The following is a 70,532-nucleotide window of genomic DNA, read 5'->3' on the forward strand; positions in this document are numbered from 1 at the left end:
GCGCCCCGCAGCTGCACCCCACGCCCTGGCCCCCACCTTCAGTACCACTTGCCCACATTTACGCAGACAGGCAGTGGTCAAGGAAGTCTGCAGTCAGAGGCATTGTTCCCTCAGCGAGCACCTCCACCTACATCTGCCCACATTGCCGTGTCCCCAACCCCAGCCCTGTCATCGTGTCCATTTATATTTCTAACCCCACAAGTACCTGGAGCCCAACAGATCGCATCCTTCTGGCCCTCCTCCCTCCCACACCTGCCCCAGGCTTACACCCGACAGTTTGAAAAGAATAATGTATTCAGTGCCACAGCCCCGCAATAAGGGAACTGGTCACAGTCAGTATTCATGACCACCTATTACGTCCCCAAAAAGCTCCAACATGCCAGTTGATCAGTGGATGGAGGAGATGGCGGAGGGAATAGCGCAGCATAAAAAATAGATTGTGACATTCTTGTTTTATGTGTACATAATGTAAATAGTTTTAAAAGAAAAAAATTCTTGTAATGTTGTCTTATTCTAATAGCTTTCCTAGCTTTATTTAGCTTCTATGGTTTAGTTTCATATTATATTTTATTTATTTTATTTTATACACTTAATTTATTTCTTCAGTATGTGTGCTATAAATTATAGGTGTGTGTGTGTGTTATGAGAGGGAGAAGTAAAGGTTGTAAAGAAACTGTAATTAAAATTCCTTATTTCTACAGAGTATCTTTCACTTTATTCCAACAAGATTCAACCTGGCTGTAGTCATTAGACTGTATATAAAATATGGACGTTGGTTCTCCGGCTGAAAAGTGAACCAAAAGCGAAGTGCCTTAATGTGCAATACCAACGAGGTTCCGCTGGGAGGCGGGGCTCCCAAAACTCTGGTTCCAATCACCACTCATATATCAAAAACACCCAACTTCTCTCCTGAAATACCTCAGTCGATTCACTTTTTATCCGGAATTCACTTCTGTGGGATGGGCTAAAATATTCACACTTCATTGTCAGTGTTCTTGGTGGTCCATCTGAAAATAAGAACCAACTTAATTAATTAGTTAGGTTCTTAAAAAGGTATTTTTTTAGGGGCGTGGCTGTTTGATGTGGATGATACCTGGTCTGCACATGATTGATCAGATGACGGGCCGGCCGGGAGTCTATCCACCTGCAGGATCAGTCCGGAGGAGAGCTGGGTCCGTCGAGCGTTTCGTATTTGAATCAGTTGTGCTTGAATATTTATTTTTGCTCATATTTGTCCGTGGAAGAATTAATATTAGCACTGACGTTTTACTGTTTAGGTTCTTTACGTTATTAATGAGTTTTCGCGTTCACAGTAAATTATGGCTCGGTATCTTCGGCACTAACAGACTGGAGAGACGCTGATATACCGTTTCTTTTCGGTAAGAAATGTTTATTTTCTTTAACATCCATACAGTTTTAGTATATTGATGCTCCTCAAAAGCCTGGCGTTTTTTCCTATTGTTTTGCCGGAGAACAGGAGACAGTTAACATCCAATAATATAGAGTTATGTGAATCTACAAATGCAACTTTGCTAACCTAGCTAGCTAGTCAGCTAGCTATTCTAGCTACGCTGACATACTTTAGTGTTTGCTATTGGTAACCCGTACTGTCCCAACACATTGCAAACATTTGAGGACAAGGATAATATGATGAACATTAACTCCTCTCATGTGGCTGATGAATTTTCCTACATGCAGAAAAACATTCAGTTTTATCTCATTATCTTTCTGTCTCCTCTTCTCGCGGCTGGATATCTTGTTGTTATTGAGTTCAATACACAATGTATACTAATAACATTATCTTGTGGGGGTTTTGTCCATTTAAATACTGTAATTCATACACAAAGTCCCTCAAACTGAAGCAGTTATTCATGCACTGTCCTGACAGCTGATATGTGATGTGATTAACTGTGATCCCCCATGTCTGAACTAAATTGTTTGTCTTTTACTGTCCATTCAAAGGAATCCACACTGAAAACTGAGTATGACTGGTGCCACAGAAGGAGGACCTCATGTATGGACAAAGGAGACTGCACGGACATCCTTAGTTCTCAATGGGCATGTGATGATGGTGATGATGAATGTGGTGATAGATGATGCCAGAAAACCCTTTCAGATTCAGTTCCTCTGATGACGAGACAGACCAGCCTGTTTAGACATTTGTATGTGCCGGTCAGAAACTGCCTGCTTTTAGTTCCATGGCTGTCCAAAGCCCCTCCAAAGATGTCACATTACTCTCTGTGATATCAGTTCAAAACAACAGTACATTGTTTATAGACAAACATGTTAATGTGACGGTGCGGAAATCAAAATGAGGACACACACCATACATCATTACATTTTTACAAAAAAAAGTATGTTTTTATTAAAAAAATATATTTTTCTTATGTAAATAGGGACACACATATAACTGACATAATAAAGGTTTGATAAAAAAACACATTTAATGGTGATATTTTTGGATACAAATCGGTTCAAGCTTGTTCATGTTCTAAGGAAAAAGGCATAAAATCTATGTTAGTCTTATATAAATCGGTATTTTTCTTCATTTAAATATCCATGGTAAGAGTTACTTGACTTAATGTTTAAGATTTGGAACCTACTTTTGCACATTTTGTTTGCCTTATGCATCCTTCATCAATGTTTCAGACCCAAATGGGCTCCCCTTTCAATAAACATGACTCATCTATCTTTCTGTATGGAATATAGACGTAGAGCTTATATTGCAGATCAGCTTCTCTCTAGGCACTGTACATGTGTGTATACATGTCTTGCTGTTGGTTGTGGGACAAATTTTGTGTTTTGAAACATCAGCGGAAGGTATATTCTGGCCAGTCGTTGACAGCTTCAAAAGGCTTTTAGAGGACACCCTGCAGTGACTGAGATCAGTGTCAGGGATGATCTCTACGACATGAATGAGACTCAAATGTAATGCTCCGTTTGTAAGATTGATACTGTTAGGAGTGAAGTACACGCACCAAGCAGGAGCAGTTTCAAAGTTCTCAGGAATTTTCTAAGTACTTTAAATAATCCTTCTATGGCGCTAATCTTCCGCTTAATTGTGTCATCAGTTCAGCTCTTTCTTGTTTCAACTTTCTTGCATGATATAAAAATATGTATCACTTAGCTTCAGCGCAGTCACCATGTGATTTTTAAAGTTGTGTTTTATCTGTTATGCTAATAAGGCTGCGCTGAGCCTCTGTGACGGGATTGGCGGGCAGGAGAGGAGAGCCTCCGACTCCACGGCCATCTTCTTCCTACTTGGTCAGAATTTGCGGCAATGATCCTGCTAGTTCCTACCACAGCTGCAGCCGTTTAAGCATCAAGAAGAGAGTTTAAGAGCCCGGCCCGCAACGGTCATTTAAGTGGCGGCTAGACATGATATTGCAGTCGCCTCTGTGTTATCCTTGTGAACTTTGTGTGTAATTTGTGCATTTGCGTTTTAGATGTTGGTAGTGATTGTTGCGACTGGGCTAGGTTTAAAAATTCTGCTTGTGCATCACACCTTAGAAAAAGGCTGTTCAGTACACATGGAACAGCGGGCGCTGATTCTTGTGTTTTGGGTTTTGGGTTGTATAGAATCGCATTAGTAGGCTCTTTGTTTGGCTCCTGTTCCCTACTTCAGTTATCCTCTTGCCTTGTTTGTATATTTGTTTACTTATTTACCTTCCTGTTAACGCAAAAAATTAAATCATCGTAATCTGAATTTACTAATTAACGCCTGGTTTTATGTCACTTTCCCTTTTCCCCTAGCTGGGTCGTAACACAAAGCCTGCCAACATTATGGTGACTGGAAGAAATGGATGCAGAGGCCAACGTAGGTTTGAGTGAACTGAAACCTGGCTCTATGCAGCAGTCCGTGGTCAGTAAGTGAAATACTGTAAAATTACTTCCCGGGCTGTGTATCTTCTTTGCTTGCAGAAATCAACTGCCCGGTGCTGGATGCGGTCCCACGCGTCTGAGGGTTTTACTTTCTCAGCAAAGTGGCCACAGGGTTTATATCATGATTGCTTCATGAATGAACCCAGTGCAAATCTACTGCGCCTGAATGCAAAATGGGCAAATAGAAAGTTTGTAATCAACAAATTGAATGTAAGTATAAGGGAAAGCATTATTGCTATTTTATTTTCCAAGCATAGATTGTTTCTACTGTCAGAGCAAATCATACAATATGTATATATGTATGGCATCAATGTTGTCAATATCAGTGCAAGTTAAGCTCAATGTCTTTGTTTACTTAAGTGTCAAAACTTGTAAGTCGGTTTGCCTGTGGGCTGAACATGATAGCTTACTATATTAAATGTCAGCTTCTGGTGGTTTGTCTGTAAAGGTGCCAATTCTAAAAGATTTGTGCCAGAGTTTAGTTTAAAATGTGTCAAAAAAACCAATTAACACTATCAACAGTGCTGTGAAGAAGCCACAATTACAGTATCATGCAAATCTCTATCTGATATTTCAGAGTTATCTACTGAAAATGCGCATGCGACCAGCCAGCAACGACCTGTCCTGTGTTGTATACCACTTCTGTGAACTGAGGCTGATTCCTGTGATCAGCGGAGCGTCAAGTCTGCCCCTCTAGGGCCCACGAAGAAGAAAGACACTATCCAGCAGCTCGAGGTTAGCATCACAGAAACACAGGAATGCTGAACTCCTAAAAGGTAATTTCATTGTATCCCGCAGGACCGCTCCCGATCAAGAACCCGTTTCACGCGGCAAGAAAAGAAGAACACGAAGTAAATCTCGGTGTGGCTTTCACCGCTATCTCGACGCTTCCTGAGAGTAAAGAGATGCGGTTTTGATGCGAAGCTCGCAACTTTCCTGTATAGCCAGGTTGAGTCGCAATCAAGGTTGCAGTTGTGTACAGTTTGCAACACAAGACTGCTGATTCTTTACAGTATATCATATTCTGAATTGCTGCATTTGTCGGTTATATAGTGTGTACATTGAATTCTTCATAACCTCTAGTTGTTTATCTTTCATTTCCTTGCATTTTAATTTCAATATATTTCATTACTGTATTTTTGCTATTATTAAACTTATCTTCACAATTTAATATACAGATCTAACATGTTTGATTTATAAAGAACTTTTATGCATCCTAAGATTTGAACCTATCGCATGTTTGTCTGTATCAGGGACCAGAAGTCCAGTTCTAATTCACCAATGATTGGACCAGCACCAGCCAATTTTGCTTTGCATGTGGCCTCACCAATTCAACCCCATTACATCCAACACCTGAGGTATTATTATCTGCACATGAGGATTTGTCTATACGTGATCTTTTTAGCACATCCCTAATCAAGATACCTTTTGACATTCTTGCCAGCAGGAGTTTTGTCATTCTAAAACCACTTTTTTGTACATAGTTTTGTAGGATTGTTTTATTTTTTTTATCTTTATATGTTATCCGATAGATATATTTGTTATGTTGCAAGTATTTTACATATTAAATTTTATTTTTAATTTTATTTTATTTTCCTCTGAATATGTTACATTGGTACTACACCCAGACAAATATCTTGTAAGCTGAAAACCTGACTGGCTAATAAACCTTATTTATTCTAGAGTTACTGCCATTTGCAATTAGAATGTCGATCATCCTTGTCCTCATCGTTGCATTGTAGACTTCAAAGGACCATTGTCCTGCAGTATCCCCTATGCTTCATAAATCATGCAGTGTATGACACTGAAGGTTACAAGTATTTAGATCCTTTTTCAAACACTGAATATTTAAATTCTACATTGTAACCTCAAGATGTCACAATTGCAGGAAATTTTGAGAGCACCACAATTTACCAGTTTTGTGCTTTGCAGTACATAGACAGAGAAGCTCTACTCTTTCAGATGTTTTTTTAGATTACTGTGTCTTACTTCACATGTACATGATATCATTTGATTCAGATTTACGATCAAAGTCCTTTGTTATAATTTACGTATATGGATAAAATGAAGATTTAAATGGAATGATGATACATCTCTTATATCTTTGAAAGTACCTATAGAAGCTTTGTACAAAACTTCATAGTCCAAGAGGAACTGCTATAGTCCTTATTTTCACTTATTGATGTATATTTATAGCATCTGAGCAGAATCCACCTACGGGCCAGAACGCACGCCTGACCAGCAAGAGGGAGTAAGTCATGCCATTACTACACCCCATACATATTCAAGCATCAATCCACCATTAATTTTCTGTTCTGAAGCAGTTTAGTAATTTTGATGTATTGCAATTATCCAAGATATAGTATACTGATTAAGAATGAGTTAAATGAATATTACTGTTATTACAATCATTAAGTTATTGTCATGAAATGAATCAAGAAAACCAATGTGAAGATAATGATTAATAATATTTGGCTGAAGTATATAAACTTGTTTGAGAAACTTCTGTGATCATGATTCGTTAATGAAGGAAACCAAAACTAGTTACAGATAACTAATATTATTACCTAGGCTTAAATTAGGGTCCAAAAGATTTTGAGCTTGTACAAGATAAATGTTGCACAAATAAATCCAATGTTCTGTAGGTTGAAAATCAACCTTTGTGAAACACTGTAAGCTAAAATCTGGACGTTGAGGAAATTCAAGTTGAAATGTATGTGAAACAAATTGCACTTGGGTCAAGAGATTATGTATATTGTGAAAGTAACTGAATACACACTCCACAACGATCACGTGCTTGAGCGTTGAACAAGACACTGTTAAAAGAAGAAATGGATTGTCAATCTGTGTTGCTGATACAGGACAGACAAAGTGTAAAACTCTGGTTCAAGAACATTCCCCAGTGTGACACGAAGTGACTAAGGATCAAAATTCATACTTGTGCTCAGTGCTCGTCACTGGGAATTTTGCGACCTGAGTGTTTACAGGTTTTCTGCTCTTGATCTTGTAGCACAGGACGTCCACAAAAGCTTTTCTACTTTTTCCTGTGTTCTTTGTTTAACTCACTCTATCATTGTTGAGTTTTAATTGAACACTGTCTCAATGAATACACATCTGTTTGCCACAGTGCAATTGTTTGAACATATTGAAACTTGAATTTTTCATTGCAGATTTATTTTCCAGGCTTTACAAGTGATTTTCACAAACTCCAAATTTGGAATTATTTTAAACATGACTTTATAGCTCAAAATTGAATTTGAGCCTAATGGAACCGAGGGCTAAGTCGGGGTAAGTCGAGGGGCTAAGTCGGGGTAAGTCGGGGCCTAAGTCGGGGCTAAGTCGGGGGCTAAGTCGGGGGCTAAGCTCGGGCTAAGTCGGGGCTAAGTCGGGGGGTAGTCGGGGGGCTAAAGTCGGGGTATGTCGGGGCTAGTCGGGGGGGCTCTAAGTCGGGCGGCTAAGTTCGGGGGCTAAGTTCGTCCATTCAGCCAATGCCTGCTGCTGGGTGGGCCGCCGCGAGCAGCCGACGTGTGCGGCTCTCTCTCTCGCCAATGCCTGTGCTGGGGGAGGCGCGAGCTAGGCCGCCGGGCGGCTAGCTCCGCTTGCTGGGCGCAATGCTGTGCTGGGGGAGCGCGAGCTAGCCGCCGGGCGGCTAGCTCCGCTTGCTGGGCGCAATGCCTGGTGGGGTGGGGCGCGACTAGCCGCCGGGTAATGGGCTTAGCTCCGCTTGCTCGGGCGCAATGCCTGTGCTGGGGCGGGGCGCGAGCTAGCCGCCGGCGGCTAGCTCCGCTTGTTGATAGGGCGCAATGCCTGTGCTGGGGCGGCGCGACGAGCTAGCCGCCGGTCGGCTAGCTCCGCTTGCTCGGGCGCAATGCCTGTGCTAGGGGGGGGAGCGCAAGAGCTAGCCGCCGTGCGGCTCAGCCCTGATCCGCTTTCTGGGCGCAATGCCTGCTGCTGGGGGGCGGCGCGAGCTAAGCGCCGGGCGTGCTAGCTCCGCTTGCTGGCGCATTGCTGCGGGGTGAGTCGGCGCATGGATAAGCGCGAGCTAGCCTATGCCGGCAGAATCTAGATCCGCACTTTGAGGGCAATGCCCTTCTGGGAAGGGCCGAGATAACCAGATCACGTGCCGCTGCTCCATTTGCATTGCGTGTGGCGCCAATAATTTCCTGAATGCTGGGAGCGCGGGCGAGACTAACCGTGTATCCAAGCGGGGCGGCGGCTAGCTCCGCGCTTGCTGTCGCGCAATGCCTGTGCTGGGGGGGGGGCGCGAGGTAGCCGCCGGGCGGCTAGCTCCGTTTGGCTTGGCCTGTGCGGGGGCGAGCTGCGCCGTGCGTCGGAGTCCTTGGCTGGGCGTATCCGTTAGCTGGGGGCGAGCTAGCCGTCCCGGCGGGCAGCTCCCCTTGCTGGGCGCAATGGCCTGTGCTGCTGGTGGGTGGGCGCGAGGCTAGCCGCCCGGGCGGCTAGCTCCGCTTGCGGTGGCGCAATGCCTGTGCTGGGGGGGGGCGCGAGCTAGCGCCGCGCGTCGTTTTTAGCCGGATAAGCACCTTAGCATTGCGCATTTTCTTATGTGTGGTGAACGAGAATGAACGCACGAATCTGTCACCTTTTATGAATTGGGGTAGCTTTGTAGCATTAGCCAGTCTAGCATTTTTATTTTTCCTCCTATTTATTGTGGTGGAAAAAAGATGACAGAACAGTGACACAGACAGGGTGGGGCTAGACTTGCAGCATTAGCAGAACTCTAGAGCCAATTAGCATTCTGTCTTCATTCCTTTATTTGAGGTGATTAGCATAGGACAGAAGGTACATCAGAGGAGGATGAAATAAGGGGCTAGACTTGCTGCATACGACAAATTTCAATTTCAGCTACTTATTAGATGACAAAATAAGAATAAGGATTCAGGGTGTATTCAGAATTTAGGCTGCAATCAGAATTGTGTTTTATCACAATATCATTGATTAGCAATTATTTAAGCCTAATAAATAAGATGAGAAAAAATAAAAAATGTATTGGACAAAAAAAAAAAAAAAAAATAGTCATAGGAAACACCATCATAGAAAATTTTTCCACCGAAAAATAAAAAATCCAACAATTAAAAAAAAAAAAATGCTAACAATGTATTAACAATATATAAATGAAAGCTAGCATTATTTTTGCTCAAGTACTAATAGAATTGCAGAATAAATAATGGTGTGGCCTAGCATTTCAATTGGCACTGATCATCAGAATTAGCTTTCCTTTTCCAACAGCATATAAATATAAAAATAAAATTATATTATATTGCTATACAGATTGATAGTACCAATAACATAAATGATGCAGGCATAGTTGGACGTGTGCGGGGTATACAGCATATAAGACACATTAAAAAATTGGAGAACTCTCTAAAATTGCACTTCGGGTATGTCATAATTGATCGACTTGTCCAGCATCTTTATAGTAATTTCTTTCCCACGTGTGCTTCCCACCAGAGGTGTCTTTCTAGGTATAGGGTATAATAGTGGACAGAGTTTAGTGTATTCTTACAGCCTGTCTCTTTACAGCTGCTTTCACACCACGCTGTGTCGTGTAATTCTGATACACAAATATAACACTTACACATTTGAAACCTTTCTGCTTGGAGCCTCTCACCAGGTCACAAAGATAAGCTCGTGGTGCTGCTCTGAAACAGCTCTGGAGTTACCATGTTGGATGGATTTGGCTTTCCGGGACGGCTGCTGGATTCCCGCAACAACACCAGTTCGTCATATAGGCTATACAGTCCTAGCTGGGACTCGGACTGTAGGCGTGTCGCTATCAAGGATAGCGAGCAAAGGGCGGATGGTGACGGCCCCTCAACATCGATCAGGATCTCTCCGTTCACCCTGGACAGTCTCGTGTTGCTGGATTCTCTCTGATTCCGAGGACATATGAAGACACAGGCGATACCTCGGCGGCTGCGTTTCCGGACTACCGGGGTGCGGCAGTCCTTAGATCTACACAAGAGACTCCTAGTGGCTTACAAGGTGGGACAGTCTAAGCCTTCCTGGTTTCACTCTTAACCAGCTTAATCACCCGCAGGTTACAAATGCGTGTGTTCCATACTTGATGATCTAGTATATTGATGTATATTGTCATTTCATTCTTAACATAATAATTTCACTTTTGAGTCTCAAAAACCTTTTTCCTCAAGCCAAGCCAAGTAGCGTTCAAGCTCCTGCGCAAACCTGCCAGACAGAAGCAGGAGGAAATAGCAAGTTGTCTTCCTCCAGAGACCATAGAGGAACAGCTCAAGCGTGTTGACATGTTCATACCAGGTCTAGCGACAAGGGGAAAAGCCTTCCTGTCTGGGAAAGAGAGTCTCTAGGGTGAGATTCACTTCAAATATCACAGTTTCCTCTACAGGATGAATATCAGATCTTATGAATATAACACACACTGCTCTTCTGATCTTAATCTTCTCACTGGGTCTTTCCAACTGCCTGCCATGAGAGGCACACTTATGCAAAATCCAGCTTCTTGCCAGTTCTTCATCCACCTGTGAACCATTCGTGGCTTTCCTAGAAGTGACTCCCGCGGACGCGCGAGGAGACCTCCGCCAATCATTAAACTGTTCTCAAAGATCGTCTGTGGCTATTTAGAGAGACAGTGTGCTAGCCGGCCAGCATGTTTGAATGGGCTCAGAACCAACATCCAGCTCTTTGAATTGACTATATATCAGCCGCTGAAACTTCCGGTGGTAAGATTTTGTCATAAAGCTGTTGTGTGTGGATTCTTTCTGTGACTTATCTTTTAATGGAAGGTGAATCAGTCCTAAAACAGTCCGTTTTGTGTTTCGCTCTGTTCCAGGTTGCTGGGCCAGACTCATTGGTAACAGGTGTGACATAGGACAGCCTTTAATTTCAGGTGTCCTTGGATGAGCAGCCTGGCCCTCAGCAGGGGTCTGCCTCCTCCTCCTCCAGACAATTAACAGCGACGGGCCCGCCCATCCAGTGGTTGGTCCCCCCCTCACTCCAGGCGCCACTCCCCTTCTGTTCGGCCACCTCCTCTGCCTGGACTACCTGTACCCAGGACCGGGGCCTACGGCCGGCAGCCGACATCATACGTCCCGCCGCATCGCCAGCAAGTGTATCCAACCCAGAAGGTTTGACACTGACCTCCACATCACATTGCAGGGTGTGTCACACTGTTTGACTGTTGGTGGAAAGAGATGAAGGGAAGACAGGAATGATGCAATTTTGAACGATGATCCTGGACTCGAAAGGTAGAGGTATTACCGAGCATATTTACCGCCTCAGGTCACAGATTGTCTTGTCATTGAACCGACTTACAGAACTGTTATCCTGACTGAGACCTGGTTCTTAACATTCTCCGCCTCTTCTTTCCCTCTCTTCCGCTGAGGTTTCTCTGTAATCTTGCGGTAAACGAGTCCCCACTCGCTGGTCAGACAGCGAGAGGGAAAACGCACAGCGAGGAATGGCTTGAGCGCCTCTGCCGATAACTTGGGGCACGCTCGGACTTTGCTTGGCTGGCCAAGCCTGCCCTGTCAAGCTTCATGAACCACCTGAGCCAGTAGATTATTCCTTCACACAGGTGGACGCTGGCTGTTTATGGACGAGACAATCTCACCAGGCTGGACACATTCAAAGCCGGCATAACGTCCACCTTCGCAGTATCCTTAAAATAGACTCTACAAAGAAGGGTAAATATTTTTAACCGTTAACGCTGTAAATTACTACATTATAAACAAAAGTGGTCTAAAATACAGCATTAGCAATACATGCATGTAAAATATGAATTTAGGAAATGAAACATAGTACTATTATACGAGCGCTCAATATAAATGAAATAAATTGTTTAAATTCATGTCACTGTCTTTTCTGTGCCATTACAGATCACCAAGAAGCTATCAGGCATTGCCAAGGGGATGGCCTTGTGGCTTCGTCTGTGAGCAATGAGAAAAGCCAAATCTTATCAGTGTCCCGACTGCTCAGGAGGGTCCTGCCTCGGACATCGTGGCAACTGACCTCGTCCGCGATACAGCAGTGCTGGTGTGGCTCCTCCTCGGGCTACTTTATGGTAGGACTGTGACTGTTGTCGTCGGGAGGGCAGAGGACAGACCAAAATGAAAGAAAGATTTGGTGGGTGGCCAGACCTGGTTGTCAAGCTTGATATCTACCACTTGTGACGGACCCCTGCTGCGTCATTAGCTTTCAGCCTGTGTTTTTGTGTTCTCATCCTGATTGTCAATTTGTCTGCAGGTCATTTGTGGGCGGAGTTGCCAAGCTGTAGTTGAAGGCACCTGGGCCCGGTGCCGCCCACTACTATAAAGCCCCGGCTTCATTCAACCAGAGTCCTCTCTCTGACCCCATTCATTTTCCCCAGCGTTGCTGTCTTTTGTTTTTCTACATCCAACACTTTCACACACACACACATTGCCTTTCACTCACACACTCACGTACACTCACCACAGATTTACTGATGCTCACATCCCATCGCCTTTTGCGTTGCTCATGTGTTGATTTTGTCTTTGTTAAATAAATGTATCCTTGTTTTCATCTCAGTCTGCGTTTCCCTCCTTGTGTGTCACAGCCTTAGAGCCGGGTCGTGACAAATGGGGGCTCGTCTCATGGTGTAGGACCCGTTAAGTGGTGGCTTTTGTAATTTGGTGTCTGTTTACGGCTGGACTTTGGTTGTTTGTTGTTCCATGCCGTGTAGTCGCATGTTTTGTGGGGGTGTGACAAATGGGTCGTGAGGGTTTCCCCAGGGATTCCCTTTGGTGCGCTCCTGCTGTGGTTTCCTTTTTGTGAAGCAGGTGAGAGTGGTTTTGGTGCGAGGGAGGCAGTTTGTTGTGTTTGTTTGGTAAGTTGTGCGCTTTGGGGGAAAGTTTTCTCTGGGCTCTGTGCGTGGTAATCATTGTAGGTGTGTGTAATTGACACTGGTCATTTGTTGAGAGCTAAGCCTAGAAATGCTGCTGTTGGTGCGCATGTAAAAGGTGTTGGTTTGGCTGCACCTGTTCCTCCGTTGGTCACTCCTGTTGGTCCTGTTTCCTTGCCTGTAAACGACGTTTGTCCCGCTGAGTGGGATCCCTACCGGCCGTTTATCTCGCAGGGCTTCGTGGCCATGGTAGGTGGTGGGGAGAAAGTGCCGGTGACGATTCTGAGGGACACTGGAGCTTTTCACTCATTTATTTAGGCTGGTGTTTTGCCACTGTCTGACAAGTCTGAAATGGGCAGTTCTGTTCCCGTGCGGGGAATGGATCTAAATGTGTTACTGGTTCCACTGCACAAAGTGACGCTGCACTGTGACTTGTTTCAGGGGGAGGCTGAGCTGGCGGTCCGGCCTGCGTTGCTGATCCGGGGGGTGTCAGTCGTTCTGGGCAATGATTTGGTCGGTGCTCGGGTGTGGGCAAATGTACCTCCGCCCGTGGTGGTTTCGCCGGTGCCACTGGTGAGATCAGAACCGGATGAGAATGAACGTGATTTTCCCGAGGCTTTCACAGCCTGTGCGGTGACGCGCGCCATGGCAAAAACAAAATGTGAGGTGGCGCCTCAGTCAGATAAGGGAAAAGTGTCAGAAAATTTCTCCTTGCCTCTGTCTGTTTTCCCTGCGTCAGTAACTCATAGTGATCTAGTTGCAGCGCAGCAGGCTGACTCTTCTTTAAAACCGTTTTTTGAGCAGGTTCGGCCTGAGAGTGACAGTGCTTGTGGGTATTTTTTTGCAGGACGCGCTGCTAGTGAGAAGGTGGGTGCAGCACAGTGGTTTTGTGGGGGATCCTGTATTGCAGATTGTGCTGCCAGCTAAGCTCCGTCAGCCAGTGTTGCAGGTTGCTCATGATGAGTCTGGTCGTTCTGGGGTGAGGAAGACGTATGGTCGCCTGTTGAGGCACTTTTTCTGGCCTCATATAAAAAGGGACGTGTCTGCGTTCATCAAAACTTGTCATACCTGTCAGCTGACCGACAAACCCAACCAGATCTTAAAACCAGCGCCATTGTGTCCCATTGCTGCTGTCAATTAGCCGTTTGAACATGTGATAGTGGATTGTGTGGGTCCTCTGCCTCCTGCTAAAACAGGTGCAACTTACCTTTTGACTGTGATGTGCCAGAGTACTCGTTATCCTGCCGCTTATCCTCTGCGTACCATAACCACCCGCTCTGTCGTGCGGGCACTCTCTCAGTTTATTTCCATCTTTGGTATTCCGAAAGTCATTCAGTCTGATCAGGGGTCAAATTTCTCCTCCCGTATGTTCTCTCAGGTGATGAAGCAGCTCCGTGTCCAGCATGTGCAGAGCTCTGCCTACCATGACCGTCAGGCTGAGCATCGTGTTTTTAGCCCTGGTGATCAAGTGTTGGCTTTGCTCCCTGTGGTGACTTCACCTTTTCTGGCTAAATTTACTGGTCCGCACACAGTACTCAAAAAGGTTTCAGAGCAGAACTATATTATTTCAACGCCTCAGCGTAGAAAGCCTACTCAGCTGTGCCACGTTAACTTGCTTAAACCGTATTACGCACATATTCCCGAGGGGCCGGGTGGTGCGCAGTTAGATGTTGTGGCCCATGCGATCTGTGCAGCTGGCCCAGGGCTGGTTGAGCCTCCTGCCTCACTGGGGTTGGAGGAGGATGGGTTAGACACGGCGGACCATGCGTTGTTGAGGGGCCACCTGAAAAACTCTGAGGCGCTGGCTAACCTGGATACATTGTTGGGGAACTTGTCGGTGGCGCAGCGAGTGGAGTTGGCTCCGCTGATTCAGGATTTCCCTTGTTTGTTTGGTGACTCGCCTAGTCAGACCCACTTGCTGGAGCATGACATTGATGTTGGGGAGGCTAAACCCATAAAGCAAAGGTTCTATCGTGTTAATGCTGACAGACGCAAGCACGTGGATGCAGAAGTGAAATATATGTTAGAGAATGGCATTGCAGAGCCTTGTGCTTCCAGCTGGTCTTCTCCATGTTTGCTGGTTCCAAAATCAGATGGTACACCCCGTTTCTGTTCTGATTTTCGTAAACTGAACAATGTCACTAAACCTGATTCTCTTCCTCTCCCTAGGGTGGATGATTGTATTGACCAGGTGGGCGCGGCGAAGTACGTGAGCAAGTTCAACCTATTGAAAGGGTATTGGCAGGTTCCGCTGTCCCAGAGAGCGCGTGAGTTAGCAGCCTTCATCACACCAGCAGGCCTCTACTCCTATACCGTCATGCCCTTTGGCTTTCGTAACGCGCCGGCCACATTCCAGCGTCTAATGAACCATGTTGTCGTTGACATGCAAGGTTGCGCGGCGTATTTGGATGATGTGGTCATCTACTCTGACACTTGGGAGGATCACTTAGTGTGTATCCGGGAGCTGTTCACCTGTTTGGCGGAGGCGAGGCTCACGGTTAATCTCGCAAAGTGTGAGTTTGCGAGGGCAACCGTGACCTACCTCGGCCGAGTGGTGGGGCAGGGCCAGGTGCGTCCTGTCGATGCCAAAGTCCAGGCTGTCCAAAATTATCCTGTCCCAACAACCAAAAGAGAGTTGATGCGGTTCCTCGGCCTGGTGGGTTATTACAGGGGGTTTTGTTGGAATTTCTCCACCGTTGTAGCACCTCTCACTGACCTGCTCAAGGGAAAAGTGAAATTTATTTGGTCTCCTGTCTGCCAGAAAGCGTTTGAACATGTTAAGACTTTGTTGTGCTCTGTGCCTGTCCTCGCTGCTCCGCGCTTCGACCGACAATTCAGCAGCGGACGTTACATTACATTAACAACACTCTTCCACTTATCAGAAGGGAAATTTACACCATGCTAAATACTGTTGAAGAAATAGTGTTAAAATTACTACTCTGCCATTAAGGCTGTAAGTTGTCAGTCGCCTTTTCAGCATGTCAGCGCTTCCTGTACAGTTTGCTTCATGTCCTGGTGACAGATGTTGTTCTGCTTTACAAACAGGGCAGCTTTATATACCATCAAGTTTACACAGTTTATTTTGTTAAGTCATTTTCATAAGTTTCCTCTGTCTGATGGATCAAAATATGAAGTTCCTCTTTCACCGATGTATACACACACTGATGCAGGCTATATATAACTGCTGGTTTTCACAGTTGTACATGTGAATCATACCAGATGGTAAAAATCTGATATACTGTGTGTGGGAGGCTCGTCTGTCCGTGTCTGTCTCTCAATGTTTTGTGGCCAAACTGAGACACTGTCCATACTTTTCTAACTCAGTAGCATAAATTCCTCTGTGATAGTATCGTAGTTCACCTCTGTGTCGTTGTTCTTTTTCTTCTCCCAAGGCCGGTCCTGACTGGATGATGCCCAGAGAATGATAAACTGTGCTAAAGTGCACACAGAAAAAACAACAGGAATTTAACTTTCGAAACAGAGGCCTGGAGCTGTGCCAGAAACTTCACCGTGGATGTAATCTCCCACAGTCTGTATCCTGCCTCCTTTTATGAGCAGGAATGAGCTTGTGTTAGTTCAGGAACGCCCAGGCCCAAGAGGCTGCAGGAGCAACATGACCTCAGCAGTGGACGCCATGTCCAGCTACTCATTGTTGTATTACCACAATGTCACATGACCACTTGTATAATGGTGATGAACTACAAAATAATTATGACTCTGGAGTTTCCCTCAGCTCAGTGGAGCTTAGTGAAGCTTTATAGCATCTTTCATGTCATTGTTTTGTGGTATTATGGTGCACGAAACCTACTGTACACTTTCTGCCCAGCAACAAACACCTGACAGGTGAAGTTAGCAACTAACTGGTGAACATGGTGGATCATTTTTGGGTGTTAGCTGCATAGCAAGTGAGAAGAGAAGCCATTTGAGCAGAATAATAATAAGGGGACCCAGTACTGATCCTTGGGGCACTCTTGTGGGGAGGGAATGGGATGGATTGTCCTCCTGTAAAAAAAAAAAAACTGTTTGTTTGTTTGTGCAGCAGCTTATTATGACCCATAATTACGTTTTGTTGCTAGGCGACATCTAGTGGTCATTGTAATTATGACCGGAGCAAAGGGAAAAGTGCCGTGACGTAGTATAAAGAGAGACAAAGTCCACGTCAGGAGGAGGTTGTGGTGGGTGAATGGGTCAACAAAACACAGCAACATGACAGAGGAGAGTAGTGTTCGATGCCCATGGGAAACTAGCTGTTTATATTGTAACCATGACGACAAAGACCGTGTAATGTTGAGGAAGTGCTTATTTCAACCTAAATCACAATCTTTTCCTAAACCTAACCAAGTAGTTTTAGTGTCTAAACCTAACCAAGCCATGACCATTTTTATTGTAACCATGGCGACAGAGGTAGGTAGGCTACTGTTGGTACAGTCTGTGTGTTCATTGTTGTTACCCCGACAGCCGAGGTCTGGTACGCCCCATAGGGATGCGACTTCAGGAGACACTCCTATGGGGTTGTATCAGAGGATTGACAAAAACAACCTGTTTGGTTGTTCAGGTTGGAGGACTTGTTGCTAGGTAACCGTAGCCTCAGTTTTTGCCTCTCACGAGGAGCAGCTGGTGACGTTAGCATTAGCAGAGCTAGATAAAGCCGAAAAACAACCATGTATCGCTCTGCAGCAGTAGCAGCAGCAGCAGTAAACACAACTCACGCTCCTCACTAGTAACTCTGTATTCAGAGTCTAACAAGATACTCAGGGCAGACAAACAGTAACATTAACCTCGGCCTTGAGTTTCCCCTGATTGTCGGGCAACCTCGTAGTGACAGCTGACTCCAGGAAGAATATGATGTGTTAATGTGTGAGCTTCAGAAGTGTTGATAGTTGGATTTTGTTTCCTTTGGACAGAGCCAGGCGAGCTGCTTCCCCTGATTCCGCTCGTCATGCTAAGGTAAACTCATCATCTCCTGCCGCCGGCTTCATGTTTGACACAGAGTGGAGAGAGTGGCATTAATCTCCTCGTCTGTCAACAAAAGTGATTAATGGTGTCCACAAAAAATACCAAAATATTACCTAAAGGAAGCAGAAAAGGGCCTCATAGGCTCAAATTGATTTGATAAGAACTAAGAAACAGGCCATTCTGAAAATATTTTTGTGAGGAAGTGGGTTTAGTCTGTGAGTTCAGATATTGAGTCCCAGTGGATATAAAGCTCAGGATGAATGAGTCAGACAGCTCCCACCTTATCCTGGTCCCATTATTTCCTTCCCTTGATGTCAGAAATTCTCACTAAATCTCACTAAGAGAAACTAACCAGCACATCTTCTCCCCCTCTTCATCTTCTCTTTCTTTCTAAGAAAAACACTTTCTGTGCCCCACCATTATTTTGTTTTTCAGGTCATCTGTTCTCATAACTGCTATGTGAGTACAAACCTCCCAGACACACACATGAAGGCAAACTCTCCCATGGCTTCAGCTTGTGTGAGTGATCCTGATCTCTGCCATGCAAAACAGAAAATAAATACCATGTGATCTCCTGGAAAAAGAGGCCATTAGAGTCTGACCGGCTAGTTTATATAAGCAAGTAAATAAAGACTATAAACAGGACTTCTAATCTGCTCTGACACAGGTCATTTTAATGGTTTCGGCCCATCGCTGTCCATCTGATGTGTTTTTGTATATGACTGCTACAAATAGAGGAAGTACTTTAGCATCTCTAGGGATATTGCTTCATGGCAGAAACAGAGTAATGGTGTGTTTATGCAACACAAACTGTACCATACTAATGTTCACACAACTCAGTCTTCTCAGATTCAGAAACAACACTGCAGTTAGTATTTATGAAAAGTATGTTGTTGTGCCTAACACCACTTTTATATAACTTCCAAATAAGAGATATTCCCAAGGTCAGACATATAATGAATTAATCTGCGCTTTTGTTGTCTTCACTATGAGTTTATCTCTCTTCCTCATACTCCGGCCTAGGAGCCGCACTTTATGTCTGTATAAAAAGTCAAAATTATGAATTTTAAACTTTTTTATCATATTTTTTTTATAAATCAAGGCGTTTTTATCTCAATTTTCTTTTACTGGCAGGAATGGACTTCCACTTACTTGTGAAACCACATTTGTTTAAAAAGTATAAAAAGAAAACATCACTGTTCCTTTTTATTTATTTTATTTATTTTATTTATTTTATTTATTTTATTTATTTTATTGTCCCTCCATGATGAACCCAGTTTTGTTGAGGTTCATTCAGTGACACATTAACTGTTAAACTGGATCTGGCTGCTGCTGCTGCTGTGAGACAGGAAAGGTGACATCATACGACAGGAATGTCTGTCCGCGTGCATATCTCGCTGGTGATTGGCTGTTTGTGTTTCGGACTCACTGGACTGTGGGCGGAAATCAAACAAACTTTGGCCGAGGAATGATCAACAGCAGAAAGGGGTTTGAAGAGGAGCTCGACACACGGAGAGTCCGACGCTGTTTGAGACTGTTTCACCGTTTTTTCTCCTTTTTTTTTTAATCACTTTTCACTAGCGAAATGTTTCCAAAGTTTTTACGAACCTTGCTGGTGGTTGTGGTCTGCGCATGTGCTGCTTCAGCGGTCAGAAACGGTAAGAAGACTTAAGTTATTCTCTAATATTAAAATAACAAATGCTCCATTCAAACAACACTTAAAAAGCCTTTTTTTAAATAGGTATCTGACAACAAATCTGTAACATTGTGTATTTATTAGTTTTGGTATGAAATATAGGTATGATATAATTTACTATATTGATTTGATAGAAAAAGATAAGTTGATTTATCAATAATCAGCAGCTGTTTTGGTAATAACCCAAGTGCTCTTGTTTACAGTTTGTCAACGTGATGATTAGTTGTTGTTTTTTGTTTGTTTTTTTGCTTTAAATCATTGTAAACTTAAAACAAGCCGTCTGATGATGTGCCTCGTTTTGGGACAGATTCATCGAAAATCAAAATAACACTTAACACACTATAAAATGATTATTTTTCATCTTTTCATCTTTAATCTTTTTCATTTCAATCAATCCTTTAGTCTATGAATTGTAAGCAAAAAAAAATCCACATTTGTCTTTTTGCTTTTTTTTTTTGTTTTGTTTTGTCAATTTTTGCTTTAAAAAATTACTGAAACCATTAATGATCATTCAAAAAGTCAATCATTTTTTAAATAACACCTGGCTAACTGATTTATGGCCCAAGCAATGATTAATCGTTTGATCCATAACCATAATATGGTAAAAACCTGCCTATCATGATTTTTCATGGTCAAAGCTGTGGTGTTCAAATGATGATTGATTTCTCTTCAGATTAGATATATACAGTTTACTTTTCTAGAGAGAAAAAAACTGTAAATATTACTGTTTGAGAGTTTGGAACCAGTAAGTTATATTTTCCACTTTTCCTGTGTTTTATTTGAAGTTTTATCTGAGGAAGTCTATTTGTGATCTCAAAGTACCAAAAACCATCTCAGTGTAGTTTGACATCTCCTCTCTCAGGCTCTGAGCCTCTCTTCTGATTGGCTGACTGTTTTCTGAGTGATCTAATAAAAATATAGCAGATTTCAGGTAAAACACTCAGAGAAACCAAATCCTACAAGGTTTGGATGGTGGGTCCAGGTGGGCGGGGCTTGTGGCATGGCTGAGAGCGATGAATGTTTTGTTGTGACATCACAAAGTTCCAGAAGTCCTGACGGCTGGTTTTAAGGCTCAGTTTCTGAATACAGGCTGTGTGCATTTCTCTGTGGACTGAGGCTTTGATACTTTCACAGTATTAATATAGAACCTAGACCTGATCTATAATCACACCACACATGGACATCTACCTTTATACAATCAGTTAATTGATTCAAAATCAAAACAGTTGCCTATTACTTTTCTGTTGATCAATAATCACTCAATCATTTCCGTTCTATAATATAAATCATGATATGAATAAAAAATACCTTTCACCTCTCACTGTAATATCTTGGATGCCCTGACTCTTTCTCTCTCTCTCTCCAGACACCTTACGATTGCGGACTTTTGGCCTTTATGAGAAGTCATTCACAGCTGAACCAATACCATTGGATTATATTGATCAAGATAATGGGGTGACCAGATTTAATAACTCTACAGACGGCTGGGTGGGTGATAAAACCAACACCTTAAGGATGGAGCTCTCAGAAGAGGCGCTGCAGTTTCTCACAGGCCCTCTCTCCACCGTCCTCATACCGTCCTTCTACACACTGGTCTTCCTCATCAGCGTGCCCATCAACATCTGCGCGGTGGTGGCGTTCTCTCTGAAGATCCGGCCCAAGAAGACGGCGGCGATCTACATGTTGAACCTGGCCTGTGCCGACCTGCTCTTCGCCGTGCTGCTCCCCTTCAAGATCACCTACCACTTCGGCGGCAACAACTGGATATTCGGGCCGCTTATGTGCCGTGTGGTCACCGCAGCCTTTTACTGGAATATGTATTGCTCTGTTCTGCTCATAGCTTGCATCAGCGTGGACCGTCTTCTCGCTGTAGTCTACCCTATCGACTCCCTGTCCTGGAGGAGGCCACGGAACTCAATCATAGCCTGTGCTGCCATGTGGATACTATCCTTTGCCGGCACCCTGCCCCTCGTCCTCTCTGACCAGACTGTCCACCTCAGTCAGTTGAACATCATCACCTGCCACGACGTCCAGCCTGCGCATAAGCTGATGTGGCACTACAAGATCTACTTCATCACCCTGTGCTGCGCCCTCTTCTTCCTGCCTCTGCTCATCACGGTGGTTTCCTACGCTCGGGTGATCTGGTCCCTGAGCCGGGTCCCGCGCGGCGTCGTAGGACGCTTGCGCAGAAGAACCAGAGCAGTGGTGATGGCTCTGACGGTGCTGGTGATATTTGTGCTGTGTTTCACGCCCACAAACTGTCTCCTGCTCGCTCACTACCTGCAGTTTAACAAAGGCGTCACAAACATCCAGGAGAACCCTGACGGCTCCTACGCAGCCTATCTAGTCTTTGTGTGTTTGGGAAGTCTGAACTGCCTCCTGGATCCCCTGGTCTACTACTTTGGATCGTCCCAGTGCCAGAGACAACTATCCAGCATGCTGAGGTGTCAGAAGACCTCAGGGGGCGGCAGCTTCAGTCATTCATCTTCTGACTCGTGCAGATCCAGCTCCAGAGCGATTCTGAAATCCAGCCGTACAGAAAGCTCCAAAATCCACACTACAGTTACGGGAGTGGACTCTTTGCAAGAAAACCTCAACAGCCAGTACAAGAAGCTACTGGTCTGACGGACTGAGCAGACATGACTGCACCACTTAACTGACTCTTTGAAGGTTTTGAAAAGGGAAACATGTTTTATTATGAAGTTCAAGCAACAGCAAACAGCAAATACAGCACAAAGCTAATCTGTAAGGTTTTAGCCCACTGCGTGTGTTTCTCTTTCATGATTAGAAGGAAGGAAATCCAGATGCGAGATTAGATAAGAATGTAATCTCTAGAAGCTGAACATTTGATACTATGAAATGCTTTTATTTTTGCACGGCATGTGTAAGAGCTAATGAGTTTATAACGTAAGTCTAAAGGTATAACATTTAATGAAGTTTTTTTTTTTGTATTTTATTGTGTATAAATCTGCTGAAAAGCTTATTTTCAAGCACTTATGTTTCATGTTTTACTTTGTACTTTTTTGAAAAGCAAAACATGTACAACACTGTTTTTTTTTGTTTTTTTTTTACTTCTTATTGTGTCAAGATAAATGTTCTCATTGTGACAGTGTTTTAAAGAAACAACAGCGATACACAGAGTGAACAAAGCACCACTGTAGTTTCATGTTGCCTCCTGCTGGTGTGAAATGTGCTGTACTGAATGTGTGTCCCATTAAAACCGTCACTCTACACCTGTGTCATGGCTCTTCACTCCTCCAGCAGGTGGCGCTGCATTACTGTTAATATTAATGGTAACTGGAGATATTGGGTTAGAGTTAGACATGAAACTACTGAAGAAAGAGTTAATTCCTCCCAAAAATGTTGTTTTTCTAACAATCAGTTTGATCATGTTTAACTTAAGTTATTTTTTCATCACTCAGTTTATGAAATGTCAAAAAAAAAGAAACATTTCCCATCTCCAAATGTCCAAAACCCAAAGGTCTTCAGTTTACAATAATATGAAACTGTGGATGACTTTTTGCCAAACAAAAGGAAAATATTTTTTAATGCACAGCCCATTTTAAACATGACGCCAGGTCAAGCTTTTAAACCAGTGCAGCTTGAACATGTGTGGTCTACACATGTTCATGAAAGACTGAAGGAATACACATCTACTGTATCTGCACATAGTTTCACATGTGTAGGTGTTAAGTAGATTCTGCATTTCTGCATGAGAGCACATGTAAGTGCGTCTACATGTTCATTAACATCCTGATTTTAGAGCCTCCTCCTGTTTTTGATTAGATTCAGGATAAGACATTTGCATGGAAAAGGAAAAACCTGATTATTTATACTCAGGTGAAATTAATCGTGGGGTCTGATTGTGCGTCAACAAGTGTGTTTTGATTTCTCTACAGCTCATAAATCTGGATAAGGTGTTTACGTGCCACAGTGTCCTGGCTTCTATTGGGAAATCCAGGTTTCTCAAAACTGAGATAAGATCTTATGTAGGTTTTTCTGAACCCTGTTTACATCTGCTAAACATACTCCAAAACCCCCAGTCATGACCAGCATCCTGCTGTGCATGTAAACACACTCAGTGATACAAGAAAAAATACGTCAAACTAGATATATTATTATCACATATATACATCCTCTGGCTATATGAACATATGAGTTTATAACGTATATGAAATACCCATAGTAATATGCAACTGTATTAAAACAACATACCTATAAAAAAAAATAAATGTCTGTGTATCTTTTATATTTAAATATATAATATGAACATATGGTGACAGGCTTTGTAACATATATCTGCAATATAAGCATATATACATGTTTCTATTAGCTCGACATATATGTCAATTTCTAACAGGTTCCATATGTAATTTTTACATATATATATATATATATATATATATATATAATATGCTTATAGAAATTCAATACATGTACATATATTTCATTTGCGTATGGAAGTTCCGGAAGGAAGGAAGACACACTCACACCGCCGACAACATCATGATGGGTGTGTGTTGTGTGAGCCACGCGCGGTCACCTGACCGGGTGACATCACGCAGGTGTCGAAACCAGCTATTTTGACACCGTGTTTAAACCGGCGTCGGGGAGAAGCGAGGCAGTACCGTACCCGCGGCGGACATTACTATAACTTCCGTTTGCAGCCATGACCTTCAGGACGCGATGTTTCCAGCTGCTCCTGCTGTCGTGCTGTGTGACAACCTGCCTGTTGCAGATAGGTAACGTGTCTTCCTCTGTTGTTGTGAATATTCAGCCACTTCAGGAGGAACAGGATCCAAAACGCGCAGCTCTGACCTCCAGACAGGCGTTGTTTGTTTGGTGTGTGTTGGTCCTTGCCGCCCTTATAGGCTGGATTAGTAAAGTTAGAGTGCACTGATGATGGGAAATATTCAGATGGATCATTGTAACACAGATGACTCAAGTTGAGAGGTGTAGTTGTCCAAATGCTCACAGCTGACAGGAACTGAGTTATGTTTTGAGTGTGAGGTGTTTTAGCATGTTCCTGCACACTGAACAAACCGGTTTTACTTCCGCTTTTCATATGTGTTCATAGACGAGAGAGGCTTCACGGGTACGGAGACCAACGACGGGGTGTGGGTCGGCACCAGAGCCAAACAAGTCCTGAGCAGCCGACTCACCACCGTCTTCCTCCCCATCATCTACATCATCGTGTTTATTGTGGGGCTGCCCACCAACGCCATGGCGATCTGGGTGTTCCTGTTCAGGACCAAGATCAAGCACCCGTCGGCGATCTACATGGCCAACCTGGCTCTGGCCGACCTGCTCTTCGTCATCTGGGTGCCCTTGAAAATAGCGTACCACTTCAACGGCAACGACTGGATCTACGGAGCGGGGTTGTGCAAAGTGCTGGTGGCGTTTTTCTACGGCAACATGTACTGCTCCATCGCCTTCATCGCCTGTATAAGCATCCAGCGTTACTGGGCTGTGGTGTACCCGCTGTCCCAGCAGCGGAACAGCAACTGTTTGGCGGTTTCCATCTCCGTCACGATCTGGGCGGTGGTCTGGCTTCTCACGATCCCCCTCTACCTGTACGATCAAGAGGTCCGTGTAACGAACCTCAACATCCTCACCTGCCATGACGTCACCAGGCCCAGTCAGAAGAAGATAGCGGCGGGCTACTTCCTGACAATGGGAACACTGGGATTTGTGGTTCCCACCATGGTGTGCATCATATCCTACGTCCTCATGCTCAAGTCTCTCAGGAACAGCATGGCGGACCCCACCATCGCCAAGAAGCGACGCAAGGCCGTGGTGTTGATCGTCACCGTGTTGGTGATGTTTTTGGTGTGCTTCGCCCCCAGTAACATCATGCTGCTGGTGCACTACATCCACCTGTTGGGCGGGGCCACCAACAACATGTACGGCTTCTACATCACCACCCTGTGCTTGGCGAGTCTCAACAGCTGCATTGACCCTTTCGTTTACTACTTCATCTCGGAGGAATTCAGGGAGCACGTGAAGAACACGCTGCTCTGCAGGAGCGAGAGGACGGTGGAGCGGATGAGGGTTTCCTTCAGCGCCCTCAAATACTCCAAGAAGAGAAACGTGTACACGTCTGATTCAGGGAAGACGCAGAGCTCTGATTGCTGAGCTCATCCCGGATCATTAAACTGAAATAAAGTGGATTTCTTCAGGGAGAGTCGTCTGTGGCGATGACCTCCGAGAAATTTTGAGCTGTCTTGGTTTTGTAAATGAAGTTTATTTTTATATCATTTATAATACAACTGTTTCTTTGATGGAGTTTGATTTTATTGCACTTGGATATGAGCATTTGCCTTTGGTCATTTTATTGTGTCTAATCTTCTGTGTTGACATTTTATTGAGATGAACTGTATTTGCTTTGAGCCTTGACCTGAAATGGGCAAAGTTCAGGATATCATGAGCTTGTATGTGTTTTTTAAAGTAATATTTTACAGTTTGCTAATAAAAGTAACTGTCCTACTTACTGTATTTCCCTCCTGTCACACTGTTTGGTTCACTGACATTTTCTCTAATCACAGGCGGTTGGAAAGGTCAGGCTGCGTGTTCCTTATTTTCAAAACAGTTCTGATATTTAAACCTTTACTGTCAGAGTTTGTATCGGTGATGAGGAAATTCAACTTTGGTTTTCTTAACTGGAAAAGTTTATTTCATCGCGCCTTTAGGACCAAATCACAGGCTGTGTTTAGGTGGGGTATATGAAACTTTACAGAGCAAGTAGGCCTGAACAACTAGTCGAAATATTGAAATCGCAATATGGCCAAGTGGAGTTTCAATTGCAGACATTAACAAAAACGTTTTAAAATCTTTGCTTCTTTACATTCCTGTAGCTCGGTGTTCCTGCCTCGGAGTCTCGAGCTTGAGGAGGGAAAAACAGTTCAGATTCCTACAGCGTTAGAACAGCAGGGTGACGTCACTGTTACAGTTTCAGAGTCTTAACTGATCACCTTACATGATAAGAGCAGGGGAGAGGGCGAGCACATGACCTCACAACAACCAAACTGTTGTCATATCAACAAAAGACAAAGACCAGGCTAAGTTAGCAAAGGATATGTTGTCTAATAATGTTAAATTGGTAGATTAAAAAATTAACAGCTTTGTTTCATAACATCTGTTGTGCCACACTGTGTGATTTCTGTAATAACATATTGAAAATAATTAGTCAATTAGTCCGTGGACAGAGAATGAATCTACTATTAATAATGATAAATGAACCCCTTGTTTCAATAATTTTTCAAGCAAAAATACCAATAATTTTCCAGTTCCAGCTGCTCAGATGTGAGTGTCTGCTGCTGTTCTTTGCCTTTATCACATTAAAGTGAAAATATTTGGGTTTAGGTCGGTCGGTCAAACCATACAAGACACTTGAAGATGTTTCCTCGGGTCCTGAGGAAAATGTGATCGGCAGTTTTCACTATATTCTAATTCTTTTTTTTTACGTTTTTTTATGCATTATTATACTATGACGTTTCATGCCTTACTATACTATGATATTTTTATACCTTACTATAAGATGATTTATTTATGAAGCGGCACAGTGGTTCAGTGGTTAGAACTGTCACCTCACATTGAGAAGTTTATGGGTTTGAACCCTAGGCCTGGTTTGCATGTTCTCCCTGTGCCAGTGTGGGTTCTCTCAGGGTATTCTGACTTCCTCCTGCAGTCCAAAAACATGCACATTAACAAATTATGTTATTATGACATAATCTGGATATATGAAGATATAAGTTTATACCATATGTGAAATACTAATGGTAAAATGCAACTTTATTTGAACAACAGGCTCATTAACAATTGTTATGTTTGTATATGATTTTCTTAATAATTTATAAATTTACACACATGTCTATTTTTTATATTAAATATATTATATGAACATTTATACTGACAGGCCTCCGGATGGATATATATTCATGTAACATATGTCTATAATATAAACATACTACAGATAGATACTATAGATACTATAGACATACTAAAATATAGCCAGTCTGTTTGTTTTGGATGGGTGGCGTTGTTGCTGCCTCTCTGACTATTGTCTCTGACCAATGTTGAGACCAAACCTTCTATTGGGGAAACCGCCACAGAGCAGAACAGGTGGGCGGTTACTCGACCATGACGTAAGCAACCAGACAGACAGGTAGTCTCGGGGCGTGTCCTTTTTCTCGGTTGGAGAAGTTAACTTATACTTAAGAGGTTGTGTGGTGGGGAGAGTGCAACAAAAGAGAAGTGAAGCAGAGACGTGTTGAAAGCGCACAGACATGGATTTACCGCGATTATTGACGCTGCTGTTAATTTTCTGCTGCATTTCAGCCTCAGACGCCACAGGTAAGCCCGGAAGTTCCTCTGTGTTTATCGTGGTGGAGGGTTACGTCGTTTACATAACGATCTAATGGGACACAATTAGTCTTATCTCAAGAGAATACATCGAAGATATTACTAAATAAACTACTCACAGACAAGATATAAACTATAAGTATATACTACAAGTTAAAAATTTTTTAAAACGTGAATATTGGAGCGACTTTTTGACAGAAGTATTTTTAACCTTGGGTCGTGGTCAACTCCCAGACTGACAGGAATGTCGGTAAATGTAGGCGTGGAAACTTAAATCAGCTATTTTATCAGTTCAACTAATGATTATTTACCTATCAGTAGTTTATATTTATTTTTTAGCTTAAAAATTGTCGGAAAATAAAGAAAAATGTTCAACTTCTGATCAACTACAATGACTTAAATGATTAATGTATTATCAGAATCATTTACAATCAATATTCTCCCTATAAACTAATCAGTTGAATCAATAGTTTCAGCCCTAATATGTATTTATTTTGTCATTTTAAAGGTGGGTCTAAAGCACGTGGGTTCTTCGGGGTTGTGGACCCTGAAAACTCAGGACAAGTTGTCGTGGACCACACAACATCAGAAACGCTGAAGAGTGGCCTCACCACCGTCTTCCTCCCAATCGTTTACATCATCGTTTTCGTGGTGGGGCTTCCCGCCAACGGCATGGCGGTCTGGGTGTTTCTGTTCAGGACCAAGAAGAAGCACCCGTCGTCGATCTACATGGCCAACCTGGCTCTGGCCGACCTGCTCTTTGTCATTTGGACGCCGCTGAAGATCGCCTACCACTTAAACGGCAACGACTGGATCTACGGAGAGCCGCTGTGCAAAGTCCTGGTGGGCTTCTTCTACGGGAACATGTACTGCTCCGTCCTGTTCATCACCTGCCTCAGCGTGCAGAGGTACTGGGTCGTGGCTCACCCTCTGTCCCAGCAGAGGAAGAACAACAAAGTGGCAATCGGCGTGTGTGTAGCCATCTGGGTTTTCATCTGGCTCACCACCACTCCTCTGTACCTGTACGACCACACCGCCAAGCTCAAAGACCCCAACATAACCACCTGCCACGATGTCAGCGTCATACATGACCTCCAGAACCCGTTCCCCTCCGTCCAGCTGCCATACTACTACTTCATCTTCATGGGAATGGTCGTGTTCCTCGTCCCCTGCCTAGTGATCATCGTGGCCTATATTCTGTTGCTCCGCGCTCTGGGGAACAGCATGGAGGAAAGCACGGCGTCAAAGAACCGACGCAAGGCCGTGATGCTGATCGTGACCGTCCTGGTGACGTTCGTCGTGTGTTTCATCCCCAGTAACATCATGCTGGTGGTGCATTACTCCCTGCTGAAGGACAGCGTGATAAACAACGGCTACAGCTTCTACATCACCACGCTGTGCCTGGCCAGTCTCAACAGCTGCCTGGACCCGTTCATCTACTACTTTGTGTCGGAGGACTTCAGGAACCACGTGAAGAACACTTTGCTGTGCAGGAGCAGCCGGACTGTGGAGAGGATGAGGGTTTCATTCAGCTCCATGAAATACTCCAGGAGGAGCAAGTCGTACGTGTCAGACACTGGGAACACACAGAGCAGTACCTGTTAGCCAGATCGTGATACTGATGCCGATAACACGGCGTCATACAGGCTGTGTGGAACTGGGACACTGTAATACTGGACATAAGGCCCATACATTAAAACCAAGTAACCTCAAAAGCATCACGTAACCAAAGATGAACTTTAAATGTGAAGCTGGTTGTGCTGGTATGAGGTTTGGTGCTAAAATGTGAAACATTAATACATATTTTCTTTTTTTTTATTATGAATATTTACATATATAAATATGTATAAATGAAGAGAAGGCCTGGTAATCGCTGACACAGGTAAATGTGCTTTTGACTGACTAGTTTACTGGATTTAAAGCCAATGAAATCCGTAATAAAAACCGCCACATGAACCAGATGTGTGCAGAGGGTTTTGGAGCTTAAGTAATGCAAGTATCAGGCGTTATGATGTGACTTGTGTTTTGTGTTAAGCTGTACTTATTATTCACTGCTGCGTTTTTCCCTTTCTTGCCTATTCAGCACATTCCTGCAGCAGGTTTTAATTTGCCATTTAAAACCACTTGTACTGACGTGATTTATGTTTGAGTTTTGAACTGATGAAGAAATTGTTGGTATTGTTACTTAGTTGTTTTTGTTTTGTTTTTTTAAATAAATGATAAAACAGGATGTAGTTTCTGTGAAACTCCTTTTATAGTATTGTGTAACTGATGAAGCCTGTTAGTCGGTGATATCATGCAGCTGGAGAGGAGACGTGACTCACTGGTCTGTGCCTTGTGGAAATGTTAGGAATTCGTGGAATGTGTTTTGAGTGTCAGACCAGTTTCTTTTTTTTTTGTATATATATTTTTTTTAAACACGTTAATGTTCACTTGGTTGTTAATGATTGTATTTTCTGAAGAAGGAAGGAGGGTGAGAGTGGAGGGGCTTAAAGAATGCTTGAGAGCGTGATGAGACTTGTTAGAACTGGTTTCAGTGTCAGACCACGTTCCAGCTGTATGTGAAACAGCTCGCTTTCCTACTTGTCTTAATTTAAACTTGTAGCTCATATAATCTGTTGTAGTCACGTTCTTTTTATTTTATTTTTTTTCCAGTTAAAATCTGCTGCTTAATACGATTAAGAGACAATAGAGTGGCAACAAAGGGTTATTGTGAACTCAATTGAATGGCCCTGGTCTTTTATCTCCTGATAAGGAGTATGTGAACAGATCGTTTGAAGCAACAACCCCACCCAAAACAGTCACCCTCCCCCAGGTACACGTACACACACACACACGCAAACACGGCCTGTGAATGGTCGCTGACTTCCTGTTTAATGACTGTTTGTGGCAGAGCTGTGTAAAAGGGTAAATGATTGTTGTGGAGTGTCGTCTTACCTTTTGTCAGCAGTGTGAGTAGATCACCTTGTTTTGTCATGCAGGGCACGGACGGGGCCACTCCCTGGCCGCGTTACACTCACTCAGCTCCTTTCAAACATTCCTGAGTTACAGCGTGTTTATGAATCACATGTGAAATAAAGAAATAGCTTAATAATATATCACCAGGAGAAGGGATTATACACTACAGGCCTCATATGGACTGGAGAAGGGAATTTGAAACCTGTTAAATCATATTTGTAAAAGTCGACTCTCAGGTTGTGATTTGTAAAAGTTGCTGAAGGGTTTGGTGACATCATTAATCGTGATTTCCCGGAGCACAGTTTATGATCATGAACGATTAGGAAGGAACAAAAGGCAGGTCACTGATTACACATTTCCCTGTACTGTTTTGCCGTGAGAGGCGGCGCTGGTATGGAAAGCAATGGACAGTCGTCCATTGTTATGAGCTGTGGTGGCTTCACGTATACAGACACACTGACGTGTAGCAGCACTACAAAGAGCTCAATGCAACGTTTCAATGTTACTGAGATTTAAATGCACAGTATGTAACTTCTGCTGAATTGAAACTATAACAAAAGACGACATTTGATGACATCATGAAGGAGCATGGGATCATGGGAGTCAGTCAGGAGGTTTTTTTAAACGAAGAAGTCTCCTCCTCTATATAAACAACAAACTCGGGATTAAAACCAGTAGAAACACAGAATAAAGAAGTTTTACTTTAAAAATCAGTGATTCACACGTGTAGTTCAGTGGACACGGGATGTCTCGGAAGCTGAGCTGTCTAACATCTACTTGTTTCTCCGATAACTTATGACCAAAGTATGAAAATAAGTCAGTTAGCTTAGCTTAGCTTAGCACAAAGACTGGAAACACGGAGAGAACAGCTACCCTGGCCCTATCTAAAGGCAACAACCACCAGCACCAAAACATCTCCCTATTTATAACTTTACATCTTTTTTTTTAATTTTTATCCAAAAATCAGAGTGTAAAAAAAAGGTTTCTATTGCACATTTCTGCCATGCAACATCTTACGGCATGTCCTGAACTTAATCATAAATTGCAACAATCCTGTGACGACAACACCGACGTATGCACGAGTGTATAGATTTCTTCCATAGGGTTGTGGTAGGTTGCAGAACAAACCACTGGTGTACAAACCTCACTGCACACAGTCTGTAGACATTAGTCTTTTCACAATCTTTCATGTTGAAACAAATAGCTTCCACACACACACACACACGCACGCCATCACCAGACGTGGGCGTAAAGTTTGTTTATTTAAACGCGGGATTAATTTAATGAGACATGAGGTCTCAGGCAGGTGAATTCAGTTTCTAAAAAAAAGCAACAACATGTTGCAACAGTAACATGCTGAAACAGTTCTGCCTGCAGGTAAAGTCACCCGGTGAAACAGCAAAGAGGGAAGAGAGTGATGACCTACAGAGTTGTGATTCACTGCATTTCCTGTGTGATATAATTAGATATTGCACAATGGGAAAAGTCTTTTTTCTAAGGTTTAATCTGTTAAAATAAGTATTATAGATGCAGGTTTCTGTCTGATTCTTGTTGGGAGGGAAAGTGACCTCTGCTGGTTTATTTGCTGAAAGTTAAGTTTTATCATATGTGAGTAAAAGTTGAGGTTTCAGTNTCTGTTTGTTTTGGATGGGTGGCGTTGTTGCTGCCTCTCTGACTATTGTCTCTGACCAATGTTGAGACCAAACCTTCTATTGGGGAAACCGCCACAGAGCAGAACAGGTGGGCGGTTACTCGACCATGACGTAAGCAACCAGACAGACAGGTAGTCTCGGGGCGTGTCCTTTTTCTCGGTTGGAGAAGTTAACTTATACTTAAGAGGTTGTGTGGTGGGGAGAGTGCAACAAAAGAGAAGTGAAGCAGAGACGTGTTGAAAGCGCACAGACATGGATTTACCGCGATTATTGACGCTGCTGTTAATTTTCTGCTGCATTTCAGCCTCAGACGCCACAGGTAAGCCCGGAAGTTCCTCTGTGTTTATCGTGGTGGAGGGTTACGTCGTTTACATAACGATCTAATGGGACACAATTAGTCTTATCTCAAGAGAATACATCGAAGATATTACTAAATAAACTACTCACAGACAAGATATAAACTATAAGTATATACTACAAGTTAAAAATTTTTTAAAACGTGAATATTGGAGCGACTTTTTGACAGAAGTATTTTTAACCTTGGGTCGTGGTCAACTCCCAGACTGACAGGAATGTCGGTAAATGTAGGCGTGGAAACTTAAATCAGCTATTTTATCAGTTCAACTAATGATTATTTACCTATCAGTAGTTTATATTTATTTTTTAGCTTAAAAATTGTCGGAAAATAAAGAAAAATGTTCAACTTCTGATCAACTACAATGACTTAAATGATTAATGTATTATCAGAATCATTTACAATCAATATTCTCCCTATAAACTAATCAGTTGAATCAATAGTTTCAGCCCTAATATGTATTTATTTTGTCATTTTAAAGGTGGGTCTAAAGCACGTGGGTTCTTCGGGGTTGTGGACCCTGAAAACTCAGGACAAGTTGTCGTGGACCACACAACATCAGAAACGTTGAAGAGTGGCCTCACCACCGTCTTCCTCCCAATCGTTTACATCATCGTTTTCGTGGTGGGGCTTCCCGCCAACGGCATGGCGGTCTGGGTGTTTCTGTTCAGGACCAAGAAGAAGCACCCGTCGTCGATCTACATGGCCAACCTGGCTCTGGCCGACCTGCTCTTTGTCATTTGGACGCCGCTGAAGATCGCCTACCACTTAAACGGCAACGACTGGATCTACGGAGAGCCGCTGTGCAAAGTCCTGGTGGGCTTCTTCTACGGGAACATGTACTGCTCCGTCCTGTTCATCACCTGCCTCAGCGTGCAGAGGTACTGGGTCGTGGCTCACCCTCTGTCCCAGCAGAGGAAGAACAACAAAGTGGCAATCGGCGTGTGTGTAGCCATCTGGGTTTTCATCTGGCTCACCACCACTCCTCTGTACCTGTACGACCACACGGCCAAGCTCAAAGACCCCAACATAACCACCTGCCACGATGTCAGCGTCATACATGACCTCCAGAACCCGTTCCCCTCCGTCCAGCTGCCATACTACTACTTCATCTTCATGGGAATGGTCGTGTTCCTCGTCCCCTGCCTAGTGATCATCGTGGCCTATATTCTGTTGCTCCGCGCTCTGGGGAACAGCATGGAGGAAAGCACGGCGTCAAAGAACCGACGCAAGGCCGTGATGCTGATCGTGACCGTCCTGGTGACGTTCGTCGTGTGTTTCATCCCCAGTAACATCATGCTGGTGGTGCATTACTCCCTGCTGAAGGACAGCGTGATAAACAACGGCTACAGCTTCTACATCACCACGCTGTGCCTGGCCAGTCTCAACAGCTGCCTGGACCCGTTCATCTACTACTTTGTGTCGGAGGACTTCAGGAACCACGTGAAGAACACTTTGCTGTGCAGGAGCAGCCGGACTGTGGAGAGGATGAGGGTTTCATTCAGCTCCATGAAATACTCCAGGAGGAGCAAGTCGTACGTGTCAGACACTGGGAACACACAGAGCAGTACCTGTTAGCCAGATCGTGATACTGATGCCGATAACACGGCGTCATACAGGCTGTGTGGAACTGGGACACTGTAATACTGGACATAAGGCCCATACATTAAAACCAAGTAACCTCAAAAGCATCACGTAACCAAAGATGAACTTTAAATGTGAAGCTGGTTGTGCTGGTATGAGGTTTGGTGCTAAAATGTGAAACATTAATACATATTTTCTTTTTTTTTATTATGAATATTTACATATATAAATATGTATAAATGAAGAGAAGGCCTGGTAATCGCTGACACAGGTAAATGTGCTTTTGACTGACTAGTTTACTGGATTTAAAGCCAATGAAATCCGTAATAAAAACCGCCACATGAACCAGATGTGTGCAGAGGGTTTTGGAGCTTAAGTAATGCAAGTATCAGGCGTTATGATGTGACTTGTGTTTTGTGTTAAGCTGTACTTATTATTCACTGCTGCGTTTTTCCCTTTCTTGCCTATTCAGCACATTCCTGCAGCAGGTTTTAATTTGCCATTTAAAACCACTTGTACTGACGTGATTTATGTTTGAGTTTTGAACTGATGAAGAAATTGTTGGTATTGTTACTTAGTTGTTTTTGTTTTGTTTTTTTAAATAAATGATAAAACAGGATGTAGTTTCTGTGAAACTCCTTTTATAGTATTGTGTAACTGATTGAAGCCTGTTAGTCGGTGATATCATGCAGCTGGAGAGGAGACGTGACTCACTGGTCTGTGCCTTGTGGAAATGTTAGGAATTCGTGGAATGTGTTTTGAGTGTCAGACCAGTTTCTTTTTTTTTTGTATATATATTTTTTTTAAACACGTTAATGTTCACTTGGTTGTTAATGATTGTATTTTCTGAAGAAGGAAGGAGGGTGAGAGTGGAGGGGCTTAAAGAATGCTTGAGAGCGTGATGAGACATGTTAGAACTGGTTTCAGTGTCAGACCACGTTCCAGCTGTTCGTGAAACAGCTCGCTTTCCTACTTGTCTTAATTTAAACTTGTAGCTCATATAATCTGTTGTAGTCACGTTCTTTTTATTTTATTTTTTTTCCAGTTAAAATCTGCTGCTTAATACGATTAAGAGACAATAGAGTGGCAACAAAGGGTTATTGTGAACTCAATTGAATGGCCCTGGTCTTTTATCTCCTGATAAGGAGTATGTGAACAGATCGTTTGAAGCAACAACCCCACCCAAAACAGTCACCCTCCCCCAGGTACACGTACACACACACACACGCAAACACGGCCTGTGAATGGTCGCTGACTTCCTGTTTAATGACTGTTTGTGGCAGAGCTGTGTAAAAGGGTAAATGATTGTTGTGGAGTGTCGTCTTACCTTTTGTCAGCAGTGTGAGTAGATCACCTTGTTTTGTCATGCAGGGCACGGACGGGGCCACTCCCTGGCCGCGTTACACTCACTCAGCTCCTTTCAAACATTCCTGAGTTACAGCGTGTTTATGAATCACATGTGAAATAAAGAAATAGCTTAATAATATATCACCAGGAGAAGGGATTATACACTACAGGCCTCATATGGACTGGAGAAGGGAATTTGAAACCTGTTAAATCATATTTGTAAAAGTCGACTCTCAGGTTGTGATTTGTAAAAGTTGCTGAAGGGTTTGGTGACATCATTAATCGTGATTTCCCGGAGCACAGTTTATGATCATGAACGATTAGGAAGGAACAAAAGGCAGGTCACTGATTACACATTTCCCTGTACTGTTTTGCCGTGAGAGGCGGCGCTGGTATGGAAAGCAATGGACAGTCGTCCATTGTTATGAGCTGTGGTGGCTTCACGTATACAGACACACTGACGTGTAGCAGCACTACAAAGAGCTCAATGCAACGTTTCAATGTTACTGAGATTTAAATGCACAGTATGTAACTTCTGCTGAATTGAAACTATAACAAAAGACGACATTTGGTGACGTCATGAAGGAGCATGGGATCATGGGAGTCAGTCAGGAGGTTTTTTTAAACGAAGAAGTCTCCTCCTCTATATAAACAACAAACTCTGGGATTAAAACCAGTAGAAACACAGAATAAAGAAGTTTTACTTTAAAAATCAGTGATTCACACGTGTAGTTCAGTGGACACGGGATGTCTCGGAAGCTGAGCTGTCTAACATCTACTTGTTTCTCCGATAACTTATGACCAAAGTATGAAAATAAGTCAGTTAGCTTAGCTTAGCTTAGCTTAGCACAAAGACTGGAAACACGGAGAGAACAGCTACCCTGGCCCTATCTAAAGGCAACAACCACCAGCACCAAAACATCTCCCTATTTATAACTTTACATCTTTTTTTTTTTATTTTTATCCAAAAATCTGAGTGTAAAAAAAAAGGNCTCCGATAACTTATGACCAAAGTATGAAAATAAGTCAGTTAGCTTAGCTTAGCTTAGCACAAAGACTGGAAACACGGAGAGAACAGCTACCCTGGCCCTATCTAAAGGCAACAACCACCAGCACCAAAACATCTCCCTATTTATAACTTTACATCTTTTTTTTTTTATTTTTATCCAAAAATCTGAGTGTAAAAAAAAAGGTTTCTATTGCACATTTCTGCCATGCAACATCTTACGGCATGTCCTGAACTTAATCATAAATTGCAACAATCCTGTGACGACAACACCGACGTATGCACGAGTGTATAGATTTCTTCCATAGGGTTGTGGTAGGTTGCAGAACAAACCACTGGTGTACAAACCTCACTGCACACAGTCTGTAGACATTAGTCTTTTCACAATCTTTCATGTTGAAACAAATAGCTTCCACACACACACACACACGCACGCCATCACCAGACGTGGGCGTAAAGTTTGTTTATTTAAACGCGGGATTAATTTAATGAGACATGAGGTCTCAGGCAGGTGAATTCAGTTTCTAAAAAAAAGCAACAACATGTTGCAACAGTAACATGCTGAAACAGTTCTGCCTGCAGGTAAAGTCACCCGGTGAAACAGCAAAGAGGGAAGAGAGTGATGACCTACAGAGTTGTGATTCACTGCATTTCCTGTGTGATATAATTAGATATTGCACAATGGGAAAAGTCTTTTTTCTAAGGTTTAATCTGTTAAAATAAGTATTATAGATGCAGGTTTCTGTCTGATTCTTGTTGGGAGGGAAAGTGACCTCTGCTGGTTTATTTGCTGAAGGTTAAGTTTTATCATATGTGAGTAAAAGTTGAGGTTTCAGTCGAAGTGAAGAGGTCAATTTTTCAATTAAAACTTTATTTTAATGAGGAAATCCTGACTCCATATGCAGCCATGTGATTTTATGTGTTTATTTTTTTTCACAAAAAGTAAAGCCAAAGGGGAAAACCTGTTGATTTGCACAGTAATCTCTTTGTTTTTAGTATTTCAAAGATCAACACCTGCTGCTGTGAACGCACTGACATCCTTCAAATATTTCATTCTCACTTTCACAGTTGAAGACTTTGCATCACAGACATTGTTCTCCTCTCGTCTGAGTTTCATGAAGAACTCTTCCAGTAAGAGCATTCATTTTTTTTGTCTGAAAGGGAGGATGATCGATTAGTATTGCGCCCACGCATCATACTGGGGTGCAGCTAAAAGACGGCTATTCATGGGTGTGAGTGAGAGGGTCGGTGCTGAGGAGGGAGAGAGGGAGAATGTACGTGCTAACGTGTGTGTAATCGCTCTGACAGATCACACCATCGACCGTCGGCTAATTCTCGATCAGAGCTGCTGAGTGGAGTTTAACAGAGCAAATCTCAAATAGGTGCTTTTATTTAATTATTTTACTTTTATTTTTCAAAGTAGCTCAAAACATGTTACACATGTACTGAAACGGACCTGAGAATAACAAGGAGACACAGTAACAATACATTAAGATAAATGGAAAAATCTGCAGGGTTGTCTATACAAAACAAACATTAAAGATAATTCTTCTCAGCAACTTACCAGAAAGAAATGTTAGAGTGATAATCAGCTCCTAAACTGTGGAGAATATCCATGTGCTGCTAGAGAGCAGTGGAGGATTTTCAAAATAAGGTGAGTCTATTTAATAATATCAAAGAGAAAGAGAGGCAGAGAGAGAGAGAGGACAGAGAGGAAGTGGCCTGCAGGAGAGAGGAGAGAGAGGAAAAACAAGATGAGAGCAGGTACAAAAGAGGCAGACTGAGTACAAGAGAGACAGAGTCAATGGGAGATTAATTCAAGCTCTTTAGTCTTTTCTCCCTTTCATCTCGTCTGGCTCTCCCGTGGCAGTGTGGCTGGAGGGGGTTGGCACAGTGTGGGTGCCCCCCAGCCAGTCCCAGTGAGAGAAGAATGGGGCAAAGTTAGTGCCGGGCCGCTGGTGGTGCGCGTCATGCTTGGGCGTGCCGCCCCAGAGGCCAAAGGGCACCAGGTTATGCATGGCCCACGGGAAGTCGTAGCCGCAGTGGTCCTCGGTGGAGACGTAGACGTTGAAGACCATGAAGCCCCACGTTGTGAGGCAGTGGCACTGGAGCAGGATGGGGTCTATTGTGGCCCAGAATCCCACGCTGAACAGCTCCCAGCCAGATAGGTACTGGGTGACCAGGCTGAAGGGCTGGTTGTACTGGTGGTGCATGGCGTGGAAGGTGCGGTACAACCAGGGGACCCGGTGGTGCAGCAGGTGCCACAGGTAATACTGGAAGTCAAAGACCACCATGCAGCCCAGGATGCCCAGGAAGAAGCTCCAAAGAGTGGGCGCTTCACGAGGCAGCGGGGTGGGCGGCCTCCACAGCCACTGGGCGACCGCAGCGGGGAAGATATAAAGCAGGTGGTTGTAGATGGTGACGCCCAGCGTGGTCCAGATGTTAGGCCAGGTGACCGGTCTGTCAGGATGGAGCCTGTAGCGGTTGATGCAGGGCCAGGCGGGGGCCAGCAGGTCCAGCACGGTGTAAAGACCAACCAGGAAGAAGTAGGTGGAGACGGAGAGCACAACAGGGAAGAGAGGGCTCCTCAGGAGGTCGTGGTGGTTCTGGTGGAGGTAGTCCCAGGCAGGCTGCAGGACCAAGTCCCGGGACTGGCCCCCAGTCACGTTGTCCACATCCGACATCCAGGATAAAGCCTCAGTTTTGAGTAAGCCTGTGCTCATCACTAACGCGGCGTCTCTCTTCCAGAGGAGGGCCGTTCCAAGAGGATTATTTTCTTACAAGCTCCAGGAGAGGATAAAGAGAGTCTAAATGAAAGGAGAGACCCAATCAGCTTCCTCGTATAGGTTAAGCAACAGCAAATTGTCTGGTGATGTTGTGCCAAATTGGACTGGCGGACTGTCTTAGCCCCTTATGTATATTCAAGCCCCACCTCCACCCCCACCACCCCCCTGCATTTTAAAAGAAGGCGCTCTGTAAAGGCTCTTTTTCATGGGCACAAGGACCGCAGCCAGGACTCAGGAGCCAGGCCACAACAGCTCTCATTTTTGACCCAAATCATGGAGAGAGAGCTTCCGTTTACTGGGGGAATTTGACTTTGTCAGCAAACGCACGGGGCTGCTGCGGTGTAGCTGTTAACACAATAAACAGAGTAAACATTATATCTATACATATACAACAGCAAGTGACATATCCCTCATCGTACATGTTAGTTAATCAGCCTGTTAATGTTCCTGCCTCTCTCACTCTCTCTCTCTCTCTCTCTCTCTCTCTCTCTCACACACACACACACACACACACACACACACACACACACACACATTCACACAAAAGAGTAATTAATCATAGACAAGCTGTCAAATGAGAAATGAATTGAAAAAGCACTTCCTGTCTGATGCTGGATGGTTGTTGGCTTTTTGCTCAGTCTGACTTTTGTTTACGTAAGATTTCATTTTTGAAAACGGAGCTGGAGCGGGCGATCGCAGCGCCCGTTTCCATGGTGTGACACCATCATTCTGCAGACATTAATATCATGTGATACCGTGTCTGATGCTCTCTCATCAAAGTGAAGAACCTGTATGTAGGTTTACACCAGGGAGCCAGTGAGAGAGGGTCAGACTTTGTCTCACTACAAACTACAATAAAGAGATATAACATGACATAACATATTGAATTAATTAATCAGGGGCGCCTGTGGCTCAGGAGGTAGAGTGAAGTCTGCATGTTGAAGTGTCCTTGTGTGAGTGTGTGTGTGTGTGTATAGAGAAAGTGCTGTATGAATGGATGAATGTGGTTGAGTGCAAAACACTTTGAGTGTTCAATAAGACAAGAAAAGTGTCACATAAGTCTATTGTAGTGCATTTAGCTAATGCATCAACATGACTAGAGACAGGACTCACTATATATCATCCACCCTGCTCGCAGACACTCATCTGGTAAATGATGGATAGTCGTTTTTTATAGTTAGGTTAATTTGTGAGCTGTACAGACAATGCTTCAGACAGAGCCCGGCTAGCTGTTTCCCCCTGTTTCCAGTGTTTATGCTAAGCTAACTGGCTGCTGGGGAGGGGTTTCTTATCTAACTCTCAGCAAGAAAACATCAGTGTATTTCCCAAAAACTGTTCCTTTTAAGACTCCTGTTGTCTGGCCATATTAATGCTATAGCAATGTAATAACAGCAAGTCAATGCGTAACAAATACAACACATGGCATTTAATCAACAGTTGTGGATCTGCAGGCTAATACTGCAAAATGCAACTTTAGTTTTTACTTATGAATTCATGCAGATAGAAACTTCCACCGTAAAACTCAGGAGCCTGTCAGAGATTTCAATTAGTGGTCGTCACAAACAGTGGATATTTTTTGACCTGAGAAAAAAGCAGATGAAAAATACATAAGATAGTTTTTCCACGGAGAGGAAGAAACGTCAGTGTGGACTTCAGTGTCCCTTTAAGACTGGAATGTAAAACACAAACAGGAAGAGAGAAGAACTGTAAACAAGTGCAGTGTAAACAATGAAAGCCCACTGCACAGAGCATTATAAAACACACACACTGGTCTCTGAGTGCACGCTCTCTGATACCTCTGATCAGCCAGTAGAGGGCGATAAAAGCCAAGTCTTCACCAGACAAACACTGCAACATGATACTGAATGAAGAGAATTGTTGTTGCATTTGAGAAATAATTCTCCGGCTGCCTTAATTACTTTGATAGGTTGTTGTTTAAGGAAGGTTGGGGCAGGGGAGAGGCTCAACAGAGAGGAAGGAGGTGGGAGTGTTCAGGTACAAGAATGAAGTTTTGTGTCAACAATAACACAAGATTTCTGTTTCAACCTCCCACCCTGTTCACAGGTAAACTGGTTTTACCGCACTGACGATATCTGTGCATTTTACAGCCACTACATTGGTTAAATAGAAAGAAAAAAAGTGCCTGAGTAATGACTGAGCTCGTTTCCTGTGGGACCTTGATGTCAAACCCAAAAGAAAAACTGTGATAGTCACAGAAGTCAAAAATAACTATGAGCTCAAGGCAGAAGATCTGACCACTGACTGACTGAGTGACTGACTCATCACATCCAAAAGTAGTGACCCAGGAAATACAGCACAGCTGTTGGCATGTTGTCAGAAATGATAAGAACAAGCTGCTTCAGAGCCTCAATGATCAGCAGTGTGAGTCGACGCCGACGATCATAAAACCACATTCGGATTTGTGTTACCACTTGTTGATAAAATACAAAAAGTGGAGCTCGCCACATCACTAATGTTCACCGCTAGGCGTCTGAGGAGACAATGACAAGGTGTGAGACTCCTGCCACAGCATGTTCAAGAAACACTGTCCAGACTAACCCTGGTTCTGGACGGTCAACACGGGTCCATGCTGCAGAACAAAGACATCTGTTGTATAACCCACAAACGACCCAAAGATGAACTCTCGCTGACAAATACAGTGGGTCATTTACTTGTTTGTTATTGGATCCCTATTAGTTTCTGACATTGTGGTAACAGCAGTGTTCAAATCTGGGCCAAGAGAACAAACATTTACAGAATGAAGACTGACGCCAAAAGGAGCCATCTTTTGTTTGAGACACTCACTGTGTTTGTCAGAGCCAGCGGCTGTTTACACTGAACCTGAACACTGAACTCAGCTACGCTAACACCTTGTATCAGGTAAAGTTTCACTTTACTTTACTTTACCACCATACCCTTAATAAAGGGTTTATAACACACTATAATGTAGCTATGACAACATTACAGCAGTTTATTAATAGCTGTAATTATATGATTACACACAAAAACAAAGGTTTGCAGTTTAACACTGTGAGTTGAGCTTGAAGGTTCAATCTTGACCTTGGAAACAGATTTCACAAAAAAAATATGTTAAGCTATTTGCTTATAAATGCTAAATAGTGAGGAGTGGTTAGGGTTAAAATATATAATATACTGCAGGGTTATTAACACTGGGAACAACTGAAGTCTTGATTTATTTTACTTCACTTTTACCAAATACAAATAGAAACGTTCCTGAGGGGGAGTTTTGATCCCTGAATGTTGCCTGTTCAACAGGAAGTCAGCAAAAGTGACATGGAGCACATCACCTGGAGAAAAGGAAGATCACACCTGGTGTCAGTGTCAGTGTAAATACTGTATGTGGAGCGGGAGAGTTCAGATCAGGCTCAGTACAACGGAGAAGATGATCAGTCTGTTTCTCTGTGCAGGTAAAAACAAGAGATTGAATCAAAGCTGAGGAATGTTATTTTAAATGAATAATTATCACAAGTAATCAGTCAGTGATTTTCAGACTTATATTCAGACCAGATTCCTCCACAACATTTGAGATGTGTGGAAGAGATAAAGAAGATACAGCCTCCACTTCTTCGTCCTGACTGTGTTCCCTTCTCCGCTTTAGGGGTTTGTGACACCTCGTGTTAACAGTATACTGAAGGTATGAAAGGAGCACACCTCCAGGAGCACAATCATGTCAGGGCTCATCAACAGGTGCTGCATGGTCTCATCCACTCCAACAGTCTCTGCAAAGGTGGGAAGACAGAGTCCCCGGTGAGCTCGGTGCAGAACAGAGGAGCGGGAAAATCTGAGAATTCAGTGATGAGACAAGAAAACAAGAGTAAGAGTCTGCAGCCGTGCTAGCAGCTCTGTTCTTTCTGAGCTAAATGCTGATATCAGCATGCTAACATGCTCACAATGACAATGCTAACATGCCAAAATGTCAGTGTTAGCATGCTAATGTTTGCTAATTACTCCAACAGAAATCACAATGTCATTAGATTTGCAGATATGTCGTCGTGAAAGTAACGGACAAACTGACAACTGACGCTAGATGGGAAGTCAGAGGATCACCAAGGTTATTACAGTTCATCTTCAGGGGAACATGAATGTCTGTAACAAAGTTCATGTTGAGAGTGGTCAAGACATTTCACTCAAAATTACAAATGTCAGGAAGATTCATCCTCTGGGGACCATGAATGTCTGTACAAAATGACAATCCATTGAATAGTTGTTGAGATATTTGCTTGTGTGGCTGATAAAATAGAAGGAAATGAATAGATTCATATAAATACAAATAATAACTATTCATTTTTAAACTGTGAAGATAAGACAAGATAAGATAAGATAAGGTAAGATAAACTTTATTGATCCCATAAGAACAGATCCAAAGAAAAGATAATCAACTTAAAATGACAAAGCTTGAATAATACACACATAAATTACGGATATCAAAAAATTGCACTTGAAATTCAGTGGTGGGTAAAGTGTCTTGTAAAATCCAGCTATTGCATCAAACACATAAAGTGTGTGTCTTACATTTAACTTACGCTCTAGCCGCTGATTTATACTTTACATTTAAGATCGAGCAGCAGTTAATGTAAACATCTCGATGTTCTGTGAGTCACCTTCCCCGCACTGCAGCAGGACGTTTCACCGCTCACATACAAAACACCAAAACGAATGCATCATCTCCCATTGTCTTTGCAGTGACATTGAAGATACTGCGGAGGACCTGAGGGCCTCACGAGCGGATATAAAATCATACATCATCTGTCAGGTAGGCAGGAGGCGAGGTTTTTTTATCACCTTAAAGACCACGAGCAGGGCTTTAAAATCTCCTGTAAGAGACACACACACACACACACACACTCAGTGTTACTCATGTTTTGTGTTTGTATTTAAATTAATCTTGTGATAGCCTTGTGGTTGTTATTAATATTACTGTCATTCCTGCATGAACATGTTGAGTGCAGCTGTTTACCTCTAGAGGGTAGACATGTATCATTGAGATAAATGCAGTAAATATGTCCTCAAATAAAAGAATAATACACATGTGATGGTGTAAAACACAAAACAATACTTTTAACATTATAATAAATTGTCTTTCTGGTAAATTATTTACTGTTTGCTGCAGAATATAATGTAAAAAAAAAAAAAAGGTATTCTGTGCAATGCATGCACTGAGGATCCACAGCTGATATCTCAAACATTTTTTTGGATTCTGTTGAATCATTTTAAAAACATTTCAGTATTTGACGTGGTGTCACTGTGCGTCAGAAGCTTCACGGTCCACAACACTGACTCTCAGCAGCTGTGAGGGGAAACTGTTTCATCACCTTAATAAATGGAAAGTTCTTTTCTCCGTTGCGGTGGCTGCGAGTGGAGGAAAAGTTGCAGACACACCTGACAACTACAACGTCCCCTCGGGCGTCGTCTTCGGGGGCTACCGGCTGAATGGAGTGTTATTCTCCGCTGTCAGTTGTGACAGTCGGACACAAAATGACAAAGGATGAAGGAGGCGGCTGCTGCTGCTGCTGCTGCTGCTGCTGCTAAAAATAAACCACTACAATGTGAACATGGTGATTCTGAAACCTGATAGTGAAGAAAGAAGCAAAGCAAGTCACTGCAACATTTTTAATTCAACTTTATCAAAACCTAAATGACATGAAACCAGTGGTTGATTTTGGGGCAGAAACATGTTTGTTGTGATTTTTTAGTGATTTTTTTTCCCCATCATTTTAAAGTATACACATTCTGAAATAATAATATGAGCTAAAAGATTAAACAGGAGGATTAAAATGTCACGTTTGAATAAACAATCCCACATTTAAACAGAAAAGAGAGTGGGAGCAGACTTTAAGTTAAGCTAGTTTCATCAGATTTATGTTTTCTTGTCAATATAATAAGGAACCAGCCGATGATGTATTTTCTATGTGTTTTTACTACAATATTAACTTGCCAAACAACATTTGCTCATGTTTTTAAGGTTATGTTTCATAGCACTTGGTTGAATGTTAGAAAATAATGGTCTGGGCTAAAATACAGACATGGTCAAAGTGACTTCAAGCTTTATAAACATCTATATCAAATCACAACCTTCCACTCGACCTGAACCAAAGTGCTTTTGTTGCCTAAACTGAATCACATCTAGGATTCAGGTTGAGAACTCAAAGTCCTGCCGTCCGTCCCCAGCAGACACCTTCGTATCACTTTCTACACTCAAATAAAAACAAATCTTTTCCCTCAAAGGGTTTTTTGGCAAAATAAATCAGTAGTGTATTTCCCGCCCTCCTATTTTGTTTTGTTGTTATTCAATAAAGCAGAAATACACAAGAATATAATTCAGTGTTCATTAACTTGAAGTTTTGTTTTCCCTCTGTTTGGGATGTGACAGTGTGACACGTTTACTTTACAGAGACAATGTCTTCAATTCAAATCAAGAGTTTTTGACCTGATGCACTCGACAATAAGTCTCACAAGAACTCTGTAGTTATTATTGCAGTTCTTTTTCCAAATGTCAAATACAAGTGGTCAAGTATATTAAAAAAGTTTCACATTTCACAGCTTTTCTTTTCTGTCCACTTCTGTAAAAAGAAAACAAAGATGGAAACCTGTCGAATCCCCTGAGAGAAATACATCATAGTTATCGTCCAGCTGATGTTTTCCCGTGTACTGTTTCTCATCCACCAACATTAACCACATCAGTAATAACGGGCTATAAGTGTCTAGAATAAAACAAAATGATGTCACCAGTTTATCACTCCTACAGTAACAGTGTTTTCCTGGGTCGTGCACTAAGATAACTGTATTTAGACGTGACTTTAATCAGTAAAAACAGTCATAAAAAAAAGGAAAAATGAGCTAAATGCACCTGTTACAGACACATTAAACAATTAGATCATCTTCCTTTCAGATACAAGAGAGATTTCTCTGACAGGTCTAAACCCATCCTCCCTCTGATGAAGTATTGCAGAGCGCTGGAGTCACTTCAGGGATGTCGGCTATCAAGCGATGTGGACACATGTGTGAAGGCCCACAGCACGGCTCAGGGTTTGATGAATACCCACGAGGCCCGCAGGGTTACACTGGTGCGCGTTTTGTTTTTCACTTAACAGCATTGATTAAAACCTGGAAAGGAAGACAGTTACCATGGGCGTCTCACCTGTGGAATTAATTATCAGCACACGGATAGAGGATGGCCCACACAGCCTCTCCTCACTTCCTGATAAACAAGCTGTGCCGCAGCGTCTCTCATCACATTTGTGCAGGACTCTAACCAGGTAAGGACTCCTCTCCCACCGACAGATAATTAGTCCGTATGTGAATATTGTTCGTTTGATTCAATTAAATGTGTTAAAACATAAAAACACTTCATCCTTTTCAGGAAGCTGCAAGAGTTTCGATCCTTCCAGCAGAATGCCGAGCCAGCTCGAGGGTGCGATGGACGCACTGATAGCAGTTTTCTACAACTACTCTGGGAATGACGGAGACAAATACAAGCTCAACAAGGGCGAGTTGAAGCAGCTTTTGAACAGCGAGCTCACTGACTTCCTCACGGTAAAGTAGACTTTTCAACATTTTCTTTTCACCAGCGTCCGTTTGTCAGGAAGATAACGCAAAAAGATAAAGTACTGAGCCGATCTGCACCGAGCTCAGTGGAGGGACGGCTCATGGGTCAGGGACCAACTCGTGAAATTTCGGGGCAGATCTGGATCATTCACTGTGAATTTGAAAAAATTTTTCCGATGACGTCCGGTGTGTGTTGTTTGACATTGGCCTCGGTGGAGGTCTGATGCACCAGAAGAGATATATGACCATCCTCACAGCGAGTATCCATTTTAATTACGGGGAATGTGTTAGTGCACCAGAGTGTGGCCTTTACATCTCCCTGTATTGGCTCAATTGATTAATTAATGACCAGTAGTGATCACGGTACTTTAACAATTAAGGATCTTGCTTCACTGGCTCAACAGTGAAATGAGATAACCCTGTTTTCAAATGATTCAAAAAAAAAAGAAAAAAGAAGAGCGCTCTGACCTTGTTCGAGGAAAATTGTTTTTCATCGATTGCTATCCTGCTGTCAAAGTGTAACTGCTGGTGGCTCTCGCAACAAAGCACTGTGGGAAATAAAGGATGTGGAGACAGAGATAGATAAGGGCATTTGTAATAAGCCCCGGTGTGTGTGTGTGTGTGTGTGTGTGTGTGACAGCAGAGTGTGCAAACCTGAGATTTCAAATGATTGAGACCAACGTGTCAACCGAACGGCCGAGGCCTAAAACTTCCGATGCCTTCAGATATATATATATTTTCTCTTCACTTCTTGTCTTCCCTCATGTGGATGGGAAGCCTCAGGTGCTCACACATCATCATCATCATCATCATCATCATCATCAGTGGCCCATATCGCCTCCAAATATAGACGCCGCCATGATGTCACCACATCCCCGCGGGCTACAGTCTCCTCTGAGATAGACGCAGCCCCAGCGAGACCAACATTCACCCTCAGTTTCCTCTGACTGAAAACTTTGACACTTGGAAACCGCGTCCTGGTAGATTACTGTATATTTATAGTTTATTTTAGAAATGAGGTGGTTAATATTTAAAAGATGCTCCCCACACTGAAACTGCTGGACAGCCATGTTTTATTTTTTCTTTACTTTTAATTATTCTCTATTATTAATTTAGTTTTTATTTAGACTGCTTTTTAGTTTATATTAAACTCATTTATTTTATTAGGTCAAAGGAGACGATTTGACAAATATTATTCAAGACTTCATGAAGTGCGGTTGTCGAAAAATAAATCCCACGCTGGTGATTTTGAATTCATAGTTTTTTAAAATAAATTGACAGATTAAGTGTTGCTTCATGATTTGAGAAAATTCTAGTGCTTTTATAATTAAATACACCATTGAAACTCCACTGAGTCGGTTAAACTGTGCTGTTACAAAGCTTAAAACCAGGCTGGTTGGTTGAAATGTTGAGGAATTTATAATTATTTATATTTATTATTATTATTTTATTATTATTACTAATGCTTCCCTTACAAGTCAAATTTATCTTGATGCTGATAACGATGACAAGGGCAGACCTGCAGGATTTTATCTGTTTGTCTCTTCATCTCTCAGTGTCTGTGGTTTCTCAGCTCTGACACAAACTAACTCTCGTGCTCGAACGTAGCTTTGAGTCTTTTTGACCATTAAAAATCACAATGCAAAAGTTCTCTGGTGATATTCTCCTAATGAAGTGTTTGCCTTCAGTGTGGAGTTTTAATTTCAACCTTTGGCTTCAACGACGGCCACAACATAAAGATCACATTGCCCCGTGAGACGGTGGGGAAGGAGAAGCCTTGTCTTGTTTCTCAATCCTGGAGGAAACGACCAAAGCAATAAATGTCGTGTGTGATCAGCTGCAGCTCATGGGTCATTTAACAGCAACATCACTCTGCTCTCCACTGGACACGGGCGGCAGCTTTCGCCTTGAGTCAACACTAAACTCCAATAGCAATCAAACGACGGCACGAGTGTTGCTCATCCTACATACGTTTCCTATATCTTAGACCTACGTCTATATGTGTTGAAGGCAGCTTTAATTGCTCAAACAGGAATACAGTGTCCGTCACATAACGTCCTCTGTGTTTTGTTTCCAGTCTCAGAAGGATCCGATGCTGGTGGAGAAGATCATGAACGACCTGGACTCTAACAAAGACAACGAGGTGGATTTCAATGAGTTTGTTGTGTTGGTGGCCGCCCTGACCGTCGCCTGCAATGACTTCTTCCAAGAGCAGAAAAAGAAGAGCAAGTAGACGTCTGCAGGAAAACCAACTGGAAACCAAACTGTACATTTTTCCAAATGTCACCACAGTGAATGTCGCATCAGTTGAACAAGTTGTTTTAGCATCTCCCACAGTACAGGATAATAATGAATGTAACATATATGAACGTAGACACTCACCAAAGTTCAGCCTGGAGCTGTTAAACAATGACGTTGTGATCTCGCACCAAGCTTGTTTAACCCAAGTTATAGTCATTTTTGTAGTAAAGTGCTGTTAGAAACAAGAAAACACAAAGACACCCTTTCCTAAATCTTCCATGGCGTTGTCATTGTAACTTTTTTTCCACTGTGTTTTATCCCAGACTTTCACAGTTTCACAGTAAAAACTCTTCTCGTCTAGTTTTCCCTGTGAAAAACAGCATCAAACGATCACGACTGCCGATTAATTTAGTTGCATTCACCTTTAAAAAGACACCTGCGTCATCTAAAACTGTGTCTCCGAATCATCCGTCATCATTTTTCTTACAGTTTTCTGCCCCAGCTGACGCCCCAGCCGAGACCCTCCGTCTCGTTCGATTATGAATGTCAAATGTTAAATATCTAATATTTTCCTTTTGAGTTATTGTCAGAGCCTGAAGGTGCAATTACTCAGAGACATTTCTGTGCCTTGTCAGTCTCTGTTGCCCAAGAAGAAACATTTTTTTCCCCTCATGCTGATCCAAAGTTAGACTCGTGGAAAAATGCACAGGATCGATACTGAATACTGAACTCAGTGATGAAGATTTTGAATGTTCACGGTCTGTAACAGTTAATGCTTTCCTGCCATGTTTAGAAACATTCACCTCTTGTAATGAATGAATCACAGATACTGAAGACTCTGGGCAACATCATGTAAAAACTAAATAAAAACTGCAGTAAATAAAATCTTCCTGGGATACAATAAGTTGTAATGTACTGTATGTTTAGGCATGTGCAAATATTCAGATCCTTTAAGTACGAGTACAATAGTGTAATACAGGGGGAAAGTCCAAATCCCAAATACTGCCCATGTAAAAAAAAAAAATACAGAATATTAGATATTAAAAAAGGAATCTGAAGCAAAATTAAAAGTTTTTTCTGCAGAAAAATGGCCCCTGTTACTGATATATAAGACATTATTAGGTTGTTAATGCATCAATGCATCGGTTGTAGCTGGTTGAGGTGGAGCTAGTTTTGACTACAGTCAGGTCGTCCAGTGGTTCAGGTTCAGCCCTCAAGAAGACTTGGATTTCTTGTGAGGGGTCACAATCCCAAAACAAGCCAATGTTGTGCATTTGATCAGTTTATGTGAAATCTGAAAACGGACTAATAATTAGGCCGATAGCTGGTTAAACAGTTATCCTCTGAAATGCAGTGGAGGTAAAAGTACATGCAGCTCAAAATAGCCCACAGTACAGTACTTTCCAAAGCCGTGTGTGTGTGTGTGTGTGTGTGTGTGTGTGTGTGTGTGTGTATGAAAGCAAGTCTCATTCAGCTTTCTCTCACTGGACATCACAAAAGGCGAGAGCGGCTGTGCTTTTGGGAAATGACTGTGTACCATGTCTGAATGACGCATGACGATTCCCAATATGCACCGGCCACCTGCGTCCAGCAGCATCAGCCTATCACACACACACACACACACACACACACACACACACACACACACACACACACACATATACACACGTCTTCCCCCTCGAGCAGAGATGCTGATACTCTCACCTTGGGAAGGACAGAAGTGCAGACTGAAGCTGTATTTTCTAAGGGTTTTCCTCTGCACGTCCCCTCGTCCCAAAATACCAAACCAGACAGTTAATTAGCGATGACATTCTCGGCTGTGACGTGGAGGAAAATTACTGAAGCAAAAATACAGTGGCAAGTGCGATGCTTTCATACGCGCAGATGGTGCTTGCACAAGTCCTCACCGTTACAATGCAATTTGTGTGTGATTGGCTGTAATGGAGCAGGATAATCACTCTGTCTCCCATGGGAAGATGCCATGCAGCAATTATGCTTTTTTCTTTTTGTTCAATTTTGAAAAAGGTTGCAATCAATCATAAGTGTCATTTGATCATTTTTAAATGTGGATATTTATACACACCCCCCCATTTCCACAGAAACTCTTCAAAATAGGAATTTCACTGTGATTGCAACAGTTTATTTCCTGTGAAGCATCACGCTTTCAGCAGAAGTTTGAGTCATTGGTCGTGATCATCTTTCATCGTTTTCTGCAACAGTATAATCATAAAGGCCCGTTAGTGTGACGATTAAGAAACAATTTAAATGATAGGAGCAAAACTAGGTGCAAACTGAGTTTGATAAGCAGATTCTTCTATGTTTGTTTTACAAATAAAATATCATTATTAAGTTTCTGTTATTTTGTATCAGAAACCAAAGGGAGACCAGAAACACTGACACTGACAAAGAGGAGGATGATGGGATATCATGGGATATGATTGAAATAAAAATTAAAGGCTGAGGTGGAAAAGTAGCACAAAAAGCAGAGAGAAGGCTGATTAAGGATTGAATTAGACAGAAAGACAGCTGAGTCTGGAGATTTTTTATATTCACTAAGACGTAAGTCAACATTTCTATATAGGATTGTTTATATCTAAAGGTTTCCAGGACAGTTTCTCCTCACTTCAAGTGTCACTCGTCCGAATGTCGCCGCTACCTGCGACGAATGTCTTTAAAATACGCCTGGAGCCCTTATCTCCCACATGCTGTCTTTTCCCTCGTTTCGTCACTTTGTGCGTCACTGTTTGTGTCATAACTCCTCATTAGGAGTGACCTGTATCTGTGTGCGGTGGTTATCATAGCTTACAGTATGTAAAGCCTCAGCTGATGACGGGGAGAGTGAAAATTGAGTGGAAATTGAATGTGATGAGAACCGTGCTCCACCAATAAAAATGATAATAACATAAAGGAAATAATAAAGATATCATGTGATAAATCAGACAGGGCGTATGAATTAAATACCATACAAGGAAATAAAAGAGAAAAACTATCTAGTCAGAAAGATGAAAATAAATGGATGAATCAGTGAAAAAAAAACGTTCAGAAAAGATGCTGTTTTCAACATTTAACAATCATCTCCTTTTAAACTTAAGCTTCGAACACCTGGACGTGAAGAAACACAGGAATCTGAACCCAGATACAAACAATGGAAACAGGTCGAGTGTCACGAAAAGAGACTTTACTCCTCAGAAGAAAAGGGCCAGTTTTCTTTCAGAGCGACGGACACTGACCTTGTTAAAATAGCCATGGATGCAGGCAGAGGTGAAGGACTTGTACACGGTTGTTGGTCTGACGGAGGTAATAACATCCAGGACCTCGCTGAGGAATCTGACAGGGATAAGATAAAGATCTTTTAGAGGACAATAGCGTTGAGACACAACAGTGACAGGATTGCACTGAACAAAAATGAGTCTTTAATGCAGGAAATGGCAGAAACATACCCTTATAACAAAGACAAAGTATTAATGAACTGTAATTAATTATAGTTTACAAAGTGTGCATGTTTTTACACACTAATATATCTATGGTATATCTATGTGCACTGCAAAAACGTATATTCTAAAACAATTAATTATTATGACTTGGTCTCAAAATAGCACAGTTAAGTGTAATTGTATACTTCTGGTCAAGTATAGTTTAACTTGCACTACTTATATCATTAATGCTCTAAGTATGAAATCAGCACGTCCAAAGTAGCACACACCTATATTTTAATAGCATAAAGCTTTTATTTATAGTATGTTTAAAGTCAATATGGCAAAGTATATTTAACAAATGCTCTAAGGCACATGAATGATCTGCCAATTATTTATTTTAATTAATGCCCTTCTACATTTTACTTTCCATCTTAACACGGTGTGAGATGTGAGTTGTCACACGGATTATCGTTGTATTTCTGAACACCGTTTAGTAACAGATGGAGCATGATCCTATTATGAAGCACAGCACGTGAGGATGACAGATTTTCCACAGCAGCTTGCTTTACCCTGGAAAACGGTGTGGTCATCCCTCGGGGGATGACGACAACACACCGGTGAAGAATGTCTTTGTGCAGCCCCTGATGGGCAGTGTACAGCCTGGTCTGTCTTTGCATCACGTATGATGCCGCCTGTGATTCATACTCACATGTATGATGTTCACAGTCTGTAACAGAGATGAGAAAGTAAAACTAAATGTAATCATTATTTATATTATGGTAAAACTTGTCACATTTGGGCACAAACAGTATAATAAAAGATTTTTTTACACAAATATTTCTTCATTCTTTCACTTGATCTTTTTAGTCTCTTGTTTTTATAGATAATTTACAGATTGGTTTAAACTATGACTTATACTCCCAGCCTTTTCACTGACTCATGAATAATTATAAGTGAAAATGTTAGGATGTGTTTGAAAGAATTAAACCCAAAATAGAGGACCTGGAAAACGTGACATCAAGGTCTTCATGTTTATACATTTGCCATTAAAGCAGTTGTCTTCAAATGTTGTTATCGGTTTTGAGCTAAATGCTAACACTCACAGTGAGAATGCTAGCATGCTGATGTTTTCAGGCTTTAGTTTACATATGTTGACCATCTTAGTAAAAAAAAAAAAAAAAAAACACCATTCAATGAGTAAATATTCAAATAATTTCAAAAATATATTTGCCAAGGAAAAGAAAGTGGTGAAATAGAAATAATACAAGCCCACATGGTGATAGCTACATTTGCATTTAGAGCAATTGTCTTGAAACATGAGTCTACAGCCATGCTAGCAGCTCCTACATGCTAACACTCACAGTGAGCTGATGCTAGAATGCTAGCTGATGCTAGCTGATGTTTTCAGGGTTAATGTTTACCATGTTGACCATCATGGTTTAGCATTTTAACATGCTAACGTTTGCTAATCAACTTAATGTTTGCTGATGCTAGAATGCTAGGTGATGCTGGCTGATGTTTTCAAGCTTAATGTTTAGCATGTTCACCATCATGGTTTAGCATGCTAATTAGCACCAAATGCAAAACACAGCTGTGGCTAATGGGAATGACACTATTTTTGCAGATATTAAACCAAAGTAGTGACAAATTGTTTTCTTGAGGGGAACATGAAATGTCTGTGCTAAACTTTATGGATCCATCTGTTTCTTCAGTCTGGACCAAAGTGGTGGATTGAGCAGACATTGATATAATGATTACCTCAGTTCACAGTCCAGTTCACTGTCCTGTCTCTGTCCCTTCCTTCAGTCATTACCATGCTCTGTCCACTAGATGCCCTCAGACTTTCCTACCTGTCCAGTCACCTGACTCCTACATATACCTGCCCTGCAGTAACCCCTGATCACCTGATCTCCCCCGCCCACTTACACACCTGTTCCCATTTCCACATGAGCCCTGTCAGTATTTATATCAGTTTATATCCATATCCTCTCCACGTTGCTTATGTAAGCTTGTTGGAAAACTCTGTTCCTATTTCCTGTTTAAGTCACCTGTATCTGTACCTGTACCTGTGTTTTGACCTACTTCCTTCTTTTTTACATGTCTGCCAGTCATGTCCTTTGGACCCTGTTGCCTGAATATTGTAAAGTTAGATTTATGGCACTAGCATAAAAGCTGAGCAAATTTTTCTTAATCTGCAATTTAAAAAAACACCATTAAACAAGCAGATATTCAAATATTTACAAATCATACAAAAATCTTGTGTGTCATCAAAACAACAAACATTTCTGCTTAAAAACTGGTTCCTGAATGTGAACATGTGAAATATTGAGTCTGTATCTGCTCTGAGCTCCCGCTGAGTGATCGACAAATTATTGATAATTTTCTCTCTCAGAAAGGTCAGATTGAAATGTCATGCTTGATTTTCTCAATCTGTAGAGTAATAGAGGAGTTCAGTAGAACCATCATCATTACAATCAACCTGTCAGTTCACAGCACACTTCCTGCAAGCGTCAACTGTTTCAATGAATAAAAGGATGTAAAGTGATCACAGCAGAGCTTGGGACCGGACCTCTGCTGAGTGTGTGGAAGACATATACTGTATAACTGTGGATTAATCCGCCACTGAAAATAGTCCCCAACAAATGCACTCTTGTTTGAGCAGCATTTGCTATAGACTACAGTGTCAAGTATCTTCAGGAAATTATTTTACACTTAACAGATTGTTGGTTTTCTACCACAGGAAAAAATATGCAAGCTTTATTATTTAACTCATTACAGCACTGAGAAATTAAAGAACTGTCCCTTTAGACAGCTGCACAGCTGCTTTTCTTCCCCTGTACTATTCAAATTCAAATTAGTGAAAGACCACTGGAGGTGTTTATCACTACAAATGTACACACACACACACACACACACACACACACACACGCTGATTTCTCCTGGAAAGACAAGTGTCATCATCACATGCTCGTTCGTCACCAGCTGTGGCTGCAGGTGTCTGTCAATGATAATACACCTGCGGGCCTTTAATCACTGGTCGCCCCATTGGTTTGTGCCATTCAAGACATTATTTTCAGAGATATCTCCTGCTGTTCTCTCTGCAGTGACAGTGTGCAGTGTATTATGCCAGCGACAGTCGTCAAAGAAAGTGACATCATTCCACATCTGTGGGGGTGGGTTGGGGGTTGGGGGGTGGTTGTGGGGTATGATGAAGTTATTGATGATGATGATGACTCTTACATAAGCAGGTGGAGATAATGATAACTGGGACTCAGATCATCTCCATGTCGTGAATGAGGTGAGTGACAATGTTTTAAGAAGCCTAGAGAACAACGACCTGTGACTGCCGATACTGTCACTGGGAAAAAAAAACATAGTGACACACATGAAGTCAACAGTCCATTGGCTGTGATTACCTCATTACTGTCATATCTCCTTCAGTCCCCGTCTTTCCTGCTGTTTCCCTTGTGTTTCTTGTTTGTCCCCAGTGGAGGTCGAGCGCGTCGTCCACTAATCATTGCAGGTATGATCCCCGGCTCCTCAAGTCCGTGTCTCAAGACACTGAACCCCAAATTGCTCCTGATGCTTGTTCCACCAGTGTACGATGTATGTGCGTATGCATGTATGTGGGGGTGGGTGAATGTGGCAAATATTGTAAAGTGCTTTGAGCGGTCGATACAACTAGAAAAGCGAACAGCGTTATATAAGTGCAGTCCATTTACCTTCTATAAATAGATGTCATGGTGGTGCCAGGAGACCGCCAAGGTCGTCTGCACACATCGTCTGGGAACCTGTGAAGTCTGTAACAGATTTTATGACAGATATTTCAGTAGTAGATGTTGAGCTATTTTACTGGAGGAAAAGTCAAAGGATCAACAAGGTCAGCATACAGGGATCAACAATGTCCGTACAAACTGTCATGGCAACCCATCCGTTAGCTGTTGAGATGTTTCAGGCTGAACAACGGTCAGAGATAGAAGCTGTCACTCAAACCCCTTCATTCATTTCTAAATTTGCCTTTAAACTTCTTTAACCTGAGTAAGAATCGGCCTCATTTCAGCACGCTACTGAACAAATCGAAAACAGAGCTGTCTGGGAAGGTGGAGCAATAAATACCTCCCATATGTGTCCCTCCACTGAAACTGATGAATTGAAAGTAATTTAATGCAGCAGTGAACAGAACAGACAGGGATAGTTGCAGGAAGTGGTGAATATCCTATTTATAGATATACATTTATAGAAAATATGTAGAAAAATACACATGCATTCATCTCACAAACAGAACAGAAAAATAAATGAGAATGTAAAATCAGTGTAGATTTATTTTCATTTGCCACTGCTCTGTTTTGGTCTGTGGTCTATTCTGATGAGTCTCAAGTCCATTACAGGAACATGAAGCTTTTGTGAAGTGCAGACACCTGGAGACACTTGAATGTCCCCATTTGTACAGGATCCTTGTGGGAAGTCTTGTTTACATGCTGTTTAGTGCAGTGCTGCAGTGCACAGCAGAAATAAGAACAAAACCACAGTTGAGTGCTTTGTCATGCAGAATAATTTTATTACAAAAAGGTTTTTATACAAATTTAACTGCATAATGGCAATGAAATGCTTGTTATATTTAACACTTGACCTTTCACCCTCCACGTCACCTGCGACAGGAAATGACTCTTCGTGTATCGTTCGGCAAAAATAATCAGAAGGTAACATTCATTTTTAGCACCATTCCTTTTCAAGAATGTTGACTGTGAACCCGTACGTAACATAAAAACAAGATCATCTTAATAAATACACGTATTGTACACAAAGCAAAAGTAAAAACAAAAGCAGTTCCACCAAACACAAAAGTGATGAAGCTTTATTCAGCAACAGACAACAAAAAAAAAAAAGAGAAACAAACAAACAAAACAAAAAAAGGTCGGTGAATTTTGTAGTTTGAATGTGATAATATCTCTGTGACTGTATATTTTATTCTTGACCGGGTGGATCTGTTGCTTTTAATAAAATAATTTAAAAAATGTTTGCAGTCAAATGATACATCTGTCACTTTATGGTCCTGCAGGGATCAGGTGTTGAAACAGAAATCCTCCACGTTGTTGAGTTTGATGGTCTGAAGTTCCTGGCTGTCCAGTAGCCGGTAGCTGAAAGACACTCGGTTGACAAACTTCCCGCTGGACACCATCCTCACCACCGTGTTATCACAGCCGATCTTCATGTGAGCTGCAGGAGGGCGGAGAACAAAGAGTAAGAGTCAGTTTGTACGAAAGAAGAAAGGAAAGGAAAGAAGGAAGTAAGGAAGGAAGGAGAGAGATCAAGGTGTGCTCACTGGGACCAGTGAAGGAAATGCAGAGGTCTGTGATGGGCAGCAGCTTCGATGTGTCGATGCCATTTCCTCCCAGCAACTGCACGAAGTCTCCAGACTCTGCACATCCAGGCATGGACCTCTGTGGACACCAACACATGGCTTTTTAACACGTGGCAAATACTTTACTTCAAAAGGAGTCAATTAGAGTGACATTCAGGTTATCACAGTGAATTGATTTAACTGTTCCAGGGTCTGTGTTACAGAAAAATACAGGTGAACACAATCAAAATTTAATCTAATAATGATGTTTTAGACACATTCAACGCTTTTAATTTGAATCCAGTGACATTCGAGTCTGTAAGAAATCATTTTGTCTGTTTAAGTGACATCATGTTATTCCTCTTCTGATTAAAACAACCCATCTTTGCACTTTCTTGACAAGTAGCCTCGTGCTCTCACTCTCCTCTTCATTCAACAACTTCATCAGTCACTTCTTCAAAACGCTTGAGACGACCTGTGCTTATATTCGCAAGGAAAATACAAAGCATAGCTTTTATGTTCCTGGAACACTGTAAAAATGTTACGGAGCAGCTCTTCAACCATTAACATTAAACCTGCAGTCACTGATTTTTTTTAGCCACTCGGGGGCAGCAGAAACAAGCTTTAAACACCACACGAATATATAAAAGTTTGAAGTTTAAGTTGCTTATTTAATTTAATCCAAATCCAGTATTCACTCTTTTAGCTCAGTGTTTGGTCTCCACCAGCTCCTGAGGGAAACATCTGACTCTTTTAGCAGCTAAATGCTCCACCGTGTTCACCAGCTAACTGTCTGCCTGCAGTTTGGTGCTGAGCAGATCGTGTACAGAGCGTTTATCAGAACTTTTTTTTATTTTTTACTGAAAACATCTGCCTGCTGCAGCTGCAAATTACACTCATGAAAGCAGGTGAGCGTAAAAACCAAAACAATGAGCTAAAAGATGCTAAAAAAAAGCTCCGCAGAGCTGAAGAGAGCTGCGGGGTTAGGGTGTTAGCTCTCTGTGGGTTGGCTGATATGAGCCACATTCACATTTTCACACATTTCATTTCATCCATTGTTGATGTAACGTGTTGATTTTGGACCTGTTCTGTTGAACAGGTGTGAGCAGGTGTTGTTCTATTTACTTCTGCATTTCTAAAGCATCAAGACAATTATGATATTTTGCAAAAGACCGGAGTGAGTTAAAAGTAAACTAATCATGACAGAGATTATAATGTGAACTGAGGGCAAAGAATATAAATGCACACATGCAAGAACTGTACTTAACATTCGGATTTTAAAGGGTCAGTTCACTCAAATCACAACAATAATTTTGAATGCACCAATTTTTCCTGAAGGTGGATACTAAAATGACATACAAGACACATTACTGTTGTGTTTTCCTCGTGTTATTTTTCTCTGTTTTTAGTATCATGAACAAACACAGTGAGGAGAAGAATCAAGAGCAGTGAGGTCACATTAAAGCAGATGCTACACCTTTTTTTTCACCTTGGGGAAGTCGTTGTAGTGTCCCAGGCTGAACTCTGAGATGTCGATCGCCACTGGGTATATGATGGAGAAGCTGCAGTTCCTGTGCTGCTGCGGGATCACCATTGTGTAACTGCCCTCTGGTGACTGGGAGATGACATTACAGGCTGCGAAGAGACGAGGAGGGATGTTTGATGGATTCTCAGGTGGAAGCAGAGGAACACACACACACACACACACACAGCCACGACCGTGGGCCAACACATGAATCATTTATGTAAAAGAAAATAGTTATAGTTTTATTTCTGATGATTAGAAATTATCTGTAAAAATCTAAATAAGTGTTCGATGTATTTAACTGACTGAAACTAACTTTGCTTTTTTACAGAATTTACATCTGGTATCACGACTTTAAATGATCATTTTGAAAAATCCTCGCACAGGTCGAGTAGAAAACTAATCTGAGATTCAGTTTTGCCTTTTTCTTACAAGTTACTGCAAGACTTCACTCAGTGTGCCATGTGGTCATGGTGCAGATCCAGAAACACGGAGATGACAAGCTGTCCCCCGTTGGTGCACTTGATGACTACAGCACCCTGCTGGGCTTGTGTCATCACCACAGACTCGCACATTCATCGCTGCACAAATGGACTGAAATCATGTTTCCACTTTACCAGTGTGACAACTCATACTCACGGAAGGGGTTGATGTGCTTCCTGACCGTCAGGGTGAAGCTGCTGCCGGCGCTGTGAATGCGGAAGAAGACCATGGCCACGTTCTGAGAGGAGCGCACGCTTCTCCTCAGTGAGCCGGAGTCGCAGTAATCCACGTAGCGCTCGTACAGAGGCAGTGGGTGATCCTGGGAGCTGGGGAACTTCTCTCCTTTCATCACCCAGCCATCAAACACCTTCATGGGACACAGTGAGAGGGAGAAGCTGAAAGTCAGACATGATTTCTGCAAGGTTTTGCTTAAAGTTTAAATGAACTGTATGTGGAAATATTCGCTCTGTGGGAGAGGAATTGACCATCATGCACGTAGAGAGCATCAGCATGCAACCATGAAGGAGGGTTTTAAAAGGCAGGTCACCTAACGTAAGCAGGTTTATATGCAGTTGCCTTATGTTAAAGGAGCTTTTGTCTAATCAGGAAGTTTCTAAGCTTAGCAAGTTAACTGAGTGCAGTGTTTGGTGGCTTGAAAACAAACACAGCCTGTACCAGAAAAACAGAAGCTAACTCACACTCCATCACCAGTGAATATACAGAACATTATATAACAGACATAAGACGTTTCCATGCAACAGGAGCTAATGATTTATACTTAAATAAAACATCATTTAAGTTGATACATTAGCTTCATTAGATGCTGTTTCACACCTGATGAAGGTGACGTTTTTATCATATGGAAGAGGAAAATGTTGTTTCAGTTGTTAGTTTACCGTGATGAAGTCCCCCGCCCTGCAGTCGATGTCCACACTGTCGTAGTCCACGGTGATCACCTCAGTGGGCTCTGCCATGAGGAAAGCAGCACAGCTGAGCTGAGGATGCTCCGCTGTGAAGGTGAACTGACCCTCCACCGCCACCATGTCCAGACAACCTGAGAGACACACACATTCACATGTGGATGTAGTTGTACAGAGAACAGCAGACATAAGCTGTATTCTGATGATACTTAAATAATGATGATTGTACTATAATTTTTTTCCTTTATTGTCCCTTCCTTCTTTCCTTCTCTAATCTATCTATATTCATGAATTTCACATCATTATGGCAAATTTAAATTAGAAACAGCTGAGTCCTATGTTTTTATTTTATTTATAATATAATATGGATTAAAGACAGTGAATGTGACAGAAATAAATGCAAATTTATTTTTAAAAGCTAAAGATAAAAAGCTACAGCCTATATTTTATATGACTTACGTAAAGGTCGGCGATACATCAGCTCCTCAGGTATTTCTCTCTTGAGTTCCGAGTTGAAAAATGAATATAATTCATCTTTTGAGATCTCGTTGTTCTGCAGCGGGAGAAAGTGCAAAGTTTAACAACAGGAGCTCAAACAGCCAGTTCAAAGTTATGTTGAAGTATTCTCTGACACTCACCTCGATATATCTGGAGTCTCCCTTGAGGACGGACAGGCACAGCACCAGGAAGAAGAGCTGCTCTCGGAAAGTGCGCTCCATAACGCGCATCTCTGTGTGGAAGGCGGCGCACCTGAGCGGAGAAAGTCTGAGCTGCGCTGCGACCTGCGCCGCTTTTTATAGGAGCAAGTTCTGTAACGACCCACCGACATGGTCGCTGTCACACACCGTGGACCGACACCCCCCCCCCCCCCCCACAACCACACCCCCCCCCATTCCCCTCTCCCCTCACCCTCCCCTCCGGTGCCCTCCATTGCCCAGCCAATTGCGCGGTTGTGACGAGAGCAAGGATGGACAGGTTGAGCGGAGAGATGAGAAGAGAGAGAGAGAGAGAGAGAGAAAGAGAGAGAGAGAGAGAGAGAGAGAGAGGTGGGCAGATGAAACCTCACAGACATCAGAGGTCATCTTACCTCAGACTCTCTCAGGGATCATTAATCTGCTGATCCGTGATGGAAACTTATTTTAATGTCACTTCACTCCATTTTCAATTTCACCTGTAATTTCTCTGTTTTTCTAGGTAAAAAAAAAAAAAAAAATCTGGACAGATTATTGATTGATTGAATGATTGATTGATTCCAGTGGAGCAATACAGTTCCAGTCCATGTTATAGGCTGTCCAACCATAGGGTTCAGCTGAATCTGAATTTCACATTTAAAGCAAAACAACCACTTACAGAAGCTTAATGTGAGAAAATGTTAATCATGATAATGTTTTTTTTTTTTTACATAAATAAATAATAATAAATAAATATCTAAAATTACATGACAACTGGGGAAACTGGGTAAATGATCATGTGATCATTTATAAAGTTTAAAAAAACTTCCTAGTTGTATCTATACAATTCATCAGGCATTAGCTAAGTTAACATCATGGGGCCATAATGAAAACAAAGTCTGGTAATAATAACAATGTTTTTACTCTTTCACAGTTTTTATCATTAGCATACGCGTGGCTAACGGGGGTCAAAGGTCAAGGTGTATTTATCGTTGTTCCTCTCCATCTGTATGCAGCACTGACAGCTGCAGTGAACACAATGAAGAAAGAAACAGACAAAGTAAAATACTGAAAGATTCAAGTTCTGCTTATTATTAGTCAAGTTCATTTTATTTCTATATCCCAAAATAACACATTTCCTATCTATAAAGCTATTTACTGTATACAGCTACAATATATGTCGCCATCTATAATTACAGCCTTGGTTTGGATATGAAAAGCGAAGATGAGGAAGAGGAGAGGAGATGTAGGATGGACATGGAGGGTGGTGTTTGTGTTTTTCCCCACTGTATCTCTTTGACTGTGTGATAGTAAAAACCGGACGATGAGAAGTTCATATTCACACACCAGCGACAACTCCTGTAACAACCTGCTGCGATTTATACAGCGTTCACTTCACACCCGCAGCACACTCACTAAGCTGCTTTCACGCCTGCCTTGTGTGGCGCAGTCCTGACAAACCCCGGAGCCTTCAGCGCTGTACACTGCCTCCATGTTTTTTTGAGGGGTGAGAAAACAAGGCAGTTTCTAAAAAAAAAATGGTCTTGTGCTTTAGTTTCCAGTAGAGGTTAAAATGAAATGTGAATAATAAACTGTTTGCAAAATCCAAATGATGCCACACAACAGGTTCCGTGACAAACTGTGCACACAATCAGTTTTTGATGGTGAATCAGACACTATAAAGAATCGTTTCTCTCATCGTGTTAAATAAATATTGGGATTGTGCCTCTGTCACACATCTGGTTCTCCTTTTAAAAACTACACTTCAGCATCTGTAAAGCATCATTTGCTCGTTCATGGGGATGAGAAACTAATAAACATTCAAATGAAATGAAATACTTGGTTGCTGAAAAGTTTGAAGTTGCTTTCACTGACTTTTTTTTTCTTTTTTTTGACAGTCAAGGACGGCGAGTTCTCGTCTTCCACCTGTCTGAGCTCAATCCCTCAGGTCTGCAGGTGCCTCCAGCTGCTGGAAAAGGTCAATCCATTCAAATGCAGAAATTAGGCCTCAGTGTAATCCACACGCTTGGTGGTGAGTGGTACAAAACAACATGTTTGCGACTCTGAGATAAGCTAGGTGTCCCAGCATATATATATATATACATATAGGCTATACATATATACATATATATGTAGACTTGACAAATCAGAGCCTGGAAAAACCCATTAAAATATTTGCATAAACCTGGAAGGCAAATAGGAAATAAGGAAGAAGATTTTAAAAAAGACGTTTTAATTTAAAGCGAAAAAGTATGAACTGCTCCTTCAGCTGCTTCCAGCTCCTTTTGGACAGATTACATCTCTTCAGTTAAACTCTTTTGTCCCCCCAAGTGTCGCTGTTTAATACAAGAACTAATTTAAATGGTTCTACTTTCTATGTTGATGCTGAGGAGTTGAACTGAGCCTAAGAGAGACAAAGTTCAGCTCCTGCTCTGGGTTAAACTCAGTAGACTGTTTCTCTCACCGGCCTCTCTGACGAACTGAAACATGAAACTCTGGTTTTCTATCCAGACTCAAGTTAAATAGGAATCTACCACTGAAATATTTGAGCATATTATCATCTTAACAGAGAAAAAATGATCAAGTTTAATGATTAACTTCAGACCTTTGAGAGAACCTCTTCACATTAAGATTAGAACCTGGAATTACGGCCTCGCGGTTCTCTGCCTCCACTACTCAGACTAGTTTCAGGTTACATCCCTGTTTATCCAGAGTCACATTAAATATGAACCATTTGTGTGAAATTTTGTCATAATTGCTGTGTGAAGTCTAGGGTTATGGCTAAAAAAAAGCGTTTTGTGAGGTCACACTGAGCTTGACATTTGACCACCAAAAACTAATCAGTTCATCCTTCAGTTCAAGTGAATGTTTGTGCCAAATGTGAAGAAGTTCCCTTGAGGAGTTCCAGAGATATTGTGCTTACAAGGCCAAAACCGCATTTTGTGAGGGCTCCGTCACCTTGACCTTTGACCACCAAAACCTAATCAGTTCATCCTTGAGTCCAAGTGAATGTTTGTGCCAAATTTGAAGAAGTTCCCTCAAGGCGTTACTGAGATATTGTGTTCACAAGAATGGGGACGGACGGACGGACGGACAACCTGAAAACATAATGCGTCCGGACCCGAGGCATAAAATCTTACATACTGCAGCTTTAAGGCCGGGATATGGTTCGTATGACGTGTTATCTCTGATTCATGATACTGCAGTTGTTTGTACACACACACAATAAAAAGCAGCAGCTGAAACAAGTGTGTGGAAAATGAACAAAGAGAGCTTGAGACAGACACTTCTACTCTCTCATCCCTGCAGCGCTCACACCTGGACAGTCACCTGTTTGATCGTCCGCTTTGGGAAGATACAAAAATTGGGACACGGGTCCGATATAGACACTATTAAAAACTAATTACATCCAAACCTTGAACATCCCTAACATACAAACCAACATTGCACATGTACCTGTCTCCTGCAGGAGGTTTGAGCTCTTGGTTGTTTGTGTCAGCCAAGCTACAGACTTTTCAAGCCGACAGGCGGCAAGTGTCTGAGATTCAAATTGTCCAATCAGGTGCGTTTTAGAATCTGGACCAGACAGAAGTTTAAACTGAGATATTTATCAGAGAAGCTGCTGCTGTGCTGTGTAATAGTCCTGTGTGAACAGAGAGATTTTTCATTTTTTATTAATGGTGTATATCTCACACGTCATCTACTAAATCTGCCTGTTCAGCCTGGTGAGTCTGATTACTCAAAGTGTTTTCCATTACAACAAATACACCAGTCTTATGGTATGATTTCTTCACTATAGTCAAATATCAGTAACATACATTTTAAATCAAAACACACTTTTCATTATGCGCCCCATTTTGAGCCATTTTGAAATATGTACACAGGACTTTCCACTCAACAGCCACTAAAACTACTTCCTTCCTTCCATTTGCAAAGATGCCGGCCACTCCAGAGAGAGAGAGAGAGAGAGTAGCCATTAAGGGCTGGTGACGAAGCTTCATTAGGCTCCGTCAAATCAGATGCTCCCGTTGGTGTCCTCTCTGGAAGTTATGTATATTATCTTTCAATGGAGCCGCTTCTCTCATAATAAATGTCCACTTTCAGTAAAATATGCACATCTGCATGAGTTACAGCTCGTCACTTATGTTTGGTTGAACTCAGTTAGAAATCTGTAGATTATAGCCAATAGTAGAAATTTATTCCTTCCTATATTTATCTCAGCACGATTGCTCTGATAACAGCGGCCTCTTTGAAACAATTTGAGGCTGGTGATTTTAAAACAAGACTACGTGTTCAGACAGAACGTGAGGTGAATCATAGAAGCTGCACTGTGACGCCTCATTGCCAGTGGAAAATGTTTTAATGTAAGTGGAAATTTTGCTCAGTATTTCATACTGAAAGTGAAAGTCAGGGGCTCACTGAAGTCTTCAGGATTCATCCTCTGGGGGCCCGTGAATGTCTCTGCTACATTTCATCCAACAAGTCCTCGAACCTGAACCACCATCCGGGTCGTTTTCCTCCGACCCTCAGATCCGCCCCATAGGAGCGTCTCCTGAGATAGCGCCTTTACGGTGGTGGGCGTACCGAACATTTGCTTGTCATGGTTACACTGATAAACACGCAGACTGTTCCGACATTGGTGTACCCACTTTTGTCGCCGTGGTTACCATAATAACTGCCAAGGCTTGGTTATAGGTTTAGGAAGAGAAGGATGCGAGCTTAGGTGTCGCCTAACAGCAAAATCTAACTATGGGTCATAATGACCTGCTGCACAGACGACCTATGTGCTCGTTCCTTTACAGGAGGACAGTCTGGACCAAACAGATGGGCTGCACCAACAGACAGACAGACAGACATCGCCCCCCCACCCCCCCCGCCCTCCATCTCTTGACATTACATCTGACCCCTGGCTCTGATAATGAAAGGTGAATGAAAAAGCCTGGAGCCCTGTGCTGTTGACATTTCACCAATGTTTTTCTGTTTGACGTTTCCTCCATCTGACATATTTTTGAGACCGAAACCTGATAAGCGTATCTGAAAAAAACAAACAAACAAAAATTATTAATCTGTTACTTTTCAGATGGAAATTCATTATTGTCCAAAGTTTATATGCCCGATATAAATTCTGAACATGCTGCCCTGCAGGGTCGCGAGCCAAACACTGTGACTGAGATGCTGTGACTGAACTGTGAGATTGTCTTGTACCCCCCCCCGACACTGACAAACAACCCTCACACTTAGTGGGGAAATTACATGAAAACTTAAATCCATATTTTCAGCAGCTAACAAGAAAATTGCATTTCTTATCACAGGATAAAACTGTCATGCCGCGCTGATGGTCTCCTGTCGATACGTTTTGATGCTCAGACTAATATAAAGTGTGTGAGAGGTGAGGAGACAGCCAACAGGTCCAGGTTTGATCATATCGTTTCGAGCTTACCGGTAAGATCCAGGACCATCTCCCTACATCTACTCTGACATGCCAGACGTGCAGCGCAATCTCTGAGCAATCTTCATCCAGCAGTTGGACAAGAGAGGATTATTGGTTCTTTGTTGAGGGTGAGGAGGAAAAAAAATTTTCATTTTAAACTTAAGATTGCACTTCATACATCACACGTCACATACGTGCAGGAAAACAAGGAAAAGACCAAGCAGAGAATATGTTACAGCAAAGGGTCATCTGAATGTAAGAGAGAGGTTTTGGCACCATGCATTTTTGCTGCAGAGCCTTCAAAACATACTATATCCTAAAAGTATAACTATATCTAAAGATCTACAGGCCAGAACAGCCACAGTTATGTGTGATACTGATATTGGTGTGATTATTTAGTAACAGCACCAATGAGGAGTAGACTCACAAATTATTTTCCAGACGTCCATCACCTTTCCACAGTCTCCTACCATATGTGTAAAATTTTATAGGTTGCCATTAGAACATAATGAGCAATTAATGGAGTGAAGTATTTAAGATAAGACAAGGTAAAATAAGGTTATTAGTCCCACAGTGGGGAAATGTGCAATTAATTAATTTCAAATAATCATCTTCGGGGGTAGAATCAGTTTATAAAGGATTGGATTCCTACATGAAAAAATGTCATTTGTATGCCATATGTAATTTTATGCCATTAAAGGTCTCTTAATCAAAACAATAACAAAAGAAGGAGTTTGGTGACGTCTTGTTTGGATCATGGGAGTTGCCGTCTTTGCCACTGTTACCGTCATTGCAGTCAGCTTCTCCCAGTTTGGATTCCTTCAGTACCAGTCCTTCAGGAGGTTTTTTTTTTTTTACCTTACATGTGACCCGCTGCCTGTGATAATGAAAGGTGAATGAAGAAGCCTCGAGCTTTGTGCTGTTGACATTTCACCAGTGTTTTTCTGTTTGACGTTTCCTCCGTCTGACAGAGTTTTGAGACCAAAACCTGATAAACGTATCAAGTATGTATCAGGAGGTTTTTAGCAGCAGCTGAGTTATCTGCAGAGGTTTCCTCGCCACCACGACAAACGTAGGAGGTGATTAAATCTGGTAAAAACACTGAATAAAACAGTTTCACCTTAAAAATCTGTGTTCCTCCAACACTGTTTAGCAGACACATGTCTTGAAGCGGCTGGGAAGTGGCCTGTCGCTAATTGTTTGCTCAGTTTGTTTTCTCTGATAACTTAAGATCCAGGCGTACGATGACTACAATCCATCATACGGTTAAAATATATAGTTAAAAACAACCTAGATCTAAAAAGTATATCTTAAAAATGTGGCTTAAAACTGGATAAAAAGACAGTTTTGATCACTACTGTCAGATAACCCACAATGCTGGCTCATGCAGACGGGGATCTGACGTCATTGCCGGGAAACCAAATGAAACAGACCATTACCATGATTGAAATCAGGTATTTCTGTTTATTTCTCAGTTTGAAAATTGCTGGAAACATTAGGAATAATGTAAGTACACAACTCAAAAAATATATATAACATAAGTCTAGTTATTTTTTAGACATTTTAATGTGGAAAAGTTACATATTATAACTTTAGTGGGTGAAGTAATTCTTCAGTCATTTTATTATCATCATCAATAACTTCATAAAGAACCTCTAAGCAGTACAAAAACAGAAATGTGTCTCTGATCTGCCAGACATGTGGTTACTCATCAGAGCGATATCAGTTGGAGAGTTTGTTTCAGAATAAACCGCACTAGTCATCGTGTTGTAATATGCCCTCCAGTGCAACGATATGACTCTTTGATGTGTTTTTTTAAATACTTTTTAGACACTAATGATACACACATAGTGTCATGGAGTGTGAATGTTACAGTAGTCACGGAGTCTGGGTCTGCTTAACGCCCCAGGGAAAAACTGAACTGTGCTCCTCTATTGTCCCTCCCCTGTTCCTGCCAAACTGTGTGTAATGTCAAGTATCCTGCTGCAAGCTACTGACATGCATCCATCAGGTGCTGCACACACATGCTGGAATACTTCCCAACTTGAAGGTTCGCCAGGTGTCAATTAACCTGTGTAATTGAATTAGACATAAATGCATGTAGGATTATGCACCAGCGTGATATCAAAACTAAATTTTCTCTACAACATAAGGCAACACAATGTGGCAGGACGTGCACTTAATATTTCAGTTTTATTGTGCTTTAGTGTTGCTAATTTTTTGCACTCAAACCAAATAACCACAAGCTAATTGCAAATCAATAACCCTGCTACCCAGGGGCACCTTGGATTCTGTGAATAGACGTGAATATGTACCATTTTTTTTAACTGCAAGTCTTTTATCTACATGTATTTTGTAGTAATTTAACGCCTCTACCAGGTGCCCCGAACACTTTCTTAGAAAACTGATGACTGCTTTTTAATGCACAGCCGAAAGGTCTGTGACAGCCTGATGACCTTAAACCTCCTGTATGTATGTGCACATGTGTACTGTATACGGATGAACACATGCACACACAAGCAAGTGTGAAAGCCTCCTTCAGGCATCAAAGTGTAACATAAGCAGTCTGTAGCATGTGTGTGTGTGTCTGTGTGTGTGTGTAAGACGGATTCAGTTCAGCCGTGCATAATTCAGATTTAGGGAAACAAAGGCCTGCTTATGTCATAACAGGGTAAGCTACACAATCTTGCAAGTTGAGCAGAAGAGAATAAAATCCAGCTTCCTGGTAAACAGGATGAGAAGCGCATTCAGCATCTTTAGCCGTTTTTGTGTCTTCCAAGAAAGTCTCTTTAACACATTTATACATCTGATAAACCGACCAGGGTTGATACTAAGAATTTATTTTATTACTTCACTGAAAAATACTTGCCTATAACTCAGAGAAGATCATTTATATCCTGTTTATTGGCTTGTTTGATTTACCACCCACCTGCTTGGTCTTATGTACAGTCTTACGTATTTACAGTCTCTGATGAAAATGTGTCATCTCATAGTCTCAGTTGTTGTCTGATTACTGACCAATATGGAACACCTTTGTTTGTCTGTTTCCCTGTTGCGATCTCAATCTGCTGCCTTTGTTTCCAGAGGAAAAATAGCACTTTTTTTTTTTTTTTATCAAGACAATCTTCGGGTATGTCACTTTGGGCATGCCCCCTTTTTCCACACAATGCTCAAGAAAAAAATGTAAAGAAAGAAAAAGGAAACACCTTAGAGCTCAGGCTGTGGAGCTGATCTGCTGATCTCACCTGCTGTACTTCTCCTGCCATCTGCTGGCCAGCTGAGGAGCCTGCAGGAGTTACACCCCTGTTTCAAATTGAACACTAAGGCTTTTATGCATTTTGTTGGTGAAATTTTTATGGAACAGCATTTAATGATAATCTGTCAAATTACATAAAAATGCATCCAAAGCAGTTGTTTCACAGCCCTCATTCAGATGTGCCACACGAATTTGATTTGATGAGTTTTGTCAACTGCTGTTTCTCAGGTCAAGAATGAACTGAA

General features: G+C 42.1%; 7 protein-coding genes across 8 annotated transcripts; 5 read left to right on the forward strand and 2 right to left on the reverse strand.

Moving 5' to 3' along the window:
• Window positions 1-19,160: 19,160 nt before the first annotated feature.
• Window positions 19,161-22,621, forward strand: LOC111239586 (proteinase-activated receptor 1-like). Its single transcript, XM_022769492.1, has 2 exons — window positions 19,161-19,350; window positions 20,755-22,621. Exons 1-2 carry the CDS (start codon window positions 19,278-19,280, stop codon window positions 22,011-22,013), a joined length of 1,332 nt encoding a protein of 443 aa, XP_022625213.1. The 5' UTR covers window positions 19,161-19,277; the 3' UTR covers window positions 22,014-22,621.
• Window positions 22,622-24,001: 1,380 nt separating this feature from the next.
• LOC111239582 (proteinase-activated receptor 2-like) lies at window positions 24,002-25,866 on the forward strand. Its single transcript, XM_022769488.1, has 2 exons — window positions 24,002-24,130; window positions 24,466-25,866. Exons 1-2 carry the CDS (start codon window positions 24,058-24,060, stop codon window positions 25,521-25,523), a joined length of 1,131 nt encoding a protein of 376 aa, XP_022625209.1. The 5' UTR covers window positions 24,002-24,057; the 3' UTR covers window positions 25,524-25,866.
• A 1,710-nt stretch (window positions 25,867-27,576) lies between these two features.
• On the forward strand, window positions 27,577-29,979 carry LOC111239579 (proteinase-activated receptor 2-like). The gene is made up of 2 exons (XM_022769485.1): window positions 27,577-27,740; window positions 28,258-29,979. Exons 1-2 carry the CDS (start codon window positions 27,674-27,676, stop codon window positions 29,352-29,354), a joined length of 1,164 nt encoding a protein of 387 aa, XP_022625206.1. The 5' UTR covers window positions 27,577-27,673; the 3' UTR covers window positions 29,355-29,979.
• A 2,535-nt stretch (window positions 29,980-32,514) lies between these two features.
• Window positions 32,515-34,917, forward strand: LOC111239581 (proteinase-activated receptor 2-like). The gene is made up of 2 exons (XM_022769487.1): window positions 32,515-32,678; window positions 33,196-34,917. Exons 1-2 carry the CDS (start codon window positions 32,612-32,614, stop codon window positions 34,290-34,292), a joined length of 1,164 nt encoding a protein of 387 aa, XP_022625208.1. The 5' UTR covers window positions 32,515-32,611; the 3' UTR covers window positions 34,293-34,917.
• A 3,508-nt stretch (window positions 34,918-38,425) lies between these two features.
• Window positions 38,426-39,374, reverse strand: LOC111239585 (cholesterol 25-hydroxylase-like protein 2). The gene has a single exon (XM_022769491.1). The coding sequence runs from the start codon at window positions 39,372-39,374 to the stop codon at window positions 38,478-38,480; it is 897 nt and encodes a 298-aa protein (XP_022625212.1). The 3' UTR covers window positions 38,426-38,477.
• A 7,476-nt stretch (window positions 39,375-46,850) lies between these two features.
• Window positions 46,851-49,236, forward strand: s100z (S100 calcium binding protein Z). The gene is made up of 2 exons (XM_022769486.1): window positions 46,851-46,991; window positions 49,081-49,236. The coding sequence occupies exons 1-2, from the start codon at window positions 46,851-46,853 to the stop codon at window positions 49,234-49,236; spliced, it is 297 nt and encodes a 98-aa protein (XP_022625207.1).
• An 8,024-nt stretch (window positions 49,237-57,260) lies between these two features.
• Window positions 57,261-61,657, reverse strand: LOC111239583 (corticotropin-releasing factor-binding protein-like). Of its 2 annotated transcripts, none has more exons than XM_022769490.1 (7): window positions 61,568-61,657; window positions 61,389-61,482; window positions 60,906-61,063; window positions 60,166-60,376; window positions 59,491-59,636; window positions 57,984-58,101; window positions 57,261-57,877 (listed from the first exon to the last, which is right to left on the reverse strand). In XM_022769490.1, the coding sequence occupies exons 1-7, from the start codon at window positions 61,655-61,657 to the stop codon at window positions 57,723-57,725; spliced, it is 972 nt and encodes a 323-aa protein (XP_022625211.1). In that variant the 3' UTR covers window positions 57,261-57,722. The 2 variants fall into 2 exon arrangements, with proteins under 2 accessions (XP_022625211.1, XP_022625210.1); XM_022769489.1 differs by having other exon boundaries at window positions 59,479-59,636; window positions 61,568-61,648.
• Between the last annotated feature and the right edge of the window lie 8,875 nt (window positions 61,658-70,532).

Source organism: Seriola dumerili, unplaced genomic scaffold, assembly GCF_002260705.1.
Source record: "Seriola dumerili isolate Sdu_G_001 unplaced genomic scaffold, Sdu_1.0 BDQW01003014.1, whole genome shotgun sequence".
In the NCBI taxonomy this organism is placed as follows: Eukaryota; Metazoa; Chordata; class Actinopteri; order Carangiformes; family Carangidae; genus Seriola; species Seriola dumerili.

What these genes read in the sequence shown, in the direction of transcription:
- LOC111239582 (XM_022769488.1), top strand. Translation starts at nt 24,058, where the DNA reads ATGACCTTCAGGACGCGATGTTTCCAGCTGCTCCTGCTGTCGTGCTGT. An exon ending in AACCTGCCTGTTGCAGATAG is followed by an intron (nt 24,131 to 24,465) that starts GTAACGTGTCTT and finishes ATGTGTTCATAG; the next exon opens with ACGAGAGAGGCTTCACGGGT.
- LOC111239586 (XM_022769492.1), top strand. Translation starts at nt 19,278, where the DNA reads ATGTTTCCAAAGTTTTTACGAACCTTGCTGGTGGTTGTGGTCTGCGCA. An exon ending in TGCTTCAGCGGTCAGAAACG is followed by an intron (nt 19,351 to 20,754) that starts GTAAGAAGACTT and finishes CTCTCTCTCCAG; the next exon opens with ACACCTTACGATTGCGGACT.
- s100z (XM_022769486.1), top strand. Translation starts at nt 46,851, where the DNA reads ATGCCGAGCCAGCTCGAGGGTGCGATGGACGCACTGATAGCAGTTTTC. An exon ending in AGCTCACTGACTTCCTCACG is followed by an intron (nt 46,992 to 49,080) that starts GTAAAGTAGACT and finishes TTTTGTTTCCAG; the next exon opens with TCTCAGAAGGATCCGATGCT.
- LOC111239583 (XM_022769489.1), bottom strand. Translation starts at nt 61,648, where the DNA reads ATGGAGCGCACTTTCCGAGAGCAGCTCTTCTTCCTGGTGCTGTGCCTG. An exon ending in GATGTATCGCCGACCTTTAC is followed by an intron (nt 61,064 to 61,388) that starts GTAAGTCATATA and finishes TGTGTCTCTCAG; the next exon opens with GTTGTCTGGACATGGTGGCG. An exon ending in GGGCGGGGGACTTCATCACG is followed by an intron (nt 60,377 to 60,905) that starts GTAAACTAACAA and finishes TGTCCCATGAAG; the next exon opens with GTGTTTGATGGCTGGGTGAT.
- LOC111239581 (XM_022769487.1), top strand. Translation starts at nt 32,612, where the DNA reads ATGGATTTACCGCGATTATTGACGCTGCTGTTAATTTTCTGCTGCATT. An exon ending in TTCAGCCTCAGACGCCACAG is followed by an intron (nt 32,679 to 33,195) that starts GTAAGCCCGGAA and finishes GTCATTTTAAAG; the next exon opens with GTGGGTCTAAAGCACGTGGG.
- LOC111239585 (XM_022769491.1), bottom strand. Translation starts at nt 39,374, where the DNA reads ATGAGCACAGGCTTACTCAAAACTGAGGCTTTATCCTGGATGTCGGAT.
- LOC111239579 (XM_022769485.1), top strand. Translation starts at nt 27,674, where the DNA reads ATGGATTTACCGCGATTATTGACGCTGCTGTTAATTTTCTGCTGCATT. An exon ending in TTCAGCCTCAGACGCCACAG is followed by an intron (nt 27,741 to 28,257) that starts GTAAGCCCGGAA and finishes GTCATTTTAAAG; the next exon opens with GTGGGTCTAAAGCACGTGGG.